The sequence below is a fragment of the Ictidomys tridecemlineatus genome, chromosome 13, assembly GCF_052094955.1.
Source record: "Ictidomys tridecemlineatus isolate mIctTri1 chromosome 13, mIctTri1.hap1, whole genome shotgun sequence".
NCBI lineage: Eukaryota > Metazoa > Chordata > Mammalia > Rodentia > Sciuridae > Ictidomys > Ictidomys tridecemlineatus.
The window spans coordinates 32,130,735-32,202,823 of record NC_135489.1 but is presented as its reverse complement, the minus strand read 5'-3'; positions in this window follow the sequence as shown (position 1 = coordinate 32,202,823).

Sequence of the window (72,089 nt, the reverse complement as noted above, 5' to 3'; positions counted from 1 at the left end):
TGTGGTTGTACTTGATGTGAGATTTAAGTGGTGTACCTATATACATACATACATAGGAAAGTTCAGTCTCTTTAATTCCACTGATACTCAGTGCTGGATTTATGAAGGCACCTGGCTATGATGAGCTTGTTTTGAGCCCATGATTCCATCTACTGGAAGGCTAGTCTTGGCTCTCCTGTTAAGTTAATCTGAGCGACAAATGATATTTGAGTGTAAAGGGTAATGTTGATCTTATTGGCTAAATAAAATACTGTGGTTTAAAAAACGAACATAGCTCTATCTGACCTAACTTCCACCAGGAATTTTAGAGAAAATCATATGCAATCAAATAAATTGCAGAATGCATCCTTCTACACATATGTTAAGCCACATTCTAACTAAAATCTTGCAAGTGAAGGCAACCTGGAATAGCAGTGCTTGAGCTGTCACAGCATGCACACTTGCAATTAAGGAAGAAGACATAGTAAAATAGGCATGAGCCTGGAGGAAATATGTAGAGTTCTGTAATAGCTTTTCCTTGTCTCATACCTTATCGACCTCTGAAGCTGCTTTTGTGATTCACTGATCAGTTGTTGTGTCCTAATTTAAGGTCACTGTGTACCACAGAAGACTCTCCTGAAAGCAGTTACTAACCTTGTCTTCCATGTTAATTGATTAATTGATTTATTATTATTTTTTAATATCCTTATTTTATTTTTATGTGGTGCTAAGGATCAAACCCAGTGCCTCATGCATGCAAGGCGAGCATTCTACCACTTGAGCCACAAAATCAGCCCCTAATTAATTAATTATTAAGTAATCATTTTTTGATATTATGATTTTTCTCTAGCATTGAATATACAAAGAAGGATGTTGCACTGCTCTCATTTTTAAGAAGCTTCCGTGTTATCAGAAGATAGGATAATATACATAAATTGTTTAATTATGACTGATAGATATTTTAATAGATCCACATACAAGGTATGATGATAGCCTAAAGGAACAAACGTGTATTTCTCAAGGCAGAAAATGGAGAAAGAATTCAGGAGGGATCTATAATATGATAAACAACTAAGATAAGTGCTGAAGCATAAAGGTTTAATATGTAGAAAAGGGAAGGATAAAGCAAGAGCAAACAGAAAGAGGCCAAAAGAATAGCATGTCAGAAAAGTACATTATTTTTGTTTGTTTTTGTTTTTAAAAGCAGATGCATAGTGAAAAGGAGCAGTGGTGTAAAAGGTAGGGGATAAAACTAGCTATATTGAGGATGCTTGATAGCAGAGAAAAAATGTAGATTGTATACTTGTTGAGAAAAAAAACACTGAATGGATGAATTTTAATATTTCATTTTCTTTCCTAAGAATATTGTGTCCCAGGTTATATCTTGACCCAGGTCATTCATAGGAAGCAATAGAATTCTCAGAGGCAAAGTCACTGCTTACATAGCCCTGATCTTCCCACTTTTTTAACAAGTGAAAACAAAGTTTTTGTTTTTTTGTTTTGTTTTGTTTTCATGAAAAGAAGTCATGAGTCAAAGAAACCACAACCAAGAGAATTTGAAAATCACAAGAGAAGAAGGGAAGAGGGATTTCCCTTGCTCTTGGAGTGATAAGGATATTTGTCATAGACAAATTTTATGAATGTACTTTTCAGGTCTTTGGGGTGAAGCAAGTTACATAGTTGATGACTTCTAATGTTGGCACCCAGCTATTTTTTTCTACTTGTCAAACTGAGTGGGCAAATTTGCACATAGCCCAGATGTGTTTTTACACTCAGAAGAAGTTAGACTATTAGGTTGAAACACAGCCCAGTAGCTTTCCTGGATTAAAAAATAAAAGACGGTGTAAAATATTGTAAAACTCTTTAACCTCCCCAAAATATGAAGACTGGAAATTAAGGAGATAAACATGTGTCAAACCCTATTTTAATGCTGAATATTTCAGCTTAATGGATGTCTGAGGAACAGGAACAAGAGACAGAGCCAGGTGTAGAGGCTAAAAGCATGTTATCACATAAAATTAGAAACCCAAAGGGCTCCACAGTACCCAGAACCAGACATGAAGAAAGCTTGCCTAACTTGACCTTGGCATTGGGTAAATGGAAAAGGAAAAATGAAAATAAAATTATCTTGAGAATTTATAATCACATGCCAGACTTCATACAGATTTGTGGTCTTATTTAACTTTTCTTGTGTGGTCTGAAAAATGTCAAGTAGAAAAATGAGTTTTAAATGTTTTGACCTCAGCTGGTAAAACCCATTTTATACACTTTCTTTGATGACTACAGGCAATGTAATTCACTGATGGTGGAATGCTGTTTTTATGGAGAACCCAAGAAACCCCACAGATATTGTTCCAAAGAAAATATGATATATATGTGTATTAACCAAATTACCATAAGTTGAAAATAGCAAAAACCACAAATGGCATAATTTGACACACAATTACAGAGGCAAAATGTAAAATAACTGTGTTTAATATATTTAAATAAAAAGGAGATATCTAAAAAGAAAGCCAAATTCCAAGAAATTATATATCATTACATATAAACTGGAGATAGAATAAATGCAACTTTGAGAAATAAAATAATAATTTTTTGAAAACAAACACTTAATGGATTCATTAATAAGATTATTCACTACTAAAGGAAATTTGAAAACACAAACACACAAAACAAGTTTATACTTTTCTTATTTCTTCTGCTTCTCCCAATTCTGTAATATAGTTCAGAAGAAGATTGACAGCTCAGTGGCAGAGCAGTTGCCAAGCACGTGTGAGGCACTGGGTTCAATCCTCAGCACCACATAAGATGGCACTAGAGCAGATTATGCTTAGTGAAGCTAGCCAATCCCTAAAAAACAAATACTAAATGTCTTCTTTGATATAATGAGAGCAACTATGAACAGAGCAGGGAGGAAGAGCAGGAAGAAAAGATTAACATTAAACAGAGACATGAGATGGAAGGGAAAGGGAGAGAAAAGGGAAATTGCATGGAAATGAAGGGAGACCCTCATTGTTATACAAAATTACATATAAGAGGTTGTGAGGGGAATGGGAACATAAACAAGGAGAGAAATGAATTATAGTAGATGGGGTAGAGAGAAAAGATGTGAGAGAAGGGGAGGGGGGATAGTAGGGGATAGGAAAGGTAGCAGAATACAACAGTTACTAATAGGGCATTATGTAAAATTGTGGATGTGTAACCGACTTGATTCTGCAATCTGCATTTGGGGTAAAAATTGGGAGTTCATAACACACTTGATTCTAATGTATGAAATATGATATGTCAAGAGCTTTGTAATGGTGTGAACAACCAATAAAATAAACAAACAAACAAACAAATAAATAAATAAATAAATAAATAAATAAATAAATAAAGGTATTTTGTCCATCTACAACTAAAAATATTATTAAAATATCTTACATTTTTAGAGTACAGAATGCCAGAAGTTAGATAATAAGTCACAGGTTCATGAGATCCTCAAAATATATTGAAAGAAGGAAAGGATTTCATAAGAACAGATTTCCCCTCATCCTTGAAAAAAGCACATTTTCTATGGTTGGTGGCCCACTTGCTACCTTTCTACTCTGCTTTGCTAGCCAAAATGGAAGTGACAGGACACTGTCCTATGCAGTTTACAAAACTAATCATGCAAGACTAATACACATCTCGATCTCTAATCATCATTCCTCATTATGTAAAATTGAAGTAAGAAAAGAACAAAGCTCAGTATACACGTTCTCTGGGTTGTAAACAAGCAAGGACTTGATGGAAGACAGGAACTTCCTTTTTTGGCAAATTTTAAAAATGTTTCAAAAAGAACCTCTTACATGGGAGATATATTTGTCAGTAGTTAGTCTTAGTGTTTGTCAGTCAATTAGATGTTTGCTATGTAAAAATAGTTAATAGCAAAACATTCTCTCTCATTTTTATTATGAAGGCAAAGAGAAAGAAATACAACAACTATTTGGATTTTTGATGGATATTTCAGTCAAGTGACTTCCAAAATGTATGTATTTTAAGATTTCCAAATCTAAAATAAAATCAAATCTATATCTTAATTACTTAATTTTACTGAGCACCTTTCACAACAAAATTTGTCTGATATAAATTAAGCAGACTGTAAGTTAAGCAAGTGTTGATGTGTTTGTATACATTTGTCTTACTTTAATGCTCTACCTTGAAATTCCCCTCACCAGTTTTATTATATTCTTTTTTTCTTTCCAGCCTACATTGATTTTTCTGAATGTGTATATAACACATTTTTATGCGGTTCATTTTGTTGCCCACATTGTACCTTATTGTCCTGTCAATTTTCAGTGCATTACACATGTAAAATAAGTTTTAAGTACTTTGAGATCAGAAATCATAATTGTTCTTTCTTTGACATCCTAGAGTGCCTAGGAATGAGCTGTAACTCAGTAAGACAATCCTGTTTCAAATTGAAACAATTAATTGAATAAATATCATTTTGTGTTTAGAATGACTGAAATACCAGATCCAGTTCTATAAATGTGTCGTTTTCCCTAAGCAAATTATTACTACTTCCAACTATAAAATGTTTTTCTTAGGATAAAGATGCCCCTGTATGTAAGGAGTAATTTAAAAATAGTCTGCACTCAAGAAATGGACAATTTAATTAAGCAAAATCATCAATGACATACATGATCCATGTAGAAAATAAGGGGAGTCTACTTTCACATCAATAGATATTTTAAAATTAAAGCAAGCTTAAGTTTTTTTTTAATTTTACATTTGACAAATATGAACTAGTATTACCCAATGTTGCCCATAATTAAAGTAAATGAGAGAGCAAAAGCAATTATTTGGTTCATCAAATGATTGATTACACCAGTTTGAAGTCACCAAATAACATTAAAATTTCTCAGAAATTATCAGAGTTGTGTAATGAGGGAGGGGAAATGTTAGAGGTAGATAAATATTGTGAGTATAATAAACATATATTAAAACCCAAGTTTTATCAGTTACTAGTTATTTGATTTGGGATTAATAGGTGTGAGTTTTATTTTCCTCATCTCTAAAATGTGAACAATAACTGCTTTACAGAATGGCTTTGGATATTTAATAATATAATGAAAAGAAGTGTCTTGGTACTACCCATGGCATATCAGACACTAAATAAATTCATTATTATGAAATGTTTCATCTCTCCTGAATCAGATTACAAGTTGAACATTGTATCCTGCCTTTTTTCCTTGATTTGCCAGTCACTATGACTTTCATTGTCATAATGTCTTCTAAGAACACTTTTCTGTCCCCAGCTGTCTTTGAGAGTGGAGGGTCCAGGAGCTATTCCAGAAGACTTCCTGGAGGTATCTTACTGAAAGGGAAGTGTTCTAGGATCAAAGGCAACCGGTCTTTAGACCATGCAGCAGTGCAGAAACAACCTGATCAGAAATATAAGCTTAAAGGTGAATGGGCTAAGACAATTGGATTCTTGCTCTCAGGAATTAGAATGAAGAAATATAAGGAGGAACAAATTGGTCGTGGAAATTTATTAACTGTGGTTCCTGAGTTAGAGGAGGGAGCCTACGTCAAGAGACAGACAGGGTGAGTAGAAACAATATGTGGGGAGACTGAAAAATAGAGCATGAAAACTGAGAGGTCATGGTAATGAAGCAAAGAGTAGCTGGAGAAGTTAGAAAACTAAATATACAAAGAGAATTAAAGATCAATGGAAATCTGAAATGGAGAACAGGAAAGATGATCCAATACAACTTTTTGCCTTGTGATTACTGGACATGCTACATGACCAGTGTTCCTCCATCTGAGACAGTCCCAAACTTAACTGCTTCACTCTCCTGGAGTCCCAATCAGTTCATATTCTCATCCTTCTTTCTCCCATCTTGTCATTCTTTGAATAATTGAAGGTTTTGTAACAAACTAATACTTCCAATCTAAGTCAAATGCCTAAGAACACTTGGGGGGGTGGAGAGAGAGAGGGGGGGGGCGGAGGAAGATCTACATGGCAAATAAACGGACTAAATTGACACAGGAATTTCATCAGTACATTTATTTCCTCCCACCCTACATGTGCTACATGCATTATCACCTCTGTGCCGTTGCTCTTGTTGTCCCATATGGAAAATGTCTTTTTCACTGCTTTCCAACTATTTAAATCCTACCTATTTATAAAATGCCCAGTAAAAGCCTCCTGTCTTCCTGATCACTCCACCTATATAAATATCTCTTGACTACATTCCTAAACTGTTTTTTTACACTTAATATTACCATATGCTATCTCTTATGACTAAATTTTGCATTGTTAGTTAATGCATTCTTTTTTTTTTACCTTTTCTATGTATATATCTCATCCTCTCTCAAAAATAAAAGTTCCTTTGAGAAGAGGAACTGGAGCAGATACATTGTTTTTTAAACTCCCTTTATTATCATAGCAGAGTAACAATAAAGCTTATAAATGAATAAACAAACTAAATAAATGAAAGAATTAATAAGTTTGGAACAGTTTTAAAGTTTTTATACAATTGTTATACTCAAGGAAATTTTCCACTTTGTAATGAGCAAAGCATTAAACATAATACATACACTAATCAAGACATTTGCATGTCAAATCATTTTGTTGAAATCAACTTCCTTGTTCCTCCTTTGGAAGTATGGAAGTAGTTGCAATTATGTTCATCACCATCAAAAAAGTCCTAGGCATAAAAATTTATATTAGGTGGTATATAATAATAGTTCTATCTTATCAGGCTTCCTATGCATCAGATCCTGTTAAAGAGCAGGGTTGCAAAGACTTAGTTACTATAGAAGGAAGACTGACAATATGGGGCAGAGGAGGATGTGACACAAACTGAGGCATTCAGTAGGAATTGTTTGTTTTCAGGCTTTTTTTAATTTCAGGGGAAAATAATGTTTCATCTCTTCTCCACACTTGAACAGCAGGTGGGCAGACACTGAAATTTTTCAGGAGACTGAGCGTGTGGGTAAGTCACTTGGAAGAAGTTCAAACGTCATGTATATTACTGATGTTGACAACTCTAACTGCAGGACACGGGGGAAGCAATTCTAGCTGGGGTAGAGCTGGCATTTTCAGGGTATTTTTTTTTTAATATAAATGCTCTGACACTGATCTAAAACCCTGGTTCCTGAGGGCTTTGGTGTGTAACCGCCAAGTGTGAGGCCAGGCATATACAGGCAGGGATGGAAGATTTTGCTTGAATAAAATTGGGAGCAGCTTATACGTTCTGCCACTTCTCAAATCAACTGCAGCTTCTTGAGTTGGAAAACACCAGATTTGCTATTCATTGTTTTTTTGTTTCCACTGCTGCCTTTGCCTTTCCAGGGTCTAGACAAAGTGAAACGTGTTTTAGGAGCATAACAAGTAGTTTTGAAAAGCATTCAGTTGAGTTTAATGTTGCTCTCCTGAGTTTCTTGTAGCATGCCTACACGATGACTGTGTGTCTGTGTGTATGTGAATCCTACTCATTTGTAGCTGGCTACGCTCAGTTTTCAACTGCATATAGCAGCCCAGTCCAAAAGCAGTTCACACGATTACTCGATATGAATATAGGAGTTAAAGCATGTGGGAAAACATCAGTGCAGGTGAGAAGTTAACTGAACTTGTTTGTAAGGGATTCGGGATGCATAAGACAAAGTGACCCCACATCTTTGAAGGAATGGGAAGTTTAAAATATAGATTTTATTTTCCTGCCTTAATTTTAATTTTTTATATATATCTTTTGTTGTTGTTTTATTTTTTTTTTTAGGAAGTACAAAGAATTGAACCCATGGTTGCTCTTTGAGTGAGTTATAGCCCCAGCCTTCCTTCTTGTTTTTGTTGTTGTTGTTGTTTTATTTTGTTTTGTTTTTGTTTTTTGAAACAGGGCCTCAGTTACCCAGGATGGCTTTGAACTTGTGGTCCTCCTTCCTTAGCCTCCTAGGCGAAGAGCTGGGATTATAGGTGTGTGACACTGTACCAGGTTGGTAAGTATCTCTAAATCAATAAAAGGGTAATAAAGTGCATGTTTAACAGGTGTGAAGCCCTGGGTTCAATCCATAACACCAAAAAAATACATGTTTTTCAAACATTAATTTAAAAGACATTAAACAAATTAAGAAAATATGAAAGCATTCAAATTATCATTTTAAGCAAAGGACATAAGCTTTTTTGCTCTAGACAGCTCTGATTGATTCAATCTCTCAGTGATTCTAACTTAAGGTGGAAACTGCTGGTTTCTTCAGATTTGATATGTATAGAATGAGACGAGGAGAGAAGGGCAGAATTTCTCCACACTGGACAGAGCCATGGTCCCAAAAGAAAGACATCACTGTCTTCTTGGATGTCATAGATTTTTGTTTTTCTTGCTTCTCCCCACTCCCCCCACTATATAATACTCTATTATATCCTTTTCATTCCAGAGCTCACCATCCCACATTTGTGGTTCTGTGTTTACTTTTACTTCAAACCAACTTTCTGCATGATTTTATAAAAGAGAAAGCATCAACAAATTTATATTAACATCCAGATTCTGAACTTAAGTCTGAGGAGTGTGCCAACCAGTTCTTCTTCATTGTAGAGGTATGAGCTGTCCAGTAATGAAGAGCTCTGTGTGAGATACCAGAGGAGGTACTGGTGCGAGAGAAAATGAGAAGTGGAGAATATAAAAAAAATATGTTCATGGTTTTCAAAGATAAAGCCACTTTTTTGGGGAAAAATATGTATTATGTGTTCAATGAGACTCTTCAGATGATCTTATTTGTCATATGTGGGGTGTTAAGTTAGATTACAATGTGATGATATGGAGATTCAATACTGCTGGGTAAAGGAAGGTATGCTGTACCTTCGCTATCCTCCAGATTGCATGCATCACTTTGGGAAACTCGCTACTGCCACCATCCACTTTCCCAGATGGTCTTTTCTTTCTTTTCCTTTATCTTTCTTGATTTGCTCATTACCTACACCCCTCTTTCTAGTCTGCTGTCTCTTCTGCTATAATTCATTCTGTTGATATAACCAGCTGTGAACACACTATTATGCCAAAGGGGTGGGCACACCTCCAGCATCCACTATGGCTCTAGTAGCTCAGGGTTATTCATAGGATCTCTTAAGGACTGTGCTCAGAAACTTTCATAGGCTGAAAGAGGCCTGACATTCCATTCAATCCCCATTCAATTTGAAGGCAGACTACAGTTTGCATTGTGAATCTCTCCCAGCATCCCAAAGAGAAACAGATATGTACAATTTATTTCATGAACTTGAGTGTCATGAAGTGAATGCAAGAGAGTCTATCCCAACTCTTCTCCTCTTCAACAGCATCGTGTTGAATATACTTTGGGTAAATTTAGATAATTCATTTATTAATAAAACAATGATTAGAATGTCAGGCAACACTCTTTTCCTGGGGCACATTGGAAGTGGGCAAAGCAGATAAGGTCCACACTGCCATGGAGCCTATATTTGGTGGAGGAGTACAGCTTATATACATATATGCTGGAACATGACAGAACATTTGAAATGTAAGTGATAAAAATAAAGAAAGTAACATGCTAGGTAAATGACTCTCAAGTTTCAGTGTGGCCACAGATCACTTGGAGATCTTGTTAAAGGTACAGATTCTGATTTAGGAATCATGGTATGTAGGACTTGAGATTCTGAATTTAAACAAGCTTTCTGATGATGTGAGTATAGCTGGTCCTTGGATTACACTTTTAATAGCAAGTCCTTATCACATTACTAGCATCCATCTAAATTGTGTGGACATAGCACAACCTTTCTCATTAGGCTATGTCTAAATGGAGAAATCAGTCATTGAAGATTTGTGAAGAGAACATTACAGAGGAAGGAGTTATTTCAAAGGCCTTAAGAGACTGAGAGAGAGAGAGGCAGATTAAAAGCATGGAAAGAAGGCTTTTCTGACCTAAGCATAGTGAGCCAAGGGGCACAAGAAAAGAAACAAGGTCATGCCATGACATCTAGGAAGGAATTGGATTTTATTCTTAGCCTTAAGTGATGCCTTTGCAGAATTTAAGCAACAATCTCCTTTACATTTTCTAGGATCCCTCCAGACAGAGAGTGGAGAGAGAGTTTAAAGTAACAAGAGGCCAGTTAAAGTTTCCTGCAGTTGCCAAGAAGAAAAATCATGGTTGATAAGATCAGGATGATAGCAATGGAGATTGAAAAACTAGATTGATTATGGAAATGTTTTGCTTTTGCTTCCACTTTTTGATGGATTGTCTGTAAGAGGTAAGAGAAAGAAAAGAGGTAAACAAAAAATTTAGTTTCTCAGCTAGAGTTGCTGGATAGATGGTAGTCTCATCTATTTATTTTCCAGAGAATTTTTGAAAACACATTTTGGAAGGTCAATCAAATATTCCACTTAGGCGATGATAAAAAGATGCTCACGAGAATCTCAATTCTAAGTGAAGGTGAGAGGTGGATATGAATTTGGAAATTATATCAAAGGAACTGGATAATAATACTTGGGGACAAAATATAGACTATCAAAAGAGACTCCAGGTCTTAGCCTATGTTTCCTGTACCCACTAAATATTTGAAACCAGAATGGAAGAATCCAGATAAGTAGTTGAGCATGGATTGTCTACTGCAAAAGAAGCTAAGGGGAAAAGTCACATTTTAAAAGGGGAACAGTTAGTGTTGGTTAAAAAGTGCTGTGTGACTAAACACTGAATATTATGCACACACACATACACACACATACACATACAAAAACACACACATATACTATGCTGATTTGATGTGATGATCAGAGATAATAGTCCTGGCAAAATGAGAAATATCAACTCAAGGAACTATTGAGTGAGTGTCTATAAAAAAATCAGTCATGACTTCAGACAAAGTGCTTCTGACTCCAGAATGCTGGTCTTATTCCCTCTCTCTGCTTCCTGACCTCACCACTAGTCTTTTAATAGCATGAGGGAGTTTCAGCCAAGACCCTTAGCTGCATTTACATAATTTCTCTTATCTACATCAAATCATGCCCTTAAAAGGAACCAGGAAGTAGGGAAATAAAAAAGGAAGTAAGGAAGCTAGTTCATGTTACTGTTAATTCCACCAAAAGGTGTATTTAATGAGCTGTCATTTGTCACCTGTTTAATGCCTACTATCACTTACACAGCTAGAGGTGCCACAAAAACACATCTCTATCCTCTAAAATACTGTGAGGTTTCTGTCACTGACATTTTGGATGGCTAAAGTGAAAAAGTAGTATTTTTTTCTAAATATCTAAGAGCAGAAGTGCTAAACGAAATATCAGATATGCCAATGTATAGGACAGAAGGAAAATGCACAGTTCAGCTGGGGAGGGCAAGATCAGAGACCTTCTTCCCAGTTTCCCCAGCTTCCTGGGTATCTGGCATTGTTTTCCTGCTGATTAGTGAGGTGTCTCTGGGTACATTAATGCAGAAGGTTGGAAGTGTTTGACAATAAGTCAATGATTCTTTTTGACACGACTCTAATAGTACTGAAGAAGTGATTGTAAGATGATGCCTTTTAATGGGATATAGATATAAGCGACCTGCTTTTTATGACAAAGGTCAATGGTATTGATGGGTAGTGTAGAGAAGATAATTTCCTTGGCATGGTAGGAGACAACCTACATGATTCATGAAAGTATCTCTCTCCTTTTTAAAAATCTCTCCCACAAGGAGGAAAGCAGCGCACCCCTGCCAATTCCTTCCCACTGCCGCTTCATTTGAAATAAGGGAAAGGTGATGTCCCACAATGAGTGGCTCAACAATTGATGGTGACCTCTAGCTGGCCAAGGCCTTTCGAATTTGACAATCAAAAATGGAATGAGTTTTCTTTTATTATGAAAGAAGTGGATATGTGCCATTCCAAGGGGACATCCAAGCAGTCACAGAGCAAAGGTTGAGCGTCAGATACTGGAGGAGGGCCGTTGCACTGCTGAACTCGAGGGCACATCTGCACGTGTCCACGCGTTACATGCGGGTCATGTAATAAAGTACCAGAGTCAGCTCTGCAGAATTACACTTTGTTGAAAGGTCATGGGAGAGCAGAATGAAGGGAAACCTGTGGGTAAATGTACTTCTGCTAGCAGAGCCAGCTAGAATGGAACCTCTGGTGAGACACAGACACTGTGTGCCCCTCTCAGCCGTACCTGCAGCAGGGTACAGAAAGCCTCAGCAGACTCCTTGAACATAGCTTGCCTTGCCTGCACCTTGACCAATCTTATTTTTTTATATTAAATAGAAATATTACTTATTCACTATAAAATATATGAATAGAAAAGAGTAAAAAAAAAGCAAAGAGAGAGGCAGGCACAGAGAAAGGGAAAGAGAGAAAGAGATGAAATAAAAGCAAAAACAATGGAATTATATGCAGGAATTGTTCTGGAAATTAAATAGTCCTGCTGTCTGCCTTTCCTATTGGAATAGTTCTCATTCAGAAATAGTTCTCATTCAGGCAGTTGCACTAATGATCTTTCCCAAAGTTAACACGTACCTCCACTCTGTCTTCTGCCCCTGGCTCTCTCCCCATCCATAAGGACATTGCAGAAAGTGTTTATGTTGGCAAACTTTGGCCAGTTAATCTTACATATTACCATCGCAAACTAAAATGGAAGTCCCCTGGTAATGTTTCGTGTTCTGGATTTTTATTCCAAATTGGCCTCCACTTCCTCTGACAATATATACAACTTTCTAGTATCCCATGATAACCTGCTTCTGCAGCTTGCTCTCTGCAAGCTCTGGATGTCCTGCCCACAGTAGCAGTGAGGGGATATGATTGACCAGCAGCCACTACCCCTAAGGACAGTGGGGTGTAAAATGGTGAGAGGCTACAGACTTAGCACAAAAGAAGTTTAGCCTTTTAAGTTTATTGTTAGAACATGAGGAAGGACAATGCTCTGCCATTATCACAAATGACACCAGTGTCACTCATCCAACCCTAAACTAAACATGTTTAGTTCCTTAATATGTTTATTGCAGTGAATAATTGCATTGCTTAGCCCATTCCCTCTCATGACTTTGTCAATAAAATAAAATCAACCCCAACCAAACCAAAACAATAAACTGACCTGCTGGATTTGTGAAATAGCTACTTGTGAAATCTCTCACCTTTCCAATCTGTTATGTTTCAGCTCTTTTACTTGGTTATTACGACAAATATATCTAAACTCCAATAACACTGATACTCTGGTGTGTTTCCCTGTCTTCATTTTTTTTGTATTATTCCACGATGTCTCTTTGCCCTTATCGTTCAATCTAGCCTCCATGAATTCAAAAGTTCTGCTTCTCCCACACCTGTTTTCTGAACACTTTTAAAAAATATCCCTCAATACTATATTAATATAAATGTTGGCTCTCTAGTAACAACTAGCCCTTTGTCAAAGTAGGCAATGGTGTTATTTCAAGGTTGTTTGAAAAACTTTCATTAAACATCTCTTCTTGTACTCCCCTATCATAGCTCTATATATAACAACACAGAGAAAACAGAAGTTATTAGATAGGAAGAGTATCTACATCTGTTTCTTACCTATGAAGCAGCCTTCTAACACTTCATTCTTTTGATTTGAAGGAGTCCCCCTTTCCCGTCTAAAATTAGCACCTTACTATGTACTTGACAATTTCCCTGGAAACCATGGACTTGTATATGCTAAAAAGAAGCTCTGCCATCAAGCTATGCCCCATTGGTCCCTTTAGTCTCCAACCCTCTTGTGGTTGAATATGTCTTCTCTGGAATTAATTTCTACTTAATTTCTACTCCCAATTCTTTTCCATTTGTATTTAAACACATTTTGGCCCTCACATTATTTAAAAAAAAAAACTCATATAAAAAGAGTTGCAAATTTTGCCCCAAGGTCACTCTTTGGCCCAGTGTCTTTAAATACTATTCCTAAAATTTCAGAAAGTAACCTTTGCCAAGAAAACTAATGATGTATCATTTATCTGCTTTGTGGTCATTTTCTTCCCTAACTTCTTTGGTAATCTTTCAGTTTTAGAAGGTATCCGTGCCCTTCTCTTCTGTAGGCTCATGCCACCTGCATCTCCCAACACTCTTCGACTTTTCTGCTCTGTATTATTTTTTTTCGCTTCCTCTGCATAGCCTGTAAATGCTAATAATTCTCAGAAGTCCAAAATTGTCTTTCTTTAACTCACCTGTCTTTCAAACCCTACTCAGAAATCATTTTCACTTGAGAACTTTCAAGGTCTCTATAGATTGATTCATGTATCTTCTTCCATTGTAACCTTCTAATGTACCTCAAGCTTATTTCCTATTTATATTTATTATGAATCTTATCATTGCTGATTATAAGGCAGAATCCCCATGGTACTATGGGCCCCTGGAGAACAAGAGTTGACTTACCTTTAGTCTTGTAAGTTTCAGTGCTTAACCCCATGACTGGCAAATTTTAGTCTCATTGGAATTATTCGTCAAATGAATGAGATTGCTTGTTTTGAATGTAAGTGGAGAAAATGATTTTCTGAAATTTTTCAGGCTCTCTGGAATAACATGGAATGCCTGAAAATTCATCCATTGGGGAATTCAGTAAGGATATGTCTCAGAACCACTAGGATCTCCTTTTATTATTGTAATTCTATGTGACTCTAAATAAATCTTTTTCCTCTTCTCCGTTATCTTATACTGTTTCTTCCTCTTCCTCTATTTCATATAAATACTCAAACTACCAGACAAAATTCTTATTGAAGGATTTGAGGGCAATAAGATGAAGCGTATTTGTCCCACATGGACTTATTTCAACATTTTATATTAATTACAAATTTCTAGAAATTAAAACATGTATGTATCTGAAAGTGTATTTCTATATTACATGTAATTTGATTGACACTTAGGGTGATGAAAAGGTAGAAATTATCCAAAAAAGATGCTGAAAATGTGTTATGCATGAAGCTTTGTTGCAGAGCAGAGAAATGAACAAATTCAAAACTATATTTTTCCATATAGGTGGTCAAAGACTTCAATGTTATTGACCTAGTTTCAAAACTGATAGAAATAATGATAACTAATATTTATTTGAATTTTGGCCACATCATTCTACCTAAAGTCGCATACCTTTAATTTCAGCAAACTAGCTCCCAGGACATTTTAATTTGATAAGAAACTTTAAGCACAGTTTCTTTAAGAACTGAGTTAAACAATAAAATATTTGTAATATCTGCAATTATCTTTTTTTTTTCCTTCATACTGACAACCAAAACCATTATAAGAGTTAAACAATGCGACTGTGTGTGAAACAAGGTTAATATAACAGCAATTTTCTGAAGATGAATCTTGGGTAACGTAACTGTTACAGAAGAGAATGTTGATTCCTGTGATCATGAATACTTTCATGTTTTTCTGCAAGATACCAAAAATTCATAGAATCACAGAATTTTTAAGCTGGAAAGGGCCTTGGTGATTGTAAAGTCCAAATACCTCATTTTACACATGAGAAAACTGAAAACTGATTTCTCAGTCCCACAAAGGGAACTAAGAAAGTCCTTTTGAGGCTCTCTGCCACAGATAACTCTATTCCCCTTCTCCAAAAACCAAAACTAGCCTCACTCGCCTTCTCTAAAATCCCATTTTCCGCTCACCTCTATTCCAATACTGAGCCTCAGCCAAGCATAGGAAGTGCAATTCCCTCACATGGCTTCTCCATCTTACCTCGTGGTGAACACGTGCCTCCTTCTGGCTGGAACATTTCTTCCTCTTCACTTGTGTATTCCTTACTGTAAGATTGAGATGAAAAAATCTCCTTTTCCAGGAAGATCTCCTTGATCTGAAAGCTGAGACGAATATGTTCTCCTTCTGCTTCTGATAATGCTTTGTTATCATTTCTCCTTTGGTATGTGTATTATTCTAGGTAATTGTGGACTGATTTCTGTGACCGCCTATTCTTCAGGGCTTACAGTGTTCTAGACTCATAGGTGGAGCTCAAGGAATATTCACTGTATACTTAATCAAATGCATGAATACAAGGAAAATACTCTTACACACAGAAACTAAAAGCAGAAAGTACATATTATGTAGGACAAGAAATGGGGCAAAATGGCTTGAACTGTTAATTTTTCAAGATGGTATGGAAAATCAACTTCGTAAATTTTATTTCACTTTACACACATGAATGCATGCATGTGAATACACATATAAGCATGAGGCCTGGAAAAGGAAGAAAGAGTTTCAGCTAAAATGTCTACTCAAGTGACTAATCCATAACCTTTGTGGAGTAATTCCTATGGGACATCTCAGGGAAAACACAATAAAAGAAGGCTTTGACGGGCCATACACACTTCTAAGGATGCTACAACATTCCCCCAAACACAGTCCGATCTTGTGCAGAGGAAACTTAACTGCTTAGATATCTCTCTAGACTGTCCTTTAAGATGGGGGTTCAGCTTGGGAGATTCCTAAGCCTTGGTTTTGCCTGGGTCTTTGAAAAACACTTACTGTTCCATGCCATTGATCAAACCAAAACTTCTGTCAATTTCGTTGAGAAAAAAAGCTACATGATCCAGCTGACAAAATGATGTATATCATGAATAATAAATTTCTCAAGGGCTTCAATCCACATTATTTACTAGACAACCATAATTTGTAATGTTTACTTAAACACTGGCTCTCAACAAAACACTTAGAGACACTTAGCATCTTGTCCCTAAGCAGTTTGCATATGAAATTTGGACTGCTTAAATTCATTGCGTGGAGAGGATTTTAGGATCCTGCTGTCCCATGCACCATCAGGACCACCATCATCAGCCATATCAACAGCCATAATCACACTGTGATGTCTGGTAAAGCATCAACGAAAGTGCCAAATCATTGCTTTTGGAATGAGGCAATGTCTGCCAGAAATCATTGCCTGGTGGAGATGAGTCCTCACCATGACCTCAAAAGAAACCACAAAACATTTTATCTATAAGCAAGGAAGTCCCTGATGGAATTCTTTCTTTAAACTCTAGAATCTTATTTTTTTTTTATCATCTGATACACTTTACTGGTTGCTTTAGCATTTAAAATGAATTAAGTGCTATTAAACTCCATTTTTAGGTAGTTTCATCAGTACAGCCTAAGGGGATATAAAGCAAGGAGCTTTATCTGGCGGAAATCCAGATACTAATGGTGTTAAAATGCCTTCTTATTGCATTTAAGTCAGTAGTTAGGTCAAGTAGACAAACATATTTTAGAATATGTTTAAATAAGCACTCCATTTAGTGTTGCTTTTCACTCACACATTTTCTTTTCCTCTTTCCCTTTTCTTGTCTAATATAGAAGATGACATTGGTACTGGCACAGCGGCTTTTGTATCTGGACAAATTGAATCTTTCAGTTGAACTCAGAAGACCTGAGATTAATGACAATAATGATGATCATGATGAGGAAGTCAGGGAACTCTATAGATATTGAAGAGGACAAAAAGGATGAGAAGAAGAGCAAATAATCATGGTGTGGCATCACAAACCATCAAGGTGACATGTGTCCCTGAATATTTGATTGTATTTTGTTTGCAGAAGTAAGAAAACTAGCCACCAGTTGTGCAGATAAATTTAGATTATGTTCCGTCTGCGAAGAAAATCAGTCTCAAACCTCATTTACGGCAACCACAGCTTTGGCAGAGAATGATCTCTCTAAAGCAACTTAACAAGGATGGTGGCATTTTAATTGTTAGCATCTAACTCTAAATAAAATTGGAATATATATATATATATATATATTTTTTTTTTCAGAGTAGAGAGAAACGAAAGTGAGGGAGCAGAAAATGAAGGTCTTTGCAAGAGATCTTTTTGCTGAAATGGTTTCTAAAGAGGTGGTGCTTTGTGATAAAGGAAATGTTGGGCAATCACAAGTTAAGTTTTAAAGCAAGCAAGGTGATAAGTGACTGGAATAAAAACAAAGAAACTCTTAGGGCAGTGAAATTATGCCGAGAAAAGTTAATCATAATCATGTGGTGGAGAACAGAGTGAAAAATAATTTCATGTGACCTTTTCAAAGTGAAGCAAAAGACCATTTCAAATACTTCTGTATGTATGCTCTTATGCATCTAGCATTGTGGGGGACAAAAAGCAGGTATTGATTAAGTGATTATTCAGTATCAGTAATGAGTAGATGAATGGATGGAATGATGGATGAATAGTTACAAGATGGATCAGAAGGATTTTTTTCAATGTAATATAAAATTTAATATAAAATCAGGGGCAATATGTAGGATATGGAAAGTATAACATTTACCATTCTAAGATGGAAAGATCTTAGTGACCCATTGTGCTTTTCAGAATTATTTGAATTAACATATTCTACAAGGGTAAACTGCTATACAGATGTTGCCCATTGACAAGTCTTATTCAGCATTACTAGGATGTCTTTTGAGTACCCACTAAAAGTTGATCCATTTATCATGAAAATGGCTTAGAAGTTAAATATAAGATGTAGTTTAAACAAATTTGCTTAACTTAGAACAGGCACTTTTGGGTGAAATTCATACACGGGGTTACATAATTGCTTATAATACCAATACATAAGGAACATCTGGAGGCTCTCTCTTCTCTCTTTATAGAAAATATGAACAACAGTCATGTGACTGTCCTGTAACATACTAAAATAATTTGGTCTTGGCGTAGATATTCTCTCTCTTTTAAATATGTTCTCTGTCTCTTTAATATCACTCAGATCTTCCCTCATATATGTTGTTTCTATTATTCTTCTAGACTTACTTCCTGGTCTTCCCTCCTTCCCATCTTCCTTTCTCTCTCCCCACTTCATGAATATAGAATTTTTCTTTTATTTACTTCTTTCCTTTCCAATTTCTGGTACCATAGTAGCTGGTGATAATGTTTTAACTTTTTTTCTGTTCTATGTGTTTTCTCAAGGATTTATACTCATTTTTCTGTGCTTGTAGCATCTTGGCCAATGGATGAAAGAATATTAAATAATATGTCCTTTATAAATACGACAAGCATTCAGCATTTTTTCCCATAATTTTTTAAAAACATTTTTGGGGATAAAATATTTTATTAAAAAAAATATAAAACTCTTAGCATTTAATGCCAGAGGTAAAGTTAACAAATATTTGCAGTATATCCTCAGTAACTCAATAAGTTAGCACATGTGTGGCCCTCAATTGTATATCCATTGATTGTTATAAAATTTCACAGGATCCTTGGAATCATAAAGCTAACTGAATAAAGTCATTTTAGGTATTCTGATATAGCTCATTTGTTAAATTAAACTAGTCCTTCAAAACTGTACAGAAAACACTTGAGCAATTTTAAGAGCAAGTAGAAATGGGTGGTTCCAGTTTCAAGATCTATTTCAGAAAGTGAGGTCAACAAACTCTGACCTTCACATTCACACAGCAGGCCAAGGTTTATTGGAGTTACTTTGAATGGGGATACATGGGCATTCAGCAGTTTAATTCTCCTGGAGAAATAGAAACTTCAATGTGCACAGAATTCATTTCTTCCCCATTACCGTAATATTCAATTGGACTAAATTATCCTGTAACAGCATTTGATCGTGCAGCTACTGGTTCCGGCTTCATTTACTTTAAGGTTAGTAAAGTCACAGCTTAAATTGCTTAAGAGTTGGCAGCATCAAAGTTCCTTCTTCTTCCTTTATTAACTTCTTTACTTGTAAAGAGTTGAAAACTGGCGCAGGAAGTAGAAGGTCAGTATGGAAGAAATACTCCTGGTCATTACCTCTACTTTGGAAAGGTCGACAAGACAAGAATGTAAAATGAAAAAAAAAAAAAAGGGATGCTCAAGACTTGTTTTAAGTTGGTTAATCCTCAAAGGAAACCCAAAATTGTATTAAAAAATATGAAAATGGTAAGAAGAGTAAAATGAAAAACATCCATTTGGATAATTATTTTACTGAATGTAATAGAGGATCACAGCATTAGTGTATGTACTTTAGGAAAATATTATCTTAGACCACTTTATTATTCAAAATGTGTTGAGGTGAATATCCTAAAGGACATGACATTCTCCTCTCTGTAGGGTTTGAACTTAGTTGAATAGGACATAAAAGGTAAAAAAAGGTAAAAAAAAAAAAAAACAAAAAAACATGAATCTTTATTAAATGAGAGAATCCAGGAATACTGAGGAACATACAGATGAAGGGAGTGAATGTCACAGAAGAAGGATTTTAGTGGAATTTTGAGACCAGAAGAGTGAAGCTATGATAAGAATATGCTCTGATAATAAACTCAGTTCTGGGAGCAGGCTGGGAATAGAGTCAAATAGGATAAGCTCATGAACTTAAAAGAAGTCAGAAAGGAAACAGATCAGGAAGGCAGTGCAGATAGGCAGGGAAGTCCACTTCACCTGGTGCCAGTTTGGACTTAAGGAAGATGATTTTTGTAATTCCTATTAGGATCAGAAATAGCTTCTGTGTATGAACAATCAGAAAAGCAAAAGTAAGATAAGTGTATGTCTCAGTGTGAGAATAGTCCCAAAAAGGGAGTGGTATGGGCTGGCACATAAAACTGACATGCATCTTCATAAAAGAAATAACCTGTCCTCCAGGGAAAGATTGATAAGCAACCACGGATTGTGATATACACAGATAGGAAGAAACAAACATTTTTTTCAAGAGTCATATTGAAAAGTTCTCCAGGGCTCTTATTTCCATACAGAACATGAAGGATGGTAATTTCGAGGGCATCATCAGAAGGACTCCCAACTGAGTTGGTTTATTTTTAGACAATAAAGGGTTGAACCTCCTTTCCTGGGATTTAAAGGCTGGGTTTCACAGAGTGCAGCTATTTCAAACCCGCAGCTAGCAGGCCTTGAAATTGACACAGTATAATAACACTGTGCTTAGGAACCCAGAGCTCCTAGAGATGGGAATGGTACCATCGTACCCTTAAATGAGAAGCATAAAGAAGATTTTAGTAATTCTGAGCTGCAATTGTTCTGTGATCAAGGGAGTCTCTAGCTATTCTTCTGACAGGGTTTAAACTCATGAAGGTACAGTTCATAGGGTATAGAAAATAACACCTACTTCTCAGCTTGGAAAGGTATAACACACACAATCACAACCCATTATTGTGGAAGTCTGAATGACAGATAACGTCCAAATGTAGAGCAGAATGCCATCAAGTACAAAGCAATCATCAGGAAGCCCTTCTTACACAAATTGTGTCACTGTGTGTATTTTCATATTTCTCTTATTAAACTACTTATAACTTTATATATGGCCTTTAGGGCATGGGGATTAAAGAATATTTTAAAGAAAAAAATAATGATTGCTTAGCTTTGGCTTACAACCGTTTCATGGAAAACTTCTGAAATTAAATCTACTAGTTAAATAGAAAGACATTTATTTAAGGAAAAGTACTGCTTTCAAAATTTTGAAGTGCCCTAGGGCTCATTCCAGGGATCCTTTATCTCCTCTCCATAGGTAATCTCATCTACTCCCATGGCCTCAAATTCATCTATATGATAATGACTCCAAAACTATATCTCTAGCCTTGACCTCTACCCCTATCTCCAGGCTAGTATCTCTAAGGGATGTCTAATATGCATCTCAAATTTATCATGTTCAAAACAGAAATGTTCACTACCTTCCCCATCCCTCATCCTCAGTCTTCTTTTTACTAAGTGTGTTTCATCTCCACTAGCTAACCACTCCACTAGCCAGCCAAAACCACTGCTCAAGCTAAGCAAAATGTCTTCCTTGATAATCCATGCCCCGCTCCCCCCCCAAAAAATCACAAGTGGGACCTGCTGACTCTGCCACAAAATCATAGCTCAGATCTTCCTCACTCATTCCATCTCTGTCTCTGTCAATGTCATCTCCTGGTCCACTGCCATCTGACTCCTGACTGATCTTCCTGCCCCTTTCTGATCGTTCATCTTTCCAAGCAGAGAAAATAAACTTTTAAAATCATACTTTGCATCACATCTCCTCTACCTACAACCTGAACAGCTTTTTGGTGTATTCATAATAAAGTCTAAATTTCTCTCCCTTATGAAGACACAGAATATTTGGTCCCGTCTACCCCTGACCATATCTAACAGCATCTACCCAACACACATAAGCCATAGAGGGAACTGATTCTGCTTCTGCAAAATGCCAGACTTGGTCTCACCTAAAGACTCATTATTATCTTCCAGGAATGTTTTTATCTCTGATTTTTATGTGATCAGTTTCTTCTTATAATTTAGAACTTCTCCATTTTAATTTCCTGCAGAGGGTTTATCAGTAAATCATAATTTCTAGTACAACAGGACCATTGCTTTCAATGTTCACTGTTATATATCAAAAGCTTTAAAAAGTGTTGGATCTTAGTAAATATATGGGTGAGTAAATGACCTTCTGCATTGGGCTGGCTCTACTACTGTAGGTGTCACCATGTTGGAAGCAATTAGCTTCTTTGTAAATTGACCTTGGTACAATAATCTCATCTATTTTGGGGGGTAGGGTCAGAAGCAGAGCTGGGGGTATAATGGCCTTGTGCATAGAAGGCAAGTATTCTACCACTGAGCAACATCCCCGCCCAATGATCTCATAATTTAAAGAACTTAAAGATTTAGGACTCAAGATTTTGTAGTCTATAACAATGCTCTAAATTATTCCTGATATAAATAACTGGGTTGAAGGAAAGAAAAATGATAATAAAAAGGGGATGTCAATGTGATTACATTTTTAATCTTCCAATTTGATTGGCAATTAGATAATTCTGCTGCTGGGCCATAGGAAATGCCTTAGGTATGGGTTTATAGCCCAAGCCATTTATTTTTAAAAGTTTCTCTTTAATTCAGAAATAAAGATTAGGTGGCTTATTCTGTAACAATTGAACTTATATTAAAACAGCAAAGCATACCTGTTAAGAAGTTTTAAAATGACACTCTATGTGAACAGCATGTGGGAAGAGCAGACATGAGCAGGTCTTGCTTAAATTCTACCTTTGCTTCTCAGTGGTGGCATGACTTCAGGGAAAATTTTAACCTTTCTGAACTTCTGTCTCCTCTTATTAAAAATGATATGATAATAGTTAAATCACAGGATTGTTATAAAGTTCTTAAGTAGTTCCCCACACAAGATAGAAACTGAATTATAATCAAGTCTCTTCCTTCTTTTATTTCTTCTTGTTCATTGTGTACACTTCTATTCAAACAAGACAACTTTATTCTTGCTTGCTTAATTGTGCTTTGTGACTTATTATTCCAATTGAGATTCTGTAACACTGGGTTGAAGGAGTAGTACCACAGTTAGAAGAGTTATAGATGAAATCTCTTTGGTGCTTTGCTCAGAAATTTTCTAGTACCAGATCTTCTCTACTGCATCACCACCACAGGCTGTATTTCCTAGCAAGGAAATTTAAAACTACTTTAAAAGCTAAGGAAGGAATGGACTGCTACACTTATATTTAGTTTCTAGCAGGACAAGAAAATAGATAAAAATTACACATAACCATAGAACCCCTTATCTGTAAGAAATCCTATTGTCTTTTGCCCAATGAGGATGAGAGTTTTCTTAAAATTGATTGCTTCTCTTGTCTTATAATTTCTCTTCTTAAGGCATTCAACTCTCTCCAATCTACTCTATGTATTGCATTTGCATAAATTTGCTCCTATACCAATCCCCCAGTTCAAGGATTCATTTGCTAGCTCCTTAGATTCACATTTAAAATGATTTTAAAGTTTAAAAATTTCAGTTCTATCAAAGAGCTACTTTTTAAAGGACAAAATAGAATATTGAATTTAAAATATATAATGGAAATAAAATGGGTAGAAATAAGTCACTCTTATTTCTCATGTTATACTCACAAAACATGAGTTATATGGCACAACTAGCTAATGACAAATTGAAGAATAGAATCAAGTTCTACCAATTCCAACTTAATGTTTTTAATCACCAAGTCACAGGATGATCTCTGCTTTTGAAATATAGAATTTCTGCATGTGTAAGTATTGCTGTATGTGTAAGTGTGAGAAACCATGGGGCTTTGTATCCTTATCTCACTGCTGTTTTGAAGACGTCAACATGCTGCTCTTGGTGAAGGACTGCAGGAGACGGTTCACCCACTGAGTGAGCAACGACAGTCGAGAAATTAGCAAGCCAGAAAAAAATTATCATGATCGAGTATATATACCAATCATTCATTTGAGGTCAGCTATTTAATTTATTATGAAACATTAATATCAGCAATAATATTTTATGCATTCAATTCAACAGATAATTATTTATGGAGCAAAATATGATTAGTACAGTGCCTAGCTCTAATAAATGCTTAATAAATGTTGGTTATCATAAATGCTTTAATTTTTTTGCATCCGTAAAATGCATGATAATATTAAAAAACCATTTTTCTCATTTAATTCTATCAGCAATCCATAAAATAATGATTATTAGTATCTTATTATTAATGGTACTATTATTTTTATTGTTAGGGTTGAATCTTTAATGTACCTCAAAGGCCATGGGCTTAGTCACCAGCCTGCAGTGCTCTTAGAAGGGTTTGGAACATTTAAGGAGGTGGGGCCTAGTGGAAGAAAGTTAGGTCATTGTGGGTGTGCCCTTGAAGAGGACATTGAGACTCCATTTGCTCTTTTCCCTCTTTCTCAATATGCTTTCCATGTGTCATGAGGTGAGGAGCTTTGTTCCACCATGCATTTCTTGTCACAGACCCAAAACAACAGGGTCAAGTGACTAAAGACTGAAACTTCTGAAAGTAGAGCCAAAGTAAGTATTTTTTATCCTCTGTTTTATTTATTTCAGTTATTATGTCCCAGTTTTAAAAAGCAGACTAACTCAGTTATTATTATCATCATTCATATTTTACAAAAAAGAAAACAAAGCAAGGCCTAGATACCACCTCTGCCAATATAAAACAGTAAGAGCTTAATGAAGAATCAATCACCTATTTGCATGATAAACCAGTTCAATGCTTCCCTTCACAACTTTTAGGAAGAAGGTCACAGGGTCCACTTATGAATGCATCCAGACTCAGGGATCCCAGAATAAACAGAACAGCCTGCTTGGTGTTTTACTCACTATAGGCTTCAGAAGGGTCTTACTATATTTGGGCCAAATCTGTGTCCCAATAACTTCTTCTAAAGTATGGTAAACTCTTTTTCAAGCTCCAAAAATTGTGTAAATCTCTCTTCCCTATGGATAAAATGTTATTACCTGTCTCCTTCTCTTCTTCAGGTTAAATATCCGACTCTTTCAACAATGCCATGTGTGATACGACCTGCAATATGACATCTGGTTACTTTTCACAGTGTGCTCACATTTATCAATGTCTGTTTTTATAAGTGGCAGGCAGTAGAATTTTATAAAATTCTTGCATCATGGTCTAGAAATAGCAGGACATAGGGGGACTATAAGTTTCCTTGAATTTCAGCCTATAAAAATCTCATGCCACTTTCAAATTTCAGCCCACATGTCACCATTCTGATATAAAAATCATCTTCACTGAGTTGGACAGTAGAAGTATAGATGTCAACATTTTTATATTCATTCATATATGTTACTTACCATATATGGAGAACTGGTTCAGCTGTTGGGCATATTGTGAAGAGCAAAACAAGTGGGTTCCCTAACCTCTTTAATCTTGTGGAAGCCAGATAACAAACAAACAAATAGAAATCCATGCATGATTACAAATTCAATGGAAGTCAAAGGCAGAGTATTAGGAGAGTGATTAGTAGAGGTACTTGAGTAATAGTTTAGATCATCTATGGAGGATAACTTAAATAGCTCTGAATCATTTATATGAACATTTCTGAGTATTTTTGTCTGCTTCAGGTAGTGGAGGGGTTAATAGAGTATAATGAGTGTTTTGTAAAAAGAAAAAAAAAACAAGTTCTAAAATTCTTGAGTTAGGAAAGTGCTTGACTTTTGAAGAAACTATCTGATGTGTATGGAAAGGGTAGAATGATGGGTGAGGAGGCAAGAGAAAGAAGACCTTCACATGACATGATACACTTTTACTTTCTGACACAACTTACATCTGTTTAACTAAGGTATCCTCATTCAGGGAAGTAGCCATGTGCCGTATTTGGAGCCCTCACATGGTCAACAGGGTAAAATTTAGAGCAAGTTGTGGTGACTTGAAATGAAGAAATATTTCTAACCATTTATCACAACTCTTTCTTTTATTTTAAGAAGCTATTCATTAATACACTGATGAGAATAATGAACACCAATGGCCAAGTGTAAAACTCCATATTTTAATCAAGTGATATCACCTATGTTGAAAATCACTTATCAATGAACATTTTTGGCATCTGGATATGGTTCAAACATTTTGAATAAGCCTCAATTTCTCCCTGTTATATATTTAAAAGAATTCTAAATGATTTTTAATTTTCATTGATAAAAATGCTAAGTAGAGTGGTTTTTCAAGGTTTGGTGGACATCGAACAATTTTTTAAAAATCAAAAGATTAAATGTTTGATTATATAAGTTAAACAAAGTTATTTTGATTATCTAGTATAGAACTTGTCAAAATCTTTAGAAGAATGCCCTTCTCCACCTTTTCCACCTCTCCAACTCATAGATCACCCATAATTCACACGTAAATCGAGTATAACTTCTCTGTCTTCTGGTTATACATGATGTAGAATTACACTGGTCATGTAATCATATATGTACTTAGGGTAATAATGAGCAGTTTGCTCTATTATCCTTCTTACTGCCATACCCTCTCACCTCCCTTCACTCTCCTTTGTCTAATCCAAAGTACCTTTATCTTGCACCTCTTATTGTGAATTAGCATCCCCATATTAGACAAAACATTAGACTTTGGTTCTTTGGTATTGGCTTACTTTGCTTAGAATTATATTCTTCAGTTCCATTCATTTACACTCAAGTGTCAAAATTTTATTTTTCTTTATGGCTGAATAATATTCCATTGTGTATATATTAACCACAATTTCTTTACCTATTCATCTGTTGAATGACACCTAGGTTGGTTCCATAGTTTAGCTATTGTGAATTAAGCTTCTATAAATCTTGATGTGGCTGTGTCACTGCAATATGCTGATTTTAAGTCCTTTGGTGGGTTAACTGGGTCAAATGGTGATTCCATTCTAAATTTTCTGAACCCTCCATACTGCTTTTCATAGTGGTTGTACCAATTTGCAGCTCCAGCAGTAATGTATAAGTATACATTTCACCCTACATTCTCACCATCATTTATTGTTGCTTGTATTCTAGGTAATTGCCATTTGGACTAGAGTGAGATGGAATCTCGGTGTAGTTTTGATTTGCATTTCTCTAATTGCTATAGGGATGTTGAACATATTTTCATATATTTGTTGATTGATTGCATTTCATCTTCTGTGAAGAGACTGTTCACCTCCTTAACCCATTTATTGATTGTATTATTATTATTATTATTATTTTGATATTAAGTTTTGGGGTTCTTTATCTATCCTGGAGATCAATGCTCTATCTGGGGTATATGTAAAGATTTTCTCCTATTCTGTGGGCTCTCTCTTCATGTTCTTGATTATTTTTATTTTTGTTTCTGCAAGGAATCCTTTTAGTTTGAATCCATCCAATTTATTGATTCTTGAATTTACTTCTTATGGTTTTGGAGTTTTGTTTAGGAAGTCAGTTCCTAAATGAATATGGTGAATATTTGGGCCTATATTTTCTTCGATTAGGCACAGGGTCTCTGTTCTAGTGCCTAAATCTTTGATCCACTTTGAGTTGCATTTTGTGCAGTGTTAGAGATAGGGTTTAATTTCATTTTAAGTGCTGAACTTTTTCATAATGATCATGAGAATAAACTCTGAGAATCACTTTCAGATACTGGTGACAAGTATCATGGCTCAAAGACAGTGATTGACATAAGCAGTAAGGCTTTCAAAATCAGCAAGTGGATTGGTCCCCTCTGTGGTGTGATTTGTCATTCCTTTTCTTCAGCTCTGTATCCTACCACTCAAAATACATCCATTTGATACAAAGAACACTTGTGTCACCGAGAAGAGATATTCTTGATTTCAATAAATTATAAAGATGACCTGTTCAACATATTCCCAAATAGTACATACTTCAACTTTTGACTGTTTTCAATTAATCAAACTATCCACCCAAATCCCTAAGAACATTTTTATTTTGGATAAATAAACCCATTCAGTAATTTCTTAAGGGCATGGAGATTTATCCACCCAAACATTTTAGTTCTTTTCCAAATGGCCAGGAAAAATGGATTAGTATTGTTTTCTTGGTTTTGTTTGTTTTAGCCTCAGGGAATCACTCTGTAGGACAGAACCTCTCAATTCGGTGAAATCCTTCAGTGTGATCTTGCAGCCCAGATCCTGCCCAGTCAGTAGAATTATCTTGTGTTGGGCTACTCATTCCCTCTCTCCCTCCTTTTTTTCCTTTCCTTCATTCCTGTCCTTTCTCTCTAGTTTCCTCCTTTCCTTCTAACTATATTATTTAATGTTCCAACATAGAATCCCAATGGGAAAATCAGGAATTCCTAAGAATCTTAGCCACTTTACTGGGGCTACAACTCTAGCCCAGCTTCTCTTCCTTGCAGTAATTTTATTTTGGAAGACAACGTACCTTGGAAAACCACGTACCTCCACTGAGTGGAGGAGAGGAACAATCTTATCTAAATTTCCAGAAGCCACTAGTTCATGGTAAAAATCAGTCCATCTCCCCATCCCTGCCAACAGAAAGGCAGATTCGCTAAACTCCCCAACAAATCAGAAGCTGTTGCTCACAGACATTCTCTAAGAACAATCAATGACTTTACTGTAAATGTGCAGTACATAAAAAGGGACATTCCAAGTATTCTTTTCTGACCACTCCAGATGTGTGCTAGGCCTTGATATGGTTTGTCCTCTTTGAAACCTCATATTGAAATTTAACCCCCATTGTGAAATGTTATGAGGATTAAAACAATCCATCGACAGTGTTTAGAAGTGGGATTTTTGCAGGGTGTTCAGAATTAGGCTAAGTCATCGCGGTGGAGCCCTCATGATTGAATACTGGTGTCATATTAAGAAGGAGAGAGAACACCATAAACACACAATCTCCTGTTACACACCACATGATTCCTTGTACCTCCTTGGGACCATGTGAGCCACGGAAAAATCACTAGATGAAGTCTCTGACCTTGGACCTGAACTATGAGCCAGAATAAACCTCTTTTTTTTTTTTTTTTAATTTCACAGCCTGTGGTATTGTTTTATTAGTAACACAAAATGGACTAAGATAGCTGGATTTTTGGTGCTTTCTGTCCCTGTCTGCTATATAGAGGTCCAGTGTGCATGAACTTTTGAAAGAGTCAGCCTTGAATTCTAGGCTTAGGAAGTATCCAGTTGAAAAAAAAAAAAAAAGACTAAAAGACTAAAGGAGTCAGTTTTATTGTGTAAGAAAAAAAGTCAAATCTGAAAAGATTGGTTTTGCAAGTTTAGAAGAAGGAAAGAGAAGGTACAACCAAAGAAATAATGGGTACACCAGAGGCAAATTCCTCTCTTTGAAGTCAAGCTAAAGACCCACACCAGACTGAGAGCGCAAGTTTATTCTTTCTCCTCCCCCCCCTCCTTCTTCTTCCTCCTCCTCCTCCTGTTCTTCTTCTTCTTTTCTGAAATAAAAAAAACATTTTTTTCTCAAGAAGATTTAAAATGTTATTTACACAGGAACAAAAGTAATCCTATAAAGAGATAATTTACTGACTCATGATAACATTCTACTTATTCCTCAATATCCAGCTTGAAAGACAGAGGCATGATGTTATTTAGATCAGATGTGGATTTTTAAATCAGACAAACCAGGCTCTTCCTAAGTAGGAGTGCAAAATGTTATTCTACTGATCCCTCAGATTCCTCATTTATAAAATGATGATTAGTATACTATAAAATATAATTATATTACTCCTTTTTAAAATTGCTATGAGAATTAGATGAAATAATGCATGTGAATAAATGTGTATCCAGTGGGCTTCCAATTCTTAGCTGGGTAAATTAGACAATTTATTTAATTTTTGTGTCTCTTTTTTTTTCTCATTTAGTGAGTTTGGATTATTGTAGTAACTACCATACAGGGTTATTGGGACTAAAACATGTAAAGCCCATTCAGTGGTAGCTGGTAAATGCACATGATGAGGAGAAGGAAAAGGAAGAGGATATATGATTGGCTTGGAGTAAACATCAATCAAATGTGACCATCAATTTAAATGCTCTATAGATGACTCTTTAGCTTAAGAAGCCACTTTCTATCATGTATAGTTCATTGACTAATAAAGCAGATGCTAAGCTCACCATCTTGCCCTCTATTTCAAAGTTTCACCCTTTCTTTTCTTTCTTCCTTTGTATCTTCCTTCTTTTCACTCATACTAGGTAAGACCTAGCTATTTGACACTTATCTTCGTAATGCTCATCAGATTATACAAAAAGAGGAGCAAAGCAGATAAAGTGGGCTCATAAGAGCTCTGCTTTTAACACAGAGACCTGGGATCCAGTCTGCATTCTGACACTTTCTGTAAAACCTTAGTTTAATTATCAGTTTAATACAATCAAGAACATGTTCATTACTTCTGCTTTTCAGACTCAGTTCACTGAGGGGAGTATGATAATTTTCTGCCTTCAGGGCTCTAGTTGTCTCTCTACCTTATAGATTTTGCTTCTGCTGCCATCTTGTTCCTTCTCTCTATCGTATCCATTTCAAATTGGAAAACCTTCTTGACCACATTGTGAGTGTTTCACAAAAGTAGAGCCTTTTATACTAGTCCAGTGTTCTATGAGAATGATGATCACTTTGGCTGGGTTGCCTTAGAACTGGAACTCAGTAGTGCTCAAATAGGCAAATTGAGGAGAGGCTTCAGGTGACAAGAACACCCTTTAGAGAACTCTCCATTCTGCAAGGGTGATGTGAGAAAACAATTTTATTTGAGGCAATAATCCTCTGATACAATGTGGCTGATGAATGAAGCAAACTTTAATACTATGTTCCTGGGTCTGCATTTTGTTTTAAAAATATAAAGATGACTAAGACACAGATTTTGCCCTTGAGGAATTCATAGTCTTGTGGGTTAAACAGAAATTGCACAAAAAATGAGAAAAAAAATGATTGTGTGACTGGTATAATAAAGGTATGTATTCCCTGCAAGGCAAACAAGAGACCTTATTTTGCATGTGAGTGAAAGTGTACTCTATAGGACACAGTCCTTAAGCCTGAGATTTGGAGGATGAGAAAACATCAGGCAGAAAAATAAGTATAAGAAAGTCATTCTATTCACAAAGACATGCATGAATAAAGACACAGAAGTGTGGTAGAGCACTGGAGTGTGTAATGTGTGTGTGTGTGTGTGCGTGTGTGTGTGTTGACATACAAGTAGTTCAGTAATACTGAGCTTGTAGAGAGCTTGACAGATGAATTATGTAAGAATAAAAAGGGAGTATGAAGAGAGATTTCTCCATCCTAGAGAAGACAAAGTTGTGATGAAGAGAATTCCTGGATGGGATACCATGCATCAGAAAAAGGGCCTCTGTCCCTTAAGACTACAAGAAAGAAAGTGAAGAGGGGAGGCCGGGTAGATAAACATTTATGTGAGGTGCAGGGCTTCAGGTCTACTCTTTCTAATGAATTGCATTCATCTTGAAGCAGTGGAGAGGCTCATCTGCTCTGCCGAATGGTATTTATTTGGTGGTGAGAAAGTTGAGAAAAATGCCAAAGCTTTGGTACCCTCAGTAAAGATACTTGAAATAAATTAACTAGTGTAAAATAACCAAGGTAGCTAAGGATAAGAAAAAAAAAATAGGAACCAGGTACAGTGGCAAACACCTGCAATTCCAGTAGCTCTGGAAGCTGAGGTAGGAGTATTGCAGGTTCAAAGCCACCCTCAGCAACTTAGAGAGACCCTAAACAATTTATCAAGACTCTAAACAACTTAGACAAACCCTGTCTCAAAATAAAAAATAAAAAGGGTTGGAGATGTGGCCCAGTGGTTACATGTCCGTGAGTTCAATCCCAAGGACCTAAAAAATAAGAATCAGAAGTAAATGAAATAGAAGATAGTAAAACTGTCCATCTAAGACTGCTTGTAAGGAATTTCATGAGAACAATAGGAATGCTAGGTGAGTGCCAACAACATTGTCCTATTCCTTGGTTCTTGGTGGAATGAATGAAGATTAGAATTTTGATCTTTTTTCTAGGCTTTCTACATGAAGTTCCCAGTGAGGCATACACTTTTTCCAGAAGAGAAGATACAAGGAATAGAAGGTCTTAGTAAGACTAATTCAGGTGATGCACCCTGAAATTCAGGCTGGCAAGGTTTGCAGGAACAGCTGGGCAGGGAGCAGTGGGGAGCTGATTTTCAGAATAGCGTAGGAGATCATTGAAGTGTAGGACTTCATGATGTTGAAAAATGTGTCAGAGAGAGACTATTAGAAAGCTCTAAGGATGAGATTATTTGGCAAGTCAATATTACAATATGAGATTTCTGGAATGACTGATATGATAATATGCTGGGGTTAATGTTACAAGGGTCAAGTTATAGGTCTAAATACTCAAATATTACAGGAAGAACTCAAATGATAGAAATTTGTTGACTTTTCTTTCTGCCCCATGATCTGGCATAATCTTTTAAAGGAAGGATAATTGTCACTGACCAGACTTTTATTTAACATCTTAGTGTCTCTCACTCAGTATCAGATTTAAGTTCTGTAAAACCCAAAGTAAGTAAAGTGATAGATTGCAAAACACTCTACTCCCTTTAGTGTAAATAATCAAGATTACTTACATTTTGCGTGCATTATATGATTCCTGGGGTTGGGGTTTGAAAAGAGGGCTTTCTATCTGTGGTATGTTTTCTGAAATTTTAGATCAGAAGAGAATGAAGGAAACACAACCCCAGATAAGACAAAGAGATGGAGACATCTGTCCCCCTGGCCCTTTTGTTGGGAAGGTTGCAATGGTGCAAGAAGGGGATAGAACTCACAAAACAGGAAGGAGACAGGCAAGTGTACTAAAAGATGATATAGATGGATCTTTTTTTTTCCCCCTCTGAGTTAGCCTTTGTGGTAAAATTTCCCTAATGCACACAGTATCTCAGATGCCATATTAACAGTAACTTCTTCCAATATAGCATAAACTAGAGACCAGTTTCTGATTTTCCTATGTAATCCCAGGGCCCGTGGAGATACAGCTGTTGAGCTGGTTCAGGTAGTTTCTATTGATAAAGATTCTGATGCGTACGTTTTCCAAGTGGGGACAAAATCTGGGATGGGGCCTGGGTGTAAATAAAATAAGTGACTTAGAGATAAAGATCCTCATCTTTTAAGTTTTGAAACATCCTCCAACGTTTGTTTTCAAAGGATTCATTTGTTCCTGATCAAAATAAACACTGAAACAACATTCAGATGCTTCCTCTGAAGGAAAATTCCTTTGCTGGGCCAAATGCTGCACCGGTGGGACTATTCCTGCCAAAGTGATTTTTTTCCCCTTCTTTGTTCCAATTGATCATTTTAACAATCTATTGTATGTACACAGAACTGAAAGCTGTAATAACCCCAATTTTACAGATGAGATAACTGAGGCTCTGGGGACAAAAAAAATCTTCCCCCAACATGTACATGGCTATGATACTGGAAATAAACTGGAAATAAAGTCTCAACTTCAGACCCTGCCATCTTCCTGCAGCCCCCAAGCCCCTCTGTCCCCATCCTCTGGCAGGATGTGTCTGCGTGTTTGTGTGTATGTGTGCGTGTACACCTCTGTGCACTCCTGCTCAGAGACTTCTGTCACTGTCCAGTATCACTGGTATTTACCATGACACAGTCTCCAAGACACTGAACTTCTCTTCCTTCCTCTCTCTCTCTCTCTCTCTCTCTCTCTCTCTCTCTCTCTCTCTCTCTCTCTCTCTCTCTCTCTCTTCCTTTCTTTCTTTTTTCTTTTTTTTTTCCTTCTTTCCTTTCACACTTGCACATCTGTGTGTGCGAAGAGAGGATGTGATGTCCGGAGCTGCAGGATCTGACCCCAGAGGCCCCGCCAGCTGCGTCTGTCCGGCTTGCTCTTCTGCTTGACCTGCACTCCGGGGACGCGCTGGGCTGTTTAGCCGCTGTATCCCCTGGCAATCTGTTCAGGAAAATAGACCAGAAAAGCCTGCCGAGGGCTGCGCCAGCTTCAGAATCCTGCTGCCATCTAGGGATGAGATGAAGCGTCTTCCCGCGTGCAGGAGCAGGTGATGGATGTCTCCTGCCTCGGGCGGGGTGCGCTGCTGTCCTCTTGCCACGGGTCCCCGGCGGCTCTGCACGTGCAGCTCGCTGTCCACTCATTCCAACCCCCCATGTCCCGGGTCTGCGGCGCGGGACCCTGACCACGCCAGGGGAAGGGGCAGAGCAAGATGAGTCACAGGCAAAAACAGTGAGAAGAAAGAAAGAGCCAGAGAAAACAGCTAGGGAGCGTGAAGCAGAAACACTGCAAGAACAGAGACACAAAGGAGAGAGGGAGCCGATTGAAAGGCTCCATCCGCGAAAGCAGAGTTTCTCCTAATAACGTGCAGAGTGTGTGTGTGTGTGTGTGTGTGTGTGTGTTATGGAACCTTGTTGCTGTCACCACGCTGGTGTTCAAACGCCCGCTTAATGAGGTCCAAGGCATCAAGCGACTTCGTTGTCCCTATATATTTTTCAAGGATTTTCTTTTGCAATGGGTTTGCGGTGTGGGGATATTGGCTTTGGTAAAGAATGTCTTAAAATCTGGAAAGAGGAGGCTATGGAGTTAACTTTCCTGTTTTATATTATGGTGTAAGCATCACCTTCTACAAACAGAACAATGGGGCTTTCAAAGAAGGGAAGGGGAGAGGGTTGGCTACAGGGGAAAGGAGGAGGGGACATGGGTTGGGGAACAGAGTCTGCTGTTGACTGGGAGGCCCTACTGGGAAACTTCAAATCGAATTCTTTTTGAAAGGAAGTGTTATTAAAAGTAACTTTAATCCTTCCAGCCAGACAGCTCATAAAAGCACACAATTAAGTCAAACAAATGACAAGAGCATTTCTCTCCTACCTGTTTCCCCCTTCTGAGAGTAATTACTACAGGCTAGCCTTCTCTCATTTTGTGCACATTGCTTTGGTAGGTGCCAGATTCTCTCTTCCTGCCCTAGCCATTTCCTTCCTCACCACCCCACCCCAAGCTCTGTACAGCTTTTGGTACCAACCAGGCTGTCTGCAGATCCAGCCAAGAACAAAGGGGCGAATTTCAATATTTCCTCTTTGTGCAAGGTTAATTGAAAATCAAAAAGTCACTTTTCAAATGTCATATTAAACCCGCCACTGCATCAATTTCCCTTTGGTTCCCATCTCCATAGGCAAAAGAAAAGTGTTTTGGGGGATGGTGTGGAGACAGGGGAAATAGGGACACAATGATGGAAAAGAGCAAAGAAGTGAAGGGATTAAAAAATCACAGATACACACAGACTTTGATTGCAGATACGCTAACATGCAGTGGAAAATTGTTTCCCAGACTGTCCTCAGTCAAAGGCAGCCTTTGCATTCAAGGCTGTGTTACTTGATATTCCAGGGACAGAATTGCATCCTAACCTGGAGAGATTAGACCTCCATGTTTTTATGTTTTAGTAGATGGATCACAATATGATTGTCATAAATGCCATCGTGTTTTAAAATCTTAAAGGGTAATGTAATAACCTGACCATCCTCATTCCCTCTTCTCACTTCCATTCTACTTTGAAACAGACACACACACACACACACACATACACACACACACACACACACACAAAATGTGTGGGCCACAGACCTGGTTAGTTTTGTTACATAGTATTTTGGAAGCTTTGGTCTGGAGTTTAGTGTCTCAGCATCACTTATCTGCAGCCCAGTAACTGTCTGTTTCTCTAGCTTCATTGAGACTCAGTTTCTTCATCTATGTGATAAGACATCCTATCTGCACCCTGAAATCATTGCTTAGACTACATCAGGTGCCATAAGAACACAACAAATACATAATAATTCTTTACCCCAGCCTCCGGTTCCCTGGGTCTTGCCCCTGAGTGGGTAATCTTACTAGATTAATTTTCTGAATTCAGAACTTGTTCTTGTTCTTACCGGTTTTCCTTAGCTTTGCAGAATTGGCCTGGGGAAGGACTTTCTGCTGCCAGGCTTTATCATGCCCATTGTCTATGTATCTTTGTTCCCTAATACTTTGCTGCCAATCCCCACCTGAAGTCAGTTACTTTGCACCCAGTGGGTTTAATCTTTCTATGTAGTATCTGTCACCTTGTTTTCCAGACCCAGGCTATGGCTATACATATGATTTACCAATGAATGTACTCCCCCAAATTGGCCTCACTAAGGAAAGCTTGTCTAGGAGAAAAGATTTGATTCACTGCAGATTAAACTTTTTTAATATACCGACAATAACTTTTTAGCTAGATAAGCAAATTGAAGAAGCAGAATTGTGAAATAAATTCACCCTTAAGATAACCCACCTGTATAAGTCAGGCCCCTAAACCTCCGTTACTTTTCAGCAATATTGTAATATTTTACTGATAACAAATGTGCCCATCAACCCTAAATGAAAAGGTAGGTGATAAGAACATGGCAATTGTCTAAACTCATTAGAATGTATATCTAAGATGAGACACCCTACAACATCAACCGTCTAACTTTGTCAAAACTCTCTCAATGGCATTTTTCAAAGGTGAATTTAAGTAGATAAAAACTATGCTTTCTCCTTCTGGATTTCTCCCTGTTCATACCTGTAGAAATAGATGCTGTGCCCTATTGGACTCCTTTCCAGGTACAGATCTTAGTTAAACTACTGGGACTGTGCAAGTTTAGTTAGTATGCCCAGACACAATTGACTGCTGCTGTGTGCAACACTGATTCCAATATAAATGTTTGTCTTTGTCTGTTCAGGCTGCTATAATGAAACACCTTAGAATTGGTAATTTATAACTAATAAATGGGAATTCCAAAATTAAGTTACCAGCATATTTAGTGTGTGGTATGGGCTTCCTCTCTGCTTCCTGGAGTATGATTGGCAGAGTCCTTACACTGTAAAGGTAGAAGGAGGAAACAAGTTTTCTTGGGCCTCTTTTGTAAAGGCACTAATTCTATTTATGCAGGATCTGCCCTCATTATTTAATTACTTCCTCAAAGCCCTGCCTCCTAATATTGTGTTGGGGGGCATCTTCAGATCAAAATAATTTCTATTAAATATTAGCAACAACTTATCACACATATTCATTAAAATACTTGTGTTACCTAATTATGCTGTAAACTTCCTGAAAACAGGACCTTATATACCATCTTTGTAACACAATTACTTAAGGGTAGATACATGCTAAATAATTATTGGGATTTAAGAAAGTATGAAAAAAAGACTTAGGGAATATCAAAATAATATCTAGATATTTACCAATGAAAGTTAATGACAAAAAATTGATGTCTGTGTTGGGGTAGCAAAGAAGTAGTCAGATGAATAAATTAATTAGTACCTTTTAACAATAACATTAGTTACCTGGGTATGGTGGTGAAAACTTTAAAACGTAACTACTTAGGAGACTGAGGCATAATTATGGATTGCAAGTTTGAGGCCACTCTCAGCAACATAGTAAGACCCTATCTAAAAATAAAAAAATAAATGAAATAAAACAAAACAAAGAAACAAACAAAAGTACACAGTTGTTTTAGAATTTGCAGATATAGTCTAAGCTGACAAAATATGTATGCACATTCTAAATGTTCCTTTTGGTGAGGCTGCTTACTTAACACTTTTATATTGAAAATTTGCCAGCATGACTTAATGTGTTCCTTCATCCACTTTGCCTTCATAATCCGATCTAGAACCTCCTACTGCAAATACCACAATCAAAATGAAAGACATTGAAGGAGGGAGGGAAGAGAAAAGGAAAGTTCTCTGTGATATTTAATTGGTAAGTCTACTTTGGAGTTGGAGTGGAATTGTGGCTAATACATCACTACTACTATTAGAACCCTGGATACTTACAATAGTATGTTATTGTTGCTATTACTATTGTGCTGTGTTTTCAGAAAGATATCATCCAGAATCTGTATCAGGAGAAGGAAGGGGCAGTGGCAGTGGGAAAGGCAGTAGAATGAATTGGACATAACTGTTCTGTGTTCATATATGAATACATAACCAGTGTAACTCCATATCACGTACAACCACAAGAATGGGAAGTTATACTGCATGTATGTATAATATGTCAAAATACATTCTACTGTCGTGTACAACTAAAGAGAACAAATTTTAAAAAATTTTAAAAAAAGAATGTCAATTGAAACATAAATGTCTGAGTAGAGTTTATTTACAAGGGTAGCATTAGGAACTGGAATTTATATATGCATTGTGAGGAGAAAGTAGAGAACTTGGCTGAGTAAAACTGGAATTTTGCCCTGACACCTCATTTAATCTTCTACATAACCTTAGGTAAAGAACTAAATCCCTCTGATACAGGCATACCTCAGAGATACTGCAGGTTTAGTTCCAGGCAATCTCTATACAACTAATCCCCCAATAAAGCCAGTCACACAAATTTTTTGGTTTTCCTGTATATATAAAAGTCATGTTTGTACCTTATTGTAGTCTATTAGTGTGCAATAGCATCATCTAAAAGGTATATATACCTGAATTGAAGAATAATTCATTACTACAAATGCTTTTGCTTATCTGAGCCTTTAGTGAGTTATAATCTTTTTGCTGGTGGAGGATCTTTCCTGGTTAATGTCTGCTGAATGATCAGAGAGGAGGTGGAGGATTGTTGGCATGGCCATAGTAATGACATAAAATAAGACAACAACGAAGTTTGCCAAATCAATGAACTCTTCTTTTACATGAAATATTTCTCAGTGACATTCAATGATGTTTGATAGCATTTATTGCCTTACAGAACTTCTTTGAAAACTGGAATCAATTTTCTCAAATCATGTCACTGCTTTATCAAACATGTTTATGCAATATTCTAAATCCTTGATTGTCATTTCAACAATGTTCACAGCATCTTCACCTGGAGTAGATTTCATATCCTTTTGCATAAGTAGCAATTTCTCCTCTATTAGTTTTATCATGAGTTTACATGAATTTAATTCCTTCTTCAGGTTCCACTTCTAACTATAGTTCTATGGCTATTTTCACCACATCTCAGTTTCTCTCTCCATTGAAGTCTTGACCCCCTTAAGTCATCCATGTGGGCTTTGGAATCGACTTTTTCCACACTCCAAACAATGTTGACTTTGTGACCTCTTCCCATGAAACAAACAAACAAAAAAATTCTTGATGATGAATAATTTCTAAAAGGTTTTCAATTAACTCTTCCTGCATCCATCAGAGATATCACAATCTATAATAGCTATGGACTTACTGAATAGTAAACTAGAAAGTAGAAATAATTCTTTAGGTTATGGTCTACAGAATAGATTTTGTGTTCATGGATATGAAAATAACATTTATCTCATTATATATTTTCATCACAGATTTTGGAGCACTATAGGCATTGTCAATAAGTTTTTAAGACTTTTTTTTCCCCCTGAGAAGTGGGTCTCAACAGTGGAATCAAAATATTTAATAAACCCCTTTGTAAATATCATTGTTGCATTTACAGAACACAGGCATAGGAGACAGTATAATTCTTAAGGGCCCTAGGATACTCAGAATGGTGAATGAGCACTGTCTTCAACCTAAAGTCACCATCCACATTACTCTCTAATAAAAGAACCATTCTGATCTTTGAAAATAAAGCCAGGCATTGACTCTTCCTGTTTATCTATGGAAGATTTGGATGGTATCTTCTTCCATTGTGAGACAGTTCTGTCTACAGTGACAATCTGTTGCTCAGTGCAGCCACCTTTCTTTGTGATCTTAGCTAGATGTCCCCATAAACTGATGCAGCTTCTATATCAGTACTTTGTTCTTCACGTACACTTTTAAATTACAGAAACAGCTTTTTCTCTTAAGCCTCAAGACCCAACCTCTACTAGCTTTGAACTTGTATTCCTTGGCTTCCTCAACTCCCTCAGCCTTCATAGATTGAAGAGAAGTAGGGTCTCTTTTGGATTAGGCTTTAGCTTAGAGTGAATGTTCTGACTGGTTTGACCTTCTAGCCAGACCATTAAACCTTCCTTCATCAGCAATGATTGTGTTTCACTCTCTTATCACTCATGTATTTACTGGAATAGCCCTTTTGATTTCCTTCAGGAACTTTTCCATTGCTTTCACAATTTTCCTAACTGGTACACACATTTTTCCCAGTTTTGGTACTATCTCAATGACAACATACCCTCTCTTTAAACGCAATCATTTCTATTTTTTTTTAATTTAAGGGTAGATACACATGATCCTTCATTTCACTTGGACACATGGAGGTCAGTATAAGGTTATTAATTTTCCTAATTTCAATATTGTTGTGCTTCAGGGAATATGAAGTCCTGAGACGTGGAAATGAAGAAATGGCTAGTCAGTGGGTAGAACAGAAAGAACACATATAATATTTACTGTTTGCAAGTATGTATGGATGTGGCTTGTGGTTCCCAGAACAATTACAATAGTGTCATCAAGAAAACTATTCACAAAGATTACCGTAACAGATACAGTAGTGGTGAGAAAGTTTGAGATACTCTGAGAATTCCCAAATGTGACAGAGACACAAAGTAAGCACATGCTATTTGAAAAAAGATGGTGTCAATGGACTTGCTCAGCACAAGGTTGCCACAAAGCTGCCATCTGTGAAGTGCAACAAAGTGAGGCACAAAAACCAAGTTATGCTTGTACTGATTTGGGGTGGGAGAAAGGGCAGGACTTTGTGGATGGGATAATCTTGTTTAACACATTAATTATGGTAATTATGGTAAAATTCATATGAATCAATAACAGTGAAATTATTGTGAAAAACAATTTTATGCACCTTTTAACTAGTGGACAGCATTTATTGCTTCTTATAGGTTAGTAGCCTACCTGGATTTACTAAATGCTTGCTCTAAGGTGATTTTTTTTTTTTTTCTGTTCTGAAGCCAAGAGCTGGCCTGCAGTTAGCCTGGATCTCTTAAACAATAAAAGATACTAGTGCAGAGTTTGTCATATTACAAATAATTTTTTATTGTGTTTCAGCGGTGCACACATAGGCTAACATCTCACAGGCAAGATCGATACAAATGCTTCGAAGTCTGGAAGGCAGAAGAGCTGTGCTGAAGGTTGGGACAGAGAGGATTTGCCAGACCAGTGTCTTTCCCCATTTGCATGGCAGGCTTTTTATTTCCTTCTTACTGTCTCTCGTTTTGAAAATCTCTGTCTCCCCCTCACTGCTAGTATTTTGTGAGATATTCAAAATGTGTATTTAATCCATCCAAGTTTGTAGTCTCCAGTGTCAAAGCTTCTGCTTAATGCTGAGTTAATGCTCAGTCGTGCCAAAGCTTGAAGCTTTCAACGCAGCCCTGAAACCAGCTGCGACACATCACTAACGCCGAGGCTTCGGCTCCAGAGACTGCTGCCTGCATGGAGTAAATGCATCATTTTTTAAAGCTTTGTCAGTGCAATCTAAGAGCTGTGTAGGGTGTAATTGGGGATCTTTGAAAAAAATTTATATTTGAAACCATTTTACAAGAATCATCTGGGGAGGCTTGCTGGAAACTTTTTCTTCTTAACATCTTGCTGCCCCAGAAACAGGTCTATCACTTTGGGCACTTTTTCCCTTTTGATCAGGTTGTTTCTTTACTTTCTTCAGCCATCTTTGCTTTTTCGGTGAGCTGAGGCAAATACATTTGAAGAGGCAGAGGTTTCTCTGTGTCTGCAGTCTTAGAATTATGGATCTTGGAAGGAAGAAGAAACTGATGTATCTTACCCCAGGCCATTACTGCTCTAAGTGTGGTACAAGAAACAACAGCACCATCACCAGCTTCTCTTGGGATCTTATTAGAAATGCAAACTATCCACTGGATCAGAATCTCTATAGGGGAGTGCTTAGGAATCTGTGTTGTTTCTTGTGGTGCTGGGATGGAACCCAGCAGTGCATTAGCACTGAGCTTTACCCCAAAGCCCTTTTTTATCTTTGAGACAGGGTCTCTCTAAGTTGCTGAGAGTCTTGCTAAGATGCTTAGACTGACCTTGAATTTGCCATCCTCCTGCCTTAGCCTCCTGAGTCACTGCAATTACAGGTGTGCACCCCTGTGCCTGGCAGGAATCTGTTTTAATAAGCCCTCAAGGTGATTGAGTTTAATAATAAAGTTTGAGAACCATAGGTATAGACTATTTGGATTCAGAATTTTCTGGTACTGCATCCTTCAGAGATGGTCATACAGCTACACTCAAAACACCTTAACGATGGGAGAGTCACTACATTTAAAGCAACTATCCTAACTCTAAAAACTGCTATAAAGTAATTTGAAAAATGTATTGAACATATGTCTGCCTCAATAGCACTTATTTCTTTTATTTCTCTTTTCTTCAATGTTTGGCATATAGTAGATGTTCAATATTTTCTACAAAAAGGAAAATATTGGTCTTAATTTTGCCTTCTTCATAAATCAATTTAAACCAATAAATCTATGTCATCTTTATTACATGAGGTAGTCTTTTGCATATTGAGAGCTGCTGAGATGTCTAAGTCCTCTCTTATTTATGTTAATAATGACCAAAGCTCTCACATCCTCCTAAGAGGACTTTGCTCCCTGACTCAGGCATTCCCTGCTGACACTCCTTTGACTATTTCTCAGAAGAAATAACTATTAGTGATTTCCTTCTTTCCTTCTCTCCCCCTTCTCCTTCCTCTATTTCTCTCTTCTATACACATACATTTTTGATATTTGAACATATCACAAGCTATATTATATAAAATAGTGGTGCAAGCACACACAGCACATATTCTGGCTTGGGTCTACGTTAGAATTTGACGTATTCTCCTAACACCTTCCATGAGATGCTAAAACCTCTTGGAAAGTTGAAGGATGCAAGCACCTTAGTGTAAAGTAGTTAAACACTCTCAGAAGTGTCTGTCTTTTGGATTGTCTTCCAATCTAATCTCCACTTGATCATGTTGATGCTCTGGAAGAAGCAGAGGTTCAGTATTTACAACCATCAAGTGCTATTTCACCTACCCTCTATATCTAATTAGAACTCAAGCTATTCAATGGGCAACAGGACGAGAGTGAGACACTTTTAATAGTATTCAACTTGGCCTCAGAGAGCTGCTTAGTATTGCAGGGTCTCAGGATGGTGCCAGAGAGCACTGGACCCATGCAGAACCTGAGGCTAACATTGAGTACAAAGACAGGGAACAGGGTAGGACAGGATGAACTGTTATGTTTGGAGTCAGATGGTAGCATCACTGTCATGCCAGGAGGAGTGCTAACATCTGAAAGAAAGTTATTCCTTCTTGTCAAACAGCAGGAGAGGCTACATGGCTAGTAGGGCAGGCTGACTCTTCTTTGGCAAGGTGCAGAAGACATATTCGATGTTCACTTGCAATTGAGCATCACTGAACACTCTCAATCAATCACTAGAAATTTTTGATAGTGTGAATTGCTAAAGATGTTAAGGTTTCTTGATCAGATGGAGCAATGATTATTTTACTTATTTTTACAATTGGTATTATTTTCTAAATAATTTTATAATTTATTTTTTAAAATTTACTCTTTACCATGAACATTTTCTTATACAAATAATTATTCACAAAATAGCATAGTTCTTATTGTCTGCAGAGTACCAAGTATATGTCTCATAATAAAGTTAAACAATTTCCTTTTATGTGATTGTTATAGGCACAAATCTATTCCTTCCACTTCCACAATTAATATGTTGAAGACTTAATTCTCATTATCCCAGAATGTGACTATATTTTGTAATAGGGTCTTGAATGAGATAGTTGTTAAGAAGGACGTCATGACAGTATGTCTTACTTGCATATGACAGGTGTCCCTGTAAGGACAGGAAACATAGACACATGAAGAAATAGTCACATGATATCACAGTGAGAATACACCATCTACAATGCAAAGGGAAAGGCCTCAGAATTAACCAGTCCTGCTCACACCTCGATTTTGGACTGCTAGTGTGCAGAGCTATGCAAAAGTAAATTTCTTATGTTTACATCATCTAGACCATGAGACAATCCTAGAAAGTTAACAGAAAATTAATACAATATTGGTTAGTTTTATCAGAATATCTGCCTTAATAAATAACATTTGTACATTCTGTTACACAAATGAGCATTGGCATCACTGATTATTTACTTAGAAGAAATACCTAGAGATTGAATTACTGGGTCAGAAAACTACGAGTAGCTAGAAAAGATAATTGTACCACAGAGTATACTAATGGTTACGTTCAAATTTCTCTTTTCACACACGTAATACATTTAATTGTTTATGTTTAACAATTTAAGAACAGAAATAGTGTCTTCGATTCCACAGGTAAAGGCCTCCTTTCCAATGAGCAGTCACACACACACACGGCACCGTGCTTTGTCACTAGAGAACAGGTTCAGCCATTCGGACCACATTTTATCCTTCTTAATGATGGATAGAAGATGCTACCTACAATCAGAGGATCCCTCTGGGGAAATAAAGACTAGAGAACTGCCAACTAGAAAGCATTTTTGACACTTATATGTCATATAGAAGGGGAATTATTACTGACAATGGTCCTTGGGGTTACAAGCACCTTGGCATGTTTGTGTTATTGTTCATTGATCTAATTTTTTCAAAGCAGTTAATCAAGTATCAGCAAGGAACACGATGATGTTTTACTGTTTTAATTCAGGACATGAATGTTGTTATTGTTTTAGATGGCTCCACTGTGTACCTTCCTGCAGTAATAGATCTAGGGCCATGAGAGGCTACACCCACAGAAGTCTCTAGACCCTGGGTCCTCTAGGGACATGAGGATGGGAACCTACAGAGAACACTGACATTCTGTGTCACTGGTAGAGACAAACAACAATGGATATGAGAATGACCTTGAGAAGCTGGCATAAGCCTTCTTCAAGTACACTTGAGAATTTTTCCAAAGACTCTCAGGAAAAAAAAAAACAACCAAAAAAAAAAAGGTATTTTTATGGGATGAAATGTAGTGGTGAGCAAGAAACATTAAGTCACCAGTTGAAACCCTGGGTTAAGAAAGGCCTGGGAAAGCAGAGTGCATATGGGGATTTTTATCTTGAAAATCATCATCTCAAATCTAAGGGTGAAATAACAAAATTCACTATTAAATTTTCTGCAGTTCATAACATTCCCTGTACCATGAAAAGGGTTTCTGAGAATTATGTAGGATTGGAATGGGTTTTCCAAAATCAACAAGACCTTGAAATGTTCCAAGGCTGTGGCCTAGTTTCTATGGGAAGCAGCTATAGAAGAATGGTTAATAATAAAGCTCCCAGCTTTACATATTAAAACAGTATTATTTTTGAACACCCAGCAGTTAAAACCATTATCTACTTCTACTCTGAATCTCTCTGCCTACTTCACTCCATTGTTTCTGAGATGGCCTTGGAGTGGCTACTAGCAATTTTTCTATCTAGCTAAGGGCAAGTCTAGTTGGGGATGATTTGGTTTGTATGAAGTGGGATATGGTTTGTGGTTTGGAGCCATTCACATCCATGCTAGCCATCCAGAGTACACATGGCTTCCAGGACAATTTAGGGTCCCTCACTGTGCTCACTCACAAAGACTTGTGATATGAAGGTACTGGTTCCAACATGGTCACATGTGAGTGTGCCCTGCAGCTCCTAGCAAGGAAGGGAGGATGGCTCTGGAGAAAACTGAAATACATGGAGCCAGAGGTAACCTGAAGAAAATCCTCCCAAATCTTATGGATTGCCCAAGTGTAAAAGAAATTGGATGGGGTTTTTCTTCTTCAAGCGTATTATCAACCTGTAAATTTTTCCCAAATTCACCAAAAAAAAAAAAAACCTGATAAAAATTGCAAGACACTTTTAAAAGCTATCAACAGAAAAAAAATCAAAGTGCATTCATGTTTGAAAAAAAACAAATTTTCTATTACCCTACAGAGAATATTATTAAAACCTTATCTTATAAATTTTATAGAGTCAAAACTGTAGAAAAATATTATGAAGAGATAAACGGGGTACATCTGCACACTGAAATACTACTCAACAATAAAAAGGACTAAAATATTGATTTGTACAACAGCTTAGATAAATCACAAAAGCATTTTCTGGAGGATAAAAAGTCAGTCTGAAAAACTTAAAATATAGATGATTTTTTTTTGTCTGACATTTTGGAAAATGGTAAATAGAAGAAGAAATCAGTTCTTTTCCAGAGGATTGAACTTGGGGGTAGGTTTAATTAAAAATGGATAATATGAGACGAATTTAGATATGATTAACAGTTCTATATTTTAATTGTCTTAGTATCTATATGAACCTACATTGGTTAAAATTCTTAATTGTACTCATAGCAAAGCTAATTTTATGGCAAGTTGATTTAAAAATTGAAAATAAAAATATTTCTTAAATAAAAAAATCTCTACATTTTACTTGTGAACACCTTATATATAAGGTGTTCCAGGAAGTTAATATTGTTCCTATTTATTTTGGTTTCTTTTATTGTACTAAATAAATGTTAATTTTTGTATCTAATGTTTTAAATTCACAATTTTATATTCTTTTCCTAAGGATTCTGTTCAATTGGCTAGGTCTCAGGCTGACACAAAACCCAGATCTGTCTCTCCAGTTCTAGAGCAGATATCAGATTGGACACTGTGCAGCAAGAGATTCATAGTTGACTCGAGAGCTTTTGATTACCAAGTACTTTATACAAACATCCTAGTTATCAGTTATTGGATATATCCAAATTATTGCCAGCCACTGTGATAATGGTCATAAAACATGTTGTGTGCAAGTACTGGTGCTTCCAATGAGGTAACTTGAGGGTCATAATCCCTGAAGTTTACTAGGTCAGGGGGCTCTGCACTTCGGCTAGTGAGTGGTCAATGAGAATTGAGAAGGGTATGTCAGAGAAGGGAATTGTCATGTTTACACAGAACTTCCAGGGTGTAGGTATCTTCAGCCAGTGTGTTAGATGTGATACAGCAACCAATTCTGCATGACAGAAAAAGATAGAAGAGATAGATAAAGACACAGAGGTAGAGATAGAGAAGGAGAGAGAAGAGAGAGAGAGAGAGAGAGAGAGAGAGAGAGAGAGAGAGAGAGAGAGAAGGCAGGCAGACAAGTTACACCTGAAATATCAACAGATAACCTTGATATTTCAGGTTTTATTATATTCAGTGAGCAATTATGTTAGAACCCTTTGAGTAAGTTCCAGTAAGACATATTCTCACAAGCCATGATTTTATCATTATTATTTTCCTAGGGGTATAGTCCCTTTTGTTGCTGTAACAAAATACTAGAATCTGTATACTTTAAAAATAATAAAAGTTTATTTAGCTCAAAGTCCTGAAGATTCTAGGACATGGAGATAGTTTGGCTTGGTTCTGGTGGAATGTCTCACAGTGTATGGTATCACAATGACAAGAGTGCATGCAAAAGAGAGAGATCACATGGTCACACAAGAAGGCAAAGCAACCGAGAGACCTGGTCTTTTACAACACATTTTTATGAGAATTAACCCATGATTATAAGAAAAGTTATCAGCTTTTAGGTTGCTGTGACTAAAAGACCTGGCCAGAATAATTGTAGAGGAGGAAAGGTTTATTTTGGAACACATGGTTTCAGAGGTCTCAGTCCACAGAGAACTGACTCTATTCCTGAAGGCTGAAGATGAGGCAGAATATTATGACAGAAGAGTATGGCAGAGAGAAATGGCTCAATATTATGACCAGCAAGTGGAGAGACTCCACTTGCCAGATACAAAGTACATACCTCAAAGGTGCCCCCCTCAGGTACCCATTTCCTTCAGCCATACCCTACCTGCCTTCAGTCACCACTCAGTTAATCCCATCAGGGGATGAATTCACTGATTGAGTTAAATCTCATAACCCAGTCATTTCTCCTCTAAACTTTCTTGCATTGTCTCATGCATGAGCTTTTTTGGGGGGGACACCCCACATCCAAATCATAACATGCATTAATTCCTTTTGAAACCCTGCCCCCGAGTGTTGTGAGATCTGCCACTAGTCCCCACCTCCTATAGTTCCCACAAAATATTTTCCCATTACCAATCTGAGGACCTAGCTTTCCACAAACTTTGGGGGCACATTCCAACCATATTCAGACCACAGCACTGAGCATTCTATTTAAGATGCTAACAATCTTTTTTTTTTCAGCTATAAGAATGGAAATTTCTCAGTGTACTTTTCAATGAGGTTGGCAAACAAAGAGTGCTGAGGACTCTCATCATCATTTGGAATCTGCATCCTTTTCATTGAGACTAAATTTAAAAAGACAAAAATAGGAAAAGAAAAAGAAGAATAAACCACAAACCTCTGAGATTAAATAATGATTTTTTCATTTTTATATCCCATACTTCTTATTTTATAGCATCAATATAGGTACTAGATGAAATAAGTCCTGAGTAGCTTTCTCTAGGGGAATAAAACTTTTCTGATCATCTCAGGGATATAATTACCATGAACGCTACTAGTAATCAACAATTACACAGAATATTGATTGTACACTTCCCATCTTCCATCTTGGCCAAAATATGTAACCAGTGATCTATAAATCACACTTATTCTGCCCTCTTTGTTTGGCATAAACCTTTGCAGCCAAGGTTCTTGTTGTAATCCTGCCAACACAGATGCCCATTTTCTTTATTCCTAACCCATCAAATAACAAAGCAGGAACCAATTGAAGGAGAGAAGGCACTGGCTAGAGAGGCAAGGCTGATGTAGATCTTCTCCTGAGTCCGTGACCTCCCTTAATTATTTCTTCCAAGAGACCATGGAGGCAAAGCAGCATGCTGTAAGGAAGAAGAGTTCAAAGAGAAGTTAGAATTGCGTCATTCTCCACAGGGCCTGGGTAATGTGAAAGAGAGCAATAGTGAGTGCTTTCAGCTTCACAGAGGACCCTCAGGGGCACAGTTACTGGAGTTTGTAGCTGGGGACTTTCTAGGAGACCTTTCATTCTCATTATCACTATATAATACATGGAGTTTACTGAATTGCAGGCATTTGTTCCTTGATTTTCAGCTTAGCTTGCAAACCCTTCAATAGCAAAGTCATTGTTATGATTTAGATATGGTGTCTGCCAAAAGCTCACATGTGAGGCAATGCAAGAAGGTTTGGAGGAGTCATGATTGGGTTGAAACTTTAATCAGTTAATTAATCCCTAATGGGATTAACTGAGTGGTAACTGAATGCAGGTGGTGTGGGGCTGGAGAAAGGGATTCATTGGTGGTATGGCTTTAGGGTATATTTTTGTATCTGGCAAGTGGAGACCACTCTCTCTGCTCCCTGATCATCATGTGTGCTGCTTCCCTCTGCCACACTCTTCTGCCATGATGTTTTGCCTCACCTCAAGCCCCAAGGAATGGAGCCAGCCTTCTATGGACTAAGACCTCTGAAACCGGAAACCCTCAAACTTTTCCACCTCTAAAGTTATTCTAGGTCGGTCTAGTTGAGTCACAGCAGAAAAATTGCTGACTAAAACAGTAGGCCTTCCCCACATCAATTTAACCAAGAAACCCAAATCCAAGAACAAAGAAATTTTACAGTCAGTGATAACTGAATCAATAACATTGCCATATTGGGCAATGTTAACATTCCAGGTTATTTTATGCAAATTTTTGAAATTTGTTGAATATTTGGTGATATAAACCAAAAATTAAATAAAATTTTCACCCAGGCATATAAGTCCTTCACTAAGAGAGTATTAGTTGGGTGAGCAACCAAGAGCCCAATTCTGAGCAGAGATAAGGAAAGATACTTCTGGAATTCTGAGGCAATGTACATGCTCAGGCAAGTGAGGGGATGGTAAGATCATTTGTCCACAGGCCTCATGGCAAGGTACATACACTGACAGTTACAGTCACTGTGTGAAATAGTCTCAGACATGATATTTCTCTTCTATCTGATTTTGAAAATAATTTCCAGGCATGAAGAGGGTAACTCACTGAAGGAAAAATATAGGAGTATAAGTCAACTCTTCGGTACCCTTTGGAGGAAAAATATAAGCCAAATTATTTCTAATAGTATATAAGAGTGTGATGGCTCTAGGTAGACTATTTGGGAATTAAGTGGGATTGGCAGTGTTAGAGGCTGGAGTTATCATGCAAGTGGACTATCTGAACAAAGCATAGGGGATTCTAAAAGCACCCCGCATTATTGTCCCAGGCAGAAATGATGCACAGGGGTTCGATGGCTTGCTCCCCTCCTTTATGAGAGCTAATGTGTCTGTGTCTCTGTCTTCCGTGATTTGGGTGTGATTTCTGAGATTTGGGGGTGATTTCCTATCTTAACATAACCAACTGCAATTTAACTGATAAAAGTACATGTATGAAGACATGAATTGGTGTGAATATACTTCTCTACACTCACTTCAAAGTGCTTGGTTTCCTTAGGCAAACACATTCTAGATATGTTTACATAATAATCATACTTGAACCCCAAAACCTACCACAAAGCTGCTCCCTATGAAGACACATGATTATTATGAATTTTTCTTTTCATCACCGATCCATCTCTTGATCTGAATTTTCTGGTCTGCTTTTTTTGAGCATCAAACATTCACACAATTAAAGTTTTCTTAAACTGTTGATGTCAGGGCCTTTACACACACACACACACACACCATTCTCCATATATTTTCCAACTCTGTCCAACCCATCTTTGCTGATGAGCACCTCAAATTGCTGACAGATTTGGGAGTTCTACCTTTTGGCCGACCTGGGATGGAACACATCACCTTCCTTTGGCCATCCCAGCCTCTTGTAGGGCTCATCTGTTGACTGTTCCACTTCATTGTAAAATAGAAACAAATAGAAAGTGTTACCAAAACCATAATGGCCCCCAGTGGTCCTCCTGATACCTTGCTTGACTTCACACACTGCCTGGATATAGAATTTCAGATGCTGTGATGAGTCCCTGCAGCTGGACACCGTTCTCCTCAGGTGGTATTGTCAGCCACTCTGACTGCTCAGAACAGTCTATTTTTCAGGTATCAATTCCTCTTACTGCTGCTGGCTTGCATAACTTCCCCTTTGGTTTACAGTACTGAAATCTGAACCCTTCTCAGGATTAAACTCTTCTAAGTGGTGATTGTTTTTCCACCTCTTGCATTTTTATTTAGGAATGGTTATTTCATATTCAATTTATAACATAATCCAGTAAAAATAAGACCACAGTGTATCCCCTCTTGACAACCAATTTAAGATTCATGTTCTCTTTGTCCTCTTAAGCACACCTTCCCTCTTTTTTCCCCTCAGTTATCTTATAATCTATAATGTACAATGCAAATTTGGGTAATCCTTCTGTGCGAGACATCAGTGCTATGCTCAACTGATAACCTGTTTTCCTTCCTCTGGGGATGTGGTAGGACATCACTTGGTCACTCTCCTTAAGACTGGACATCCATTTGATTTTTCTTTGCCCAGTGAAACTTAGAAGCCAGTGCACTTTTGCGTTGCTCCTTTCCCCTACTTTTGCTTTTTTAAAACACAGAAATGGAGCCTTGCTTAGGCTGATCATCCGGCTGAGTACTTTAAGGAGTCGAACTACCCAACTGACTCATGACAACAATATGAATAAAAAATAAACCTCACCATTTCTTGTTTCTGAGATTTGGGTGTGATTTGTTACCTTAATTACCTTAACATAACCAACTACAATTTAACTGATAAAAGTACATGTATGAAGACATGAATTGATGTGAATATACTTTGTACACAATCAGAGATATGAAAAACTGTGCTCTATATGTGTAATAAGAATTGTAATGCATTCTACTGTCATATATAAATAAAAAAAATAACTAAAAAAAGTAATAAAGTAATTCCAAAAAACCAAAGGCCAAATATTCTCTCTGAGATGCGGATGCTAACTCACAGTAAGGGAAGGAAATAGAAGCTCACTGGATTAGACAAAGGGGAATGAAGGGAAGGGAGGGGTATGAGAATAGGAAAAACAGTAGAATGAATCTGCCATAACTTTCTTATGTTCATATATGAATACACAATCAGTTTAACTCCACATTGTGTACAACCACAAAAATGAGAAGTTATATTCCATGTATGTTGACATGTCAAAATACATTCTACTGTCATGTATAACTAAAAAGAACAAATAAAAAATTAAGAAAATTTTTTCTAAAACTGTGATGTCCTAGTCGACTAACAATGCAGTGTGGTATTTAAAGCAATAATCTCCCTCCATTTATTTGATATCTTTTATGCATTTCAAAGAGCCCTGGAGATATTTAGGCAATAATTCATTTGTTCAATATAAATTGATTGAGCAAACATCTTTGTTTTATCTCTTATTGTGATAGTGATTTCTTTTTCAGGGAAGCAAGAGAATTGGGTGATAGGAGTGCTTACTGAAAGTAATCAAGGTCATTTGTAATAGATAAATTGGTCAAACTGCCATCCTAAGGAGCAAGTGAGGAGTTTCCAGTTCCAACCATTGAAACTACCTTCAAAGTATAAGTGGTAATTGTCTAGAGGGATCTCCAGGACATTGATTTAAGGCAAAATCATCAAGATAATACGTGTGTGTGCGCGCACACACACACACACACACACCTTTCTCTCTTATATCATACATTACTTGTCACAGAATCACCTAAATATCGGCAGAAAAAGTAATGCTCCACGACAGCCCAGTTGGAGAAAAAAAAATGCATAGCTATGATTCAATTAAGATATAGTACAAAATACATATTGTAAACAATTTTAGTAGAACAAAATAATTCTGGAGGAAAAACACATGTGGAACTCATAGAATTGCTGAAATAAAGAGGAACTTTAATAATCATGTCATCAGAAGACCTAAGAAAACCACGGGGAAGATCATGAACGTATTAGAAGTATGGGCAGATCATGAATAGCATTAGCTTGATGTTTATTCATTCAATATTTGTACTGAAAATTTATATAGTGTCCATGGTGGAAATTAAAAGTGGCAAGCAAGAACCCCTTTCCTCAATGAGTTTTATGGTCCAGTGCAGGAAAAATATAAATAGATGATTTTATTTAACTTATAATATTATTGAGCTCAAAAAGAGAAGAATTTCAGCATAATTTAAGGGTGTATCCCAAAATAGTTTAGGCTGGCCTGGGATGGCAGAGTGGGGAAGCCTCTCAAAAGAGACTTTTGAGTGGTAATAGAAAGAATTAGAGCTATACATAGGACACAAGGCTTAGGGTGCTGTAATGAGATTAGGAAGGGAGCAGAAAGGGAGCTCTTGTAGAAAGTATGGGTGTGGTTCTACCTACGTGGTTTTGCTTCCCTTCTCAATATTTCTCAGCATAAATATCTTTATGTGACTGATCTTGATTTGTTTAGGGATGATCTAGTGGAAAGTTTTAGAGACATATCTTGTGAAATATGTTGATAAGAACTAACACATTAATCTATTTCTGATTTTTGCAATCTGACCATTAGTGTGGTTTTATAAGATCTAAACCATTATACTATTGGAATTCATTCTTTAGTTTAAGATATATTTGCAGCAAGTATGAATAAATTTCTTAAGAATTGTTGTGTGAAAGCCTATTTTTTTTCTTTTTACAATGTTTATAGCTCACAAGTGTGTGTGTGTGTGTGCACTGCATATATCACTTATATATTTATAATTTATAAGTAAATATATATGTACTTATATACATATATTTACTTATATATATATATATGTAATACATACATATATATATATTCAAGGAAATGTCAGCATTACTTTTTTATAAAGCTTTCATACTAAATACAAGAGTATTATTGATATTCACTCATTTGGAAATAAATCTATAGAGAATATACTTGAACTGTTTTACTCAATAATTGTTTAAAATGTCAGTGGAGCTACTTTTTCATTCAGGCCCCAGGATAGTATGTACCAGCTTTCCTTTCTGGAGATGAGCCAGTCCTACCCTCTTCTTGGAGACTGTCAGTCAAGGTAAGTGGAGCGATATGTGGCTGGGAGCTGGGGAATGGTTAAAAAAAAAAACAAAAAACAAGCCGTGCATCTTTGCTTCACCTCACTGGAACTTCTGTAAAGGAAGAATGGGATGTTACTGAAATCATTCTGAAATGAAAAGATAACCTCTCTGGGAAACAGTAGAATGGTCCAAAGAATATTTCAAAGGCATCCTAAGGCACCGTTGGCATGATGGAATCCATATACCCTCACAACTGCACATTTGGGCCCAGAAGTGTGATGGTCTCATATGACAGCAGAGCAAAACTTCAGCAGCAGTTTTGAGAGAAGCAAAGGAAGTAGGAAAGCTTCACAGTAGAAAGTAAGGAGAGGTGCTCTACAGAGACACTGAAGCAAAGACTCAAACAGTGTGACTCAGCCAGATGGTTGAGCAAACCCAGTGGCAGATGGGCCAGTGGTACACACATGCATCAGAAATTGTATGGAGTCTTGGGAGAAATGGTATAAAGCCATTTTTTTTTTCTTGGTGAAAGTTGAGAAAACTGAAGATCTGGCTTTTGATTACTGGCAGTAGATAGAATAAAATGAGTCTCAAAATGTCCTATTTGGGGGAGTCTCTGTTGCATTTGCTCTATGAACACATAAGTACTGTGTGGATTGAGTAGATTAGCAGTTCTCAGATTTTATCATACACTTTTTCATTAAGACTGGAAATATTTACTGAACACTCACTATACATATACGAGGCTAGGCACTGGGGAATCACTGGTAAACAAGACAATCTATGATTTCTGATTTATATAATTTTCTTTTTTTGTGATGAAGACTAACATGGTAATAGGAAGTATTGTAATGTCATCCATGGCAAAAGTTAACTATATGATCCATTTGAAATGCAGAGGATATTTTGGAGGGTGAGAGATAATGAAGGACATATTTTCAGAAAATATAGATACTAACCCAAACCCTGACATCTGAGAAGTCATATGTATGGACAGAGTGAGTGGTAGGTGGAAGAAAGAGAGAGCAACCTTCAGGCGTGGGTTCCAAGCAGAAAATGAAAGAAAAGAAAGAAGAAAGGAAGGTAGGAAGGAAGGGAGGGAGGGAGACAGGGAGGAAGAAAGAGAGAAAGAAAAAAAGAAAGAAGGACGGAAAAAAAGCATTTGAAAAAGTCTGATGGCAAGGAAATTTGTTGTAATTCAGGAGACAAAGAATCTAATATATGAAATATGATATGTCAAGAGCTTTGTAATGTTGTGAACAACCAATTAAAAAAAGGATTTTTAAAAACTAAAAAAAAAAAGAAGTGTATTGAGTTCTTTCTGGTATAGAGTTTGGTGGCTTAGTATACAAATTGTAATTAGTCTTTAAAATTAATTATCTTCTGTTTGTTGAACTACAAGCCACCTTGAGTTAGGATATATATACATTGAGAATTCATGAGTATAAGGAAATTCTCAATGTAGAATCTTTATGCTTTTATTTTTTCTTCCTCCTTATTGCCTCAGGTTTGGTCTCTGTTACCAAGTTTTTGAAAAAATAGAACCAGTGTGTCCCATTTGTGTACACAAACACACAATTGTAGGAAGACACACTGCTCCACTTATGTCAGTTACACACACACACACACACACACACACACTTGCACACAATTTCTATTTCTCTAAATGAAAGAATGAATCAAGAGAAATGAGATTCTTATTTTGGGCACAATCCAAACCATGTTTAGACTATCTAATTATTCATTCTATGAACTACCTATATGCAATAAATAATATTTAAAAATACAACTTCAAAAATGGACTAAGAAGCAGAAGCATGAGTTAAAAAACAACTTCATAGAGTCATGAGGTTCTACAATCAGTCATATGTGTGAAAGCACAGTCATCTTAAATAATACAACAAAATTTAGATAGCCACGTAATATTGAAGGCAAGTGAATGTTCACATATGAATGCTTCTAAATGGAAAGCAGTTGCCCTGGCCTTTAGTTCATTTTGACAATAATTTTTAATGTTTTGGTTTGTTGCCCAAGTATCTCCTCTTCTCCTTGGCAAGAAGGAACAGGTGGTGTTTTGCCAGAGATCTGGGATGGAAATCATCTGCAAACTCAACACAGAGTGCCAGGGTAGACTTGTGTCCATTTTGGTGAGATTCCAAGTTGTGAACATTGGGATCTGAATGCAGATGGAGGCCACCCTGGATGTTGGTCAACAGGAATTGGAGTAATGCTGGTTGTAAGCTGGTCTACATGCAGAACACACACAGGTTTCTTTGTGGTGTAGAGAGGTTGGGATCGGCTCATAGGGGAGTCCTGATGTGGGAGATCTAGGAGTGCAGCAGTCTTTACTTTTTAAGAAGTAACTATTAAAAATGAAAATGGGAAGAAGCCTTTGATCTGTGCTTCGAGCCCTAGAGAAGCAAAACCCAAAATGAATTTAGAATTCCATACTCTGAAGGTTTGTGTCCAAACACATAATCCAAATTTATAACCACCACCTTATTCATAATGCAAAATTATAACCCCCACTTTATTTATAATCCCAAGCTATCATTTCTACCTCATTCAGTGTGGCACTTTTAAGATAGGAAGCCAGTACCAGTTTCCTTTATGTTGTGATAGGGCTTACTTTAAGATACTTGAGTTTCCAAAATTACAACATAAATTCAGTTGTAGAAAAACAGAAACTAATTCACTGCCATTAATTCTCTTTATAACTGATGAGAAAAAAGAAAAGTACCAAAGCTCAAATAACTCAAATTTATACCCATGTTAACAAACGCAAACTGTTTTTTTCTTTCACTGTTTCCCTACTGCCCCATTTTAATTTAGAAAGTAAAGTTGACTTTACAGTATTTCCTCATAGATGAAGTCCAGGAACTGCTCATAAAGAAAAAGAGATTTTCATCATTTAGAAAGATATTTCCTTGATGGGCTTATATTCATCAATAGAATATATATTGCTTCAAAGTTTGCAGGCATATAAGGCTGCATCTGGCACATCAGAAGTTGTTTGGAGTAGATTCTACAGCAATGGATGAGAATAAGGAAGAAAATACATACAGCAATATACTTATAAGCTGCCTGGTCTCGAGGGAGATGCCTAACCTCATCTCTCTTTGCAGTTGACTCAATTGCAAAATGGAGAAAATAGTGTTTTGTTTAATGATGACATGAAACACTGCTTGTCAAACACTTTCAGTCCAGTTTGGCACTGAATAAGGGATCAATAAACACACATTGCTGCTATTATTTATATTGTTGTTCATGAGGTTATGGAATAAGTTCTCCCAGTTAACTTCATAATTTTTTTTATCTTTAGAATAACTGGAAAAGTGTAGCATCCTCACTAATTCTTAGAAAACAAATTCCTGCTGGTAGGCAAGTGTGCTAAAGAAAAGGATAAATACCCTATATGTCATATCAAAATGAGTTAGTAGAACATCTACATGAGAAAATGCTTGCCAATGTATGGAGAGGAAGGGGAAAAGGATTTTCCTCAAGTGCATAATTGACCTAAGTGGAGTAGTGTGTCCTCTTACAATTGTGTGTTTTGTCCTTAGAAAGAGGCTGCACCTAGGATCCAGACCAATCGGTTCATCTTAAAAATTAAAAAAAAAATAAAAAAAAAATATATATATATATTATATATAATATATATATATATATATATATATACAAATTTTAAAAATAAAAAAACCCCACAAACAATAATAAAACACACACCAAAAAAATCAAACCACATAGCCATAGTGTCAAGACGGTATTTGTAATTCAATCAAGAATGAGTTACAAAAGAGTACACTTCTTCTAAAAAGGCTGAACGATTTCCATTTTCATCCATCAACCCTGGGATGGCTCCAATCCGGAAGAGGCAGCTAAAACAACAAGTCTATCTCTCTACTTGGGAATATTCTGGGTTTCATTCTTTGATTACAAATCACAACTGCTTCTTGGGGGAGGAAACAGTGTATCTCAAAGCCACCAGTGAACAGAGTTTGCATTTGTGTTCATTTGAAAAAACCTGCGCAAACCTGTTTCTGTGCATTAAGCCTTCTGACCTTTATTGAAATAACAAAACAGTTATTCAAAGGACATGAGGATGAATTAAAGGTAACTTTCTATTTGCTAACATTCAAGGCGGGAATTGCTTGCCTGACTTTCTCACAGGGCTGCTCTGAGAGAATGTTTGCAAAGCACTCAGTCTTCTCAGGAGGGTATTGAATTATGATTTTTTTTAAAAGAAATTAAATGTCTGGATATCAAAAAGTTTGATAAGTTAACAATGAAAAGCTGCATTTATAGACTTGAGACAGCCTTAAAGAAACAGAAAAAGAATTTCTGAGGAAAGATATTTTGAATCCCAAGATCAGGGCTGAGTAGAATTTTGGTTCTAGGCTTGCACATTAAGTCTTGTAAATAGCAGGATGGACTTAGGTGAGTCAGTTTAGGAAATCAGCAAAATTTGTTGATTTAAATGGTGGATTATCTTGTTTTATTTTGTTTTGTCTCCAGAATTATACACAAAACATAGAAGATTCTGGGAGAGAAGAACAAACATATATACATGTTTTATATATATATGTCTATTTAAAAAGTACAGTGATAACGATTATCTTATAAGAGTATTATAAACTAAATTGATATTTGTTTCATTAAGAATACAGAGATGTGGGCTGGACCTGTAGCTCAGTGGCAGAACACTTTCCTAGCATTTATGAGGCATTTGGTTCTATCCTTAGCACCACATAAAAATAAATAAATAAAATAAAGGCATTCTGTCCATCTACAACCACAAAAAATAAAAATAAGAAGAATACAAAGATGTATAATTGATATAAAAATATAGTATCACTGGTTAAGTTATTCTCAAACTTTCTACCCTTTACTAAAAACCATACATTTTAAGGCTCTATAAATATCTGTTCAATAATTGTATGATATATTATTCTGCAGACCTATTCAAAATCAAAAGATATGAATATATATTTCTGTGTAACACAAGTAAATCAAATATTGGCATCTCTCTCTCTGTCTCTCATGTGACTCACTGAATACAGGACAATTTCCTCCTCTTCAATATAGAACTACCATAAGAAATTATTGCTCAAGTGTTCATATTATAAAGATGCTGGACTACGTAAATTTAGTCTGTTAGATGGTTTGGAGTTGCCAGAATTGTAAAGCATATCATTTTATGTGTATATCTATCTATCTATCTGATAGATAGATATACATATTAGTATATGTAATAGATATTATAAAGAACAGACTCGAGTATCACAAGGGATGTTTCACTTAGCTGTAATAATAAATACCAGGCAACATTCTTCCTAGATCATAATATTCCTAATGAAAATAAGGATCCAGTATTAAAATAAAGGAAAAAAAACATTCAATTCATTTTCATAGCAAGGCCTTTAGTGACAAATTAAAATAATCTTTTCTCAATTTAAATTAAAACAATGGAACATTTTTAAAACATAAACCACAAACACCTCACGGAGAAGAATTTGACTCAGCATGAAGAAGAGCTAGAAAGAAGGCCTCAGATTCCAGTAGATTCCCTCTGGATCTTCCTTCTGTACTACATTTCTGCAGACTAATTGTACTTTTCCAACCTGAAATATAGAAGCAAATCCACCAACTCTCACAGTGGGAAGTAAAACACTTGCATTGGTGTAAAGACATCCTGAAGATGTCTTGTCATAACATTCAAATGTTTCTGAGAATGAATGCAATGTATCTCTCTGGCTGGATAACTGATCACCAAGTAGTCAGTTTACTCTTGCCAGAGAGCTGAGTTAGTTAAGCATATGACAACTAGAGCAGCTACGTGATGGTTAGGGCAAAGGGATGATTCCCTTGAAGGAAGTGTAAGTGTCAATTACAGAGTTCCTTAGGGGAATTCTTCCCTGATTTTGTTGTTGTTGTTTTTATCTACATATAATTCTCTATTTTAATAGCTCATGTTTTTTTTTCATTGCTGTGACCCACACATATTCATATGTTATTACATAGCGCCTTTTATTGTTCTTTATTGTATAGCTTCATATCTTGTTTACAAACCCAGTTACAAATATTTTTGTAAAACCATATCATATTTCTGGTACATATTTCAGAAAGCCTATTTTGGTGCTAGCATGGTGCTGAATATGGAATAGGAACTTTAATAAAAATTATTTAAATTAGGTTGATTGTTTTGAATGGGTAACCACATGCATCTGTTTAGTTCAATCAAAAACGATTTAACTTTTTCTGCATCTAGTTTTTGAATTTACTGATACTCCATTTAGACAATCCAGTACCATCAATCATCCATTTTTAAGTAAGTTCCAATGTGTTTTTAGTTAGATTTACCTTGTCAATGAATTATCTGTATGTACATAAAAAGGGAGGAGGAGAGGCAAGGAGAGGGCTAAGATGACTATAGGGTAGAGATTGGCAAGAGGAAGGAACTAACTTAAGTGGTGAGCCAAATGACATGATATCCCAGTACCTCAAAGAAGAAGAATACTTGTAAAAGAAGTAGAGTGGACTCATCATGAAATATCACATTCAGATTCTTCAAATAATCTTTTACTACACAGATAAATTACTTTTAAAAATATTATTAAGATATTCATTTTATCTAGAATTAACCACATCAAAATGTTTTCATTAACATTAGGTAAAGTGAACCTCAATCTATACATACATTGATAAATATTTATATATACACACACACATGCACAATTTTAGTTAAAATACTGTACATATAGATGCAAAGAAATGTTACGACTTTTTCTGACAGAATACTTTGTTTTCCTCAAAATCATTTAAAGATATTTATACTTATTGCTTTTGGCGAACATGTTTCTCTGGCAAAGAGAAATATAGAAGTTATTAATTTTGCTATTAGTATCACGATCAGCATTTTTGCTGATACCAGTTAATTTCATTTTCTTATTTAGAGGAAATTCTTGAAATTAAACTAATACTATCCATTTTCTAAAACATTATCTCCTATAATTGTTCCTTGTACATTTTTGTGAGTTCCCACCAACTGCTATGCATTTGGTATTAACAAAAAAAAAAGATGTTCTTCTTACTCATCAACTATATCCAACATGCTATTTAAATATAATTTTCCCTCTGTTCTACGGGAATACTTTTGAATATGGTGAACACAAAGATGATGATAAATGTATGCTTTCTAAAGGGTCAGACTCTGTTTGGGGAACTATTAAAATAATTCATCTACTGTAACAGTAGCAAAAGTTCAGAAGGACTGAGTCTGTCATAAAAAGTTTTAGAAATGTTTCTCCTACCGAAACTAGTCCCTACTTTTTAAAATAAACCATGACTAATATCCTCTTATGTGATGGGTTTTTTTTTTTTTTTTTTTTGAAAATCAGATAAGTGGGAGTTGGGAACTCAGGTCTAACCTACTTAAATCAGAGGGAGCATTAGCGCAAATATTCTTAAGTAAGCATTCATTGTCTAATCAAACGAAACTGGCTTACTCAATGTTCGGTAGCATGTCTTTCCAAATCCTGGCTCAGCCTCTTGACTAATGTGGGCTGCTCACTCTGATCCCAGTGGGGCTGCAGAAATCTCCTATTTCCTTTCATTTTCGGGTATGCAGCTGCATTTCTAAGCCATGACTACATTGCTAAATGAATCATTGATTTGGAAAATCTGAAGTGACCTTCAGCGTGTTCTCAAGCCCTTCCTCAACATAGAAGAGAGGAAAAATCAGTAAAATATTGGGAAGAATTTTCTAAAGGTATTTATGGCAGGGAGAAATTTAAAGGTTACACTGTTATGTGTCTAAGTGTTTATATGTGTGTGGAGGTCATTATGTTCTATATTCAGAAATGACATTCTTTGTTTATTGAGCATGACTCCAAAGACAGAGCCTTTTTCCTATAGTACAGAGGCAAACACTGCCCTGGGCTTCTCTGTCACCTTGTTAAACTATGTATTTAAGATATTCCAACATTTTTCATTGAAATGGCTTGGATGGATTCTGGGTACTTATCTCATTGTCATGGTTATAGTCTTCCTGAATAGCCAAATGAAAAGTCATATGATTAGAAATCCTACTTTTATTACTTTTCTTTTACTTCACCCTTCCCTTTTAATTCTGCTTATGGGAGATGCTTTGTAAATTTTTCTGGTGGTATGTGTAGCCCTGTGGAGGAACCCAGCTTTTATTGAACACTGGCTTTCTCCTCTTCTTTTTGGGTAATATAATTAAACACATCAATATTCAATGAACCATACAGATTACCATGATGTAAGCTCAACAAAAGACGGAAGTATCACAACCACTGAGTCACTAATTGTCCTTACACCAGAAGTGTCCAACATCAGTGTAGTCCACTTAACTTCACTCCCTTATCTCCTGAGTGCCTTTACCCTTAGGTGATGAGTGTTTCCAACAGTTTCCCTAGCTAAAGCAAGTATTAACAAAGGAATTGACAAAAAAAACATCCACCCTTAGGTGTAAATAATTGACAAATCTCAACCCTTCTAAAACTGAAAGAATTTGCAATTTACTCTGCTTGAAGATTCTACTGTTACGCATGCAATTCAAGATTCCTTTAAGTTGACCTTAAATAAGAGAAATAGTCACCTAGATGACCTCCCATGTCCTCTCCTGCCTAGCAATCATAGAATCTTTGTAAATCTTCTAAGGAGTGAAGCTCATTTATTATTAACTCCCTGTTGGAGCCAAAACAGCAGAGGCTCAGAAAGGTCTTGTAACAAACCAAAGTTCAGCTTTCTGACTTGTGTGTTTAGTAATATTTCGTATCCAGAAATTTCCTAGTTCTTCTTTCCTGTAGTGAGGCCTGCACCAGATTCTTCATTAGCTTCCAAAACCAAACCATGTTGACAAATTTTGCTCTGCCTCTGATCTCTCAGACATATCACCTAACTGATTTCTTATGATGACTCATTTTTTTTTCTCTCTCACTCCTTTCCTGATGTCCAGGTAGGTGAAAAGGCAAGCAATCAATATTGGGGTTGGACAGAGCTCTGTAAGCCAATCTTCAAGCCTGAGTAAAGCTCCTCCTGTCCTTAACCGTAACCTTGGCACATGAAAAGCGACTTCCATTCCATTTTACCAACGTTTTGGTCAAAGATCAATTGCCATTGTAATTATATCATATATCACAGGATGGGAAATCAGCAAGAGGGCAGGCCCTCTAAACTAATATATATCATTAGCATTTAAAGAACATGAAAAACAAATTGAACATTAGTCCTCATGTAACTCTTTTTTCTAGAGCAAATAATTTTCCAAATTAAAATGAATAAATTAATGAAATTGCCACATGTCTGAGAATAAAGCAAGTTGGTAATGTCGTGGAGCCCTTAGCAAAGTTTAGCTCATTGTACTTCTCTGTCTCATCATTATAACATCTAATCAAGGAGAGCTTAAATACTTCAGTGAGCTCTCAAAATAAATTTGATCTGAGCAGCTCAGGTCTTCTGGATTCCTAGGGTTACTGACTAGGTGAAACATGTTTTTGTTTTAATCCCTGTCTCAGCTCAAAGAGGATTAATGCCCATAATTCTCCTATCCCCATTTAATTGAGAAATGAAGTTTGAAGAGGCACCTCCTGGAACACTCCACTTTGAAGTATGACCCATCTACTGTCTATACAATAAATCTTCTGCTCACACACACTTATACACATCCTTCCTTTCTCAAGGAAGGAGAGAAGAGCAGTAGTGTGTGTGTGTGTGTGTGTGTGTGTGTGTGTGTGTGTGCATTCCAATGCACACAGCATTAGTGCTTTTTTCTATCTTAGAATTACCCTAATAAAGGCATTCTCTGGGAAACTCAAACAGCACCTTAACCCTTTCTCTGACACTCCAGCATTCCCCCTGGAATCAATAGCTTTTATATTTTAAGTAATATATAGTTTTTGTATTCATGTTATGCAGGTTATATAATTTTTGATTTTTTTCTTTTTTTTTTTTTTTACATAAAAGTAGAGGAAAATATATCTGGAGGAAAGAAAGAGGCGAGCTATTTGCCCTGGACCTTATTTCTTAGCAGCTGGTTGACAGGCTTCAGTAGAAAAGGGTCATAATTCTGAACAGAGGGCCCTCCGGTGTCCTCAAGTAAACCCTATGCAAACACCTAATAGGGCATAGAGAAGCACAGGGAAGCTTAAGGCCAGCCTAATTGTTCCTCTACAAGTCGATGTTGAGCATGTGGTGAGGCAATACTTGGAAAGTGCTTACAAATAGGCTCAGTGTAAAGCCTCAGCAAGGGCCAGCTCTATCAATATCTTATGAAGAAGTTTCACACTTGCCTCCCAATTCCTGAGACCTCAGAATCATCACAGTTGACACTCAAAGATTCAGTGTATTTTATCTATCTATCATCTAACTATCTATCTATCTATCTATCTATCTATCTATCTGCCTATTTATTTTTAAGTGTCAATGGACCTTCATTTTATTTATTTATATGTAGTGCTGAGGATCAAACCCAGTGCTTCACACATGCTGGGCAAGTGCTCTACCACTGACCTACAACCCCAGCTGAAGATTCAGTGTATTTTCTAAGCTAACCTCAGAAGTAACATACAATTGCTTCAATCATGACCCATTGGTCACACAGACCAACTCTCATGCAGTGTGGGATGATACTGCATATGAGGATAGATAGGAGGCAGCAGGGATCCTTGGGGCTTCCATCTTTCTAAAGGTTGCTGAATACTTTTTCAAACTACTCTCTCTAACATTTTAACCTTTAAAGAGAAGTGTGAGTCATTGTTGTGACTGCAATTTTTTTAAAAATGAAAATACACGCAGAAGTAACAATTTATTTAAAATTTCTATATCTGTCATCCATTTACAAATGCTCTTAAGTGTGATATCTCACTTGAGAGCCAAAATCACCTTTGTAGATAGATAGGCAACAAAGTAGAAACTACTTCAATAATTTTTAATTATTGAATAACTGATTCGATAATTTTATAGATATGGGAACTGGAGATCAAAGGCATTTAGTAGTTATCATGATATCTTAATTAGATATCCTTCCAGCTCTCTCGTGTCATTTATTCTCCTAGGTCTTGGACATTTGTTCAATGCCTATCTGTTCACGTGATGAAGAGAGGGTGTGTAGTAAATCATAAATATGTGATTTTTTTTTCTAAGAAGCATTTTCTCTATTCTCCAAAATTCACTAGAATTCAGAAAGTGATGTGTGCATCTTCTTCTTTCTGTTACTTGCCTCACACACACATACATATATTCAGAGACACATACATGAACACTCATGTACACACACACCACACACACTTCTCTTTTCAGTCTCTTTTACGAAGAGCAAACTAAATTTATTTCCCCAAAATACTAGGAGTCATTGTGCACAGAAAAATCTTTCTTCTATGAAAGTTTCTATATATGTATACAAAGTAGCTTCCAACTTTTATTCTAAAATAAATTATAAAAAGGTGGTAGGCTCAGGCTTCAGGTGAATTTTTCTTGTTTGGAGGGATTTTTTTCAACTATATCTATTTGAATTGGCAGCCATTTGTATGAGGAGAAAATGAATTCTAATGGAAAAGCCCAGCGTGGATTTGGAAAAAAAAAATCATTATAACTGTTCTGCCATAGGTTTGGGACTGTGACAAAACACCTATTCAAGGATGGAAAATCCACTATTTCTCTTCTGCATTTCTTTTTTCTGAATAAAGCTGGATTGAATAACCAGGCCTGATAAAGGATTCAGAGCAATTGCTTCACTAAGTAATAGTGAGCCCGTGTTCTAACCAATGGGACAGAAAGTAGCCTCCTGAATACATCAGACTCAGATGCCTTCCATGGGCAGATTTACAGAGGAGGGATTGGAAGAACAGGTGTATATATATAAAAGACAATGAAACAAGGGTACAGATCTAACAGGAGGTGAAACTGGAGTAGATAAGTTTCATTCTTCTCATATCATCTTCCACCTCAGATCCTATTAGGATACCACATTCCTAAATTCTGTACACGAGAGGTTTATGTCTAACTGTAAGGGATTGCTTAGGTATTTGTCCTGTGCTTTCTATACAGCTCTGTTTTCTTTCTGTTTGTTCACACCCTAGTGCCTCTCCCTAAAGCCTGCTCAACTAATAATAATCATTATATCTTTGCTACTGCTGTGACTTTCATAGCACCTTTACTTAGTAAACAACTTTAAACATTTAGACCACCTGGATTTATGCTATTGCTCTTATGGATGAATAAAAGCCGACTTGGAATGGTTCAATGAGGAAAGGTAGTTATAGAACTTAAAAAAGAGGTGATGTGGAGGTGATCCCTCCGTCAATGAAACCTACCACATCACTTAACAGCTATGCCTCTACAGCTCATGTTTGCATGAGATTTTCCTATTCGGTATGCTTAGAACTCTTGAATCTCTTATATCTGATGTAACCTTTAGATTCTAACTGCCTGGTTGCTTGCTCTGTACATATTATTCACTGATGACCTAGATAGAATGACAATCCACATTTCATATGCAGCTTTCCTGGTGATTGTCCTTTCTCTGTGTTTACCCAATGATGATACAATGGACACAATGAGAAGAGGATTGGGATTAACAGGGAACAATGTGTTAGACATCTTGTGTACTCTTGTTAGCTCCTAGAAATCTTTGGAAGTAGTAACATAGTTAAGATCCAGAATTATCTACTTCATTCATTCATTCATTCAGTCAACAAAGTCCATACCCACTATATGTCCTAGGACTTGAAAATTCTCATTAAGCATAATCTTATTGTACTCAAAGAGGCATAATACTGACCTTTGGGAGCTTAAAATTGAATGGGACATAACTTTACTCTGTAAAATGGAAACAAACATAAGAATCAATGGGCAAAAAGGGAAATAAATCATTCACTTATTCACCTACATTGTACCAGGAGTAAGAATGTACTTTCTCTCCTTGAATTAGACCCAGTAGAAATCCCTTCTACAGGGCACCCTAAATTAAGTATCCAAATCTAATGAATAAATTATATTTACCTTAAGCCAAGCAGTATCTGTTTGGATTTACATATGCAATTTAGGGATTCTGAACATTAGACATTTTTTTTTCTTTTCTGTCTTAGATTCTAAGCTGAATGGAAAAGATAATACAAGGTTGATCTATGACTCTTGGTAGTCTGTCTTGAGTAAAGAAAAAACATACATTCCACTTTTATCTAAAGTGTTTCAAAAGTAATAAGAAATAGTTTGAAATAGCTCAGCACTTTGACTAATTTCTTTGATAAACCCAGGAACCTGAACTTAGAATTAGACAAGCAACTTTAACATAATCATTCGCAGATGGAATTGTGCCCTCTGCAAAGTGTATTAAATAGCCATTCAATACACTTTGATGAACACATTGTCTTTTTTTTTTTAAAACAAGGAATTGAAGCCAGAGGTGCTTAACTCTGAGCCAAATCCAAAGTCCTTTTTTTTTTTTCATTTTTTATTTTAAGACAAGATTTTCCTAATTCACTGAGGGCCTTGCTAAGTTGCTGAGGCTGGCTTTGAACTTCTGATCCCCCTGCCCCAGCCTTAGTTGCTGGGATTACAGATGTATACCACCATACCCACATGCCTTTTTTTATTATTTATTTTTTAGTTGTAGTTGGACACAATACCTTTTTTTAAAAAAATATTTTTATGTGGTGCTGAGGATCAAACCCAGGGCCCCACACATTCTAGGCAAGCACTCTACCGCTGAGCCACAACCCCAGCCCCACATTGCTTTTTAAAGCATCATATCCTCTGGTCAAAATTCCTGCTCCCATCCTCAGAGAAGCATATCCTCATTACTTACAGTTTTGAATTCTGCATAGTCTCTGAATGAGTTTTCATTAGGTGAAGGGTCATTGACTGATCACTATGTATAAATACATCAGAGAATGTAATGGTAAGCCTTCAGGTAGAGAAGGAACATGCAAACAATAGCAACACCAAGCTCAACACAGAGTCTGCAAGGGATGGAAAACTAAGGATAAGAGGACAATTTTCATTTGCTAGGAAATTCCACTCAGAGGAAGCTGAACTTGCACTAAATTTCAAAGAATGAACAGGGTTTATCACTACAGAAATTAGGCATATACAACAGGTAAATAAAAACATTCTGAACAGATAAGAACTCTGGTCATGACTTTCTGTTATTGTGCACTGTTTGTAAGAATACGTATATTTTATTTATTGGTCCATTTTTTTAGTGTTTTCAACAGATCCTTTGGTCCTAAACACATTTTTTTGTCATACAAAAGACTTTTATTCAATTTGAGAGCCATTTAAATAATAGTGTCTTTCATAAAATTTTATTCTATACTGAAAATTCAGAGTTAAAATTGAGGACCATTTCTCTTATGATAGTGTAATACTGCTATATTACTTAATTGGCAAATTCTCAAATTCCCTGAAAAGCTCATCATCTCATGGTGACATTTCAAAACAGCCTTCATAAAATTAGGATGATTCCAGAAAGCTTGAAAACAGAGAGCAGTTATTCCCATGATATATGATCTTTCTGGACCTGTACCTCATAAACTCCTAACTTCCTTTCAAATCGTAGAGAGAGGCCGATTTTTCCTGCTTTGTATACAACATTCATTTTTTTCCCCTTTCTCTCTGGGTTATTATTTATTATTTAACTTGGTTACTGTATTATTTAAAGAAAAAAGCAGTTTGCAATATTGTCTGTATGGGAGATGCCATACGGGGTAAAGCGATATTGATTGTATTGTAGCTATTAACTACTGTTCTGAAAACAAAGAAAGAATGTGAGACAGTGAATCAGGGTAAGAATTACATTCTCCCTTCTACAAACCAGAAAGGGGAAAAATGTTAGCAAAACACATTACAAATAATTCACAATCTTCGGAGTTCTTTTTTCAAGGTCCATGGAACCTGTTTGAAAGGTTAAGAGAGTAGGTGAACTCACAGGAATGGAAATAGACCCCAAGGAACAAAGAATTTACATACTTTCAGATGCTATTAAAAAAAAGGGTCAAGCTTTTGTAATTTAACTCTATTCTGCATCTTCGACTTTAATGACTAAGTTCTTCACAAAACTCATTGTCTAGTTCAACTACTTTTTCTAATTCTCTATAAATCTTTTACTGGTTGTTGCTGACATGCTTCCTGAATAATCTTGATTAAAGGAAAAAAAATGAGTTTGCATATTCTTCTATATCTTGCTCTTCCTCAGTGACTCATCTAGATCTCTCTTTTGGTTGTGAGTGTATAAATTGGTTGAATAATATTACCAATGAGGGTTCACCATTCAAATGAAAATTCCATAGATGGGGGCCTCACAAAGGCAATAAACCTCAATGAATCTGTACAAAGACTTTGGAAGCCTAAAAAACCCAGTGGAGAATATGAAGTCAATAACACAAGAAGTGGAAGAACACATTTTAATAAAAATCAAACCGAGAGAGAAAAGAAGCAGATGTCAAAAGCTCAGTATGAAGTCAAGGCATAGGGACATTGAAACCTAGAGTAGGGAACAGAGGTCAAAAGATTAAGTGGGAGGTTATTTCTGGAAAAAAAGAAATCAAGAAGAGGTGTAATTTATCACTGACATTTAATTGGCCTCCATGGTGAGATGCATGGAAGTGTCACCAATATTTAAAAGGCTATAGACAGGGAAGACAGAATTAATCCATCAGATTTCCCGCTGAACTCATCCCTCTGTTAAGTGTTGTGGCCACAGAAAATATATGCTTCCTTAAAGAAAGTTAGAAGACCAGTGTAGCACATAAATCAATTAGAAAATACTGTTTCACAGCACAGAATATTGGATTCTAGAATCCCTCCAAAACACCTTGCTCATGGTGATTGATCAGTAAATACTTGTTAAATGGACATAAAGAGCCATTTGTGATTCCCAGATTCTATGCATTATAAAATTGGAGAGGAGGAGAAATTTAATAGGGGATAAATAGCAAAGAAGGTCTAAACAGAGGTGATTTCTAAAAAATACATTTGATAGAAAAAGACAGGGTATTTTAAAATTAAAAGAAAGGATATATTAGGGACAGTTAAAATGTCTAAAATATTGTCTTTATTAATTAAGTCATTGCTCTGGTACTGAGCCAAACTTCCAGGGTCAAAAACCCATTTGTATAATCTCATTCATTATTATTTCATCCAGAAAACCTACCTGATTTCTCTCTCTCTCCAAGTAATACCCCACTGACACATGTTTCTGGTGCTCATTAATGAGTACCACATAAATGTCCTTCCCTACTTGCCCATGTACATATGGATGAGAACAAAGTCTTATCCCCTTGAAGCTAGGCAGGTCAAAGCTCAAGGATGACCTTAAACAAGTTATCTTTGGACTTCAGTCTCTGCACCCTGTGAAAATAGAGGATTAGAGCTCTTTATGGTTTTTAAATCTGAAGCAAAAACCAAGCCAACCTTATTATATTGTTGCTATTTAAATTATATCTATCTGAAGATATACACACATTATGGCCAAAATGAATACATTATTTCTGAACAAATTAAGTTTTTTGCTAATTTGCACTTGTACAATTGAAACAATAAACTCAATGATAACAACAAAGTAGCTAATTAACTTGATGATCATTTAATTTTACTTTTGATAATGCATATGTTTTTATTTAGACTAATACAATGTAAATTATAGCCAACTGGTTTCAAATATTCTCTCATTTGAGGCGTCTGCTCAATGAAGGAGAACCACTGAAAAGTGAACTCCTCCTGCAGCTGCTGGTTTAGGAAGAGGCAGATTCATACCCTTGCAGTTGCTTCTGGCTTGAGCATTGTGCACATGATCAACTTATGAAACAAAATAATATATTTTTTGTTATTTGTTTGCACAAAGTACCACTAATAATGTTTTCCATCAATTGAAGATTATAAAAAATCCGTTACTGCCTTCATTCATTCATAAATTCATTCATTCATTATTTCATTCCTTTATCTGTTAAATGCATACAATCAAATAAATCATATTTCTCACTGTGAGTCTCACGTCCTAGTCGCTGACATAGGCACCTATATGAAAAGATAGGAAATTAAATAATATCAAATATTAAGGAGCAAACACAATTCTATTTTCACATAACATTCATAGCATTATATTTAAACATGCTAATGAAACATGGGCAAACAGGAAGCTGAATGTGATTTTTGAGATGACCGCAATTTTTAACAGTGAAAAATGGGGTATATTTCTTTAGACCAAGAGTGAATGCATACAGGATCAAATGTTAATCCTACTGGTTTAGGGGGAACATAAGAAGTCCCTGTGCAACTAAATAAAAGTGTGCGTTTGACAGTATGATAATAAAAGAGATAAGTGTGATATTAAAGGTCTTTAAGTACATCTTATGATACAGACTTCTACTCTTAGCATAATAAAGAGAGAGAAAGGGGCAGGTAATTAAAACCAAAGTGCCAAAAAGGGAAAATTGTAAAATCAAATCCTATGTATTAGAAGGAAAATACATTGCTACTGATAATAAAATCTTAGAGAAGACAGAGATTTAGGGTAGCAAACAGTTGACATACCCCATAACATGAGGACCTGTGAGCAAGGTAGTCTGAATGTCATGGCAGGGGTGGGGTGTGGGTAAATGGAAAGACATCTCAGAGGAAAGTAAATGGTACTCTGTGACCATTTGTGCTAGAAATTGTCATCATTCTCTGACCCCTGATCCTTCACAGGGCTATGTGTTCACTCTAAGTATTTGGGTGGGCCCTGCAGAAGGAGTAGTTTCTACAGCCTCAGGATGGTGTTTTTAAAAATCAGAATAGAATAAAAGGTTTCAACTGCCACGTCTTGTTTGTATTCAATGGCTTTTCTCTAGACACCTTGAAGATTTGGTTTTTAGTTCTCTTTTATAAATATAAGCATTGAGTTTTTCCATTTTGCTTTGTCAATTCTTTCCTTAAAAGGAGGCTAGTAAAATGCGGTTTGCACACAAATTCTCACTTGAATGGGGTGAAAGAGAATTCTAGTTCCTAGAGTCCACTATCTCGAGTATTTATTCTCTGGTAATTATTTATGCTACAAAGTTTCCAAAAAAGGTCTTCAAACCCTGATGCCTATGAAAGTTTTCATAGATATACCAAGGACAGCTGATTGGCTCATTATATCATGTTATGAACATTCACTAAACTGACCTCAAAACTTATCATAAAGCTATATCAATCAAGACAGC